The sequence below is a fragment of the Phaethon aethereus genome (assembly GCF_964289735.1).
Source record: "Phaethon aethereus genome assembly, chromosome: 6".
NCBI classification, from domain to species: Eukaryota; Metazoa; Chordata; class Aves; order Phaethontiformes; family Phaethontidae; genus Phaethon; species Phaethon aethereus.
The window spans coordinates 30,536,460-30,608,548 of record NC_138580.1 but is presented as its reverse complement, the minus strand read 5'-3'; the positions used below and the strand labels follow the sequence as shown (position 1 = coordinate 30,608,548).

Here is a 72,089-nt window from a genome sequence, read left to right as displayed (position 1 = left end):
TTAAAAAAACTTAACTGGTATTTACAGATTTAAAGCTTTACATAATTTTTCTGAGATTATATATATGGATGAAAATATGAAAACGATGACGAAATACTTGCTTGCGTCCCCAGCAAAGGATGCGCAGAAACGTGCGACCCTGCGGCCGGTTACATCCCACTGCCCGCGGCTGCCGCCGACAGCCCCGCTACAACTCTTCAGTGACGGCGCTCCCGCCGCCGCCGGGGCACCCAGCCGGACGCACCGGGCTGCAGCCCCGCGGGACCGGCGCTGCCGCGGTCACCGACACTTTGGCCGCCCTGCCGCCCCCCGCCCGCCCCGGCCCCACCGCGCCCTCACCCCGCCGGGGCCCGCCCGCGGCGCCGCCGCCATGCCGCGCCCGCCGCCGGTCTCCCGGGCGCCGCGGGGTGGAGCCAGAGCTCGCTTCCGCCCAGCGGCGGGGCTGTGGCAGCGCGGCAGGCGGGGAGGCCCAGCCTCCCTCGCCCCCGCCTGGGCTCGCATCCTGAGTGGCGGCCTCCGCGGCGCGTTGCTGCGGGCGAGCAAGATCAAAGCTCGTTAGTGGCAAAAACACGGCTTATAGCCTCCTTCAGCTTTTAGCCACCGACACAATTTGCAAAACGAAGTTGTACACAGTAAGTGGAAAGGAAAAACAAATGTAGAAATAAATGTGGTAAACTGTTGTTCCAGCACAAAGGGGCACAAGAAGCAAATGAAATGCTAATAGAACGTCGTTCTTTTGTAGCAGTGAAAGCACGTCCGCCTGTAAGCAAGCACATGAAAAACAGGCAAGCAGAAAGAATGGCCAAATGCTGGACGAGGCAGTAGAAATAGGGAGCTGGTCATGGACCAGCAGCCCAGAGCTGGCATCAGTCTCACACTCAGCTGTACTTACCCCACACCAGTCTCTCACAGTTTTACCTCTAAACAAGAAATACTAGGCCTGACTCTAGAACAAGCAGGCATGATGGTAGCTGTAATATTTGGCTTTGAATCATCTCTTTCTAGACTATTTAAACACCTTCTTGTTGATTTTCCTCCAAGGAAATAATCATCTGTATTCCTCAGGGGGCAAGACAGCTGCAATGAGAGGTGAAGAAGGTGAGGAACTTGTTTGCTAGAAGCACCATTTTATGAGGAAAGCATGCTACCGTAGAGCAGTCCAATCGGAAAAGGTCCCTCTTTGGTAAGTCCATGTTCTGTCCATTGTTCCATTGGTTCTCACTGACTTGTGTTGAACAAAAGAGAAGACAGGCTACATGTATTGTGAATATAACTGTGGTTTCTAGAGTGATTTTTATTGTAACACCACCACGCTGCTCCTGTTCTAAAAGGTAAAAAAAGATAAGCAGCAAACCAATGCCTTCATAAATAACACTCTTTGCTCAAAGACAGCACGCTAAAAGAGCATGCTCTGGCCTGAAGATTGGCTGAATATTGTTTGGCTGTAAGGCTTCCAGAATGTACGGGTATTACAGTACCAGAATGACCATAATAAAAAACGGAAAATACTTTTCCGTAGCTACGTATGACTAAATTTAGTCAGATACATGCAACAAAATAGATTTTTCTTTATTCTTGTAATTAAGCACTCACAATATTTCCTTTTTTGTACAAAAGTGGATGAAACTGTAACACAAAAAGCTGAAGAGCTACACAGAACATAGTATGATTATATCTTCTGTAGCAGCTGCTTTCCTAATCCTCTTCCAAATCCCTCACATACAAAGTTAAATTCTTGCAATCCTGACATTAGGCTTATTCTTGAAGTGAAAGATAAGCTGTAATCTTTCTGAAGCTGTCTGCTGCTCAGAATTAGGGCTGAGTGTCTGAGCATATCCATATTGCAGGGACCCACTGGGGCTCGTCCTGCGCACGATGGATTGCAGACAGCAGCTGCGCAGATGCTTCTTGTAAATTGTCATTAACGATCACTTGATCAAAGAACTGACCAAACTGAGCTTCCATTTTCTTAGCTGAATCTTCCATCTCCTGTAAGTCTTCTTCCTGCAAGACACAGAGTAAGTCTATAAAGCTTTAGTGTTGTAAAGAGAAACACACCTGCACAGCATCTGCAGAACACCTGGGGCCATGTAAAGGAGGTGAATAGATAGTGCCAACATACTTTTATTTCATTTAGAGTTTGCTATAGTAAAGTACGTGTCCTACAGTCTGTTCTGAGTCTCAGAAACGGAGCTGACTGCCATCACTTTCCCAAGCAAATACCTTGTGTCTCATGTCTCATCTCAAATGCTCCATTTGCCCCAAAAAAGGTTATTCTACTGATGAGTGCTGGTAGAGCATGTTAGGGACTGGAAGGCAAATCCGCTAACACTTGTGTTCTTACTCCCCATTTTAGTTTATTTCCCCAGTATTCATGTTTCTTTCTGCCATAGCAATAATGACTTATTTCCATATACAATTATGGACTGAGGTCTCAAAAATTTTAAGATGCTAAACTTGTTTCTATGCGCATCATAATCAATTGTGGCAATGCACTTAGTGTAAAAACAAGACATGCATTTCCTACAAGAAGAATTTGTGTTTATCTATACAACTTAGTATAGAATTGATATTGATACTATCATTAAGCATATATGAATGTAAACAACAATACATTCTTATAATTACATGAAAAAAAATTTGGTTAAATTACCGAATGAAGCACATTCCAGATATTTCAGTGCAAACAGTAAATGTATGCATTGACTCAAATCTTGCCACAATGCAGTTAATTAAAACACAGATATACAAGATAGCCTCTCCTTTAAAGATGCTTTGAAGCAAAAGGCTTCAATCCCCCAGGTACAAATTACAACATTTGCTTCAAAGCAAATCTGGAGGTGGGGAGGAATCCCAACAAACCAAACAGAAAAAGACGAGAATAACTTAGATTTGATCCAAGACACAATCTTTTAAAGACTTAACATAGTAGAATGCATTATGTTCTAAACACAGAATCCAGAATAATAAAATAAGTCTCTTCTAATTCCCAAATCTCACCTTGAATTTCATGTTCACATAATAGTCCGTAATGATCCTGGCATTTTTACGAGTCTGCCTCATGCAGCTTATGCTGGATGGCTTGATGAATATAATGTAGGGCTTTAACTCATGAGTCCGGGCTACTTGTATGCCCTGCAAATTAGGAGTAAAAAGAAGTTAAAATATTTCAAGTTATTCATCCCAGTTTTACTCCCATAAAAGCCAATTGTTTACAATGTGCTGTTACCTCCAGACCTAGCAGTAATCTTTTTCAGGAACATCTACTTTAAAATGACCTCACTAATAATCCCTGGACCAGACATTGTTAAGTAACTGTAGCATACCAATTACTTAATTCTGCTTGGTAACCTTATTAGAGATGCTTTCAACTCCAGTGAGTGACTGGACATTGTCATTAACAGATCTCTACAATCCACAACATTAAAGATGAATCTGAAATCTGTTTTTTTAACTGCTGGGGAGCTACCTTTGTGAAAAGTACACCTTTATTGCTGCACACTGGAAGAAAGTATCCTGCTTTTGGAAATCTTTATGCTGGGTAACATTCCCCAATGCTAGTAAGTATTTTTAAACTACTGCAGAACAGTGGAAGGAACTAGAAAAAATAAAAAAGAAAAAAAAAGCACAGCATGTAAAGTTAGCCAAGCCACCAGATTTAAAATAGAAGTATGCAACTCAGCAGGAATTCTACCTCACAGCAATTACTGAAGAGTAGCTATGTGCCATTACTTCATACCCTTCCCAAAACTTGTCCTTTAAACTCACGCCCTAAAAACTGATAGTGGCACAGCAGTTCAAGCAGGAAGATTACTCCCCCCACCCCTTCTCCTTCTTGTTTAAGAGAAGGGTAGCAGAAGAAACCCAAGGACATTTTTAGATGTTAAATGGAGACTAAAGTGTGGCCCAATCTACCCCTTACAGCATTTGGATTCTGAGTAGTACCCCACAGGTCATGTAATTTAACTTCTATTTTAAACAGCACAAACCACTGCTAACCCAAGGCTTGGACTACACTGTCTCTGCATCATTAGAGGGAAGTCTCTAAAAGTTACTGAGTTATGGTGTCTCTCCTTACATCCAGTTAGAAGAAATGTTGAAACCCAACAGCCTGAACAGCTCCTAAGTACTAGATGTGCAAGTAATTCAAAGAAGTTGAGTAGGATTTTGCTGGACACAGCTTTAAGTCTCTTAGATATTTACAATCTCAGGCCTTTATTAGCCTTATCTTTATCAGCAAATTCAATGCAAAGAGAGAAAGAAAAAAGTGAATAGTGTATAAGTGAAAAGATAGCATGGTAAGTAGTTCTGAAAGTGCTAAGAGGCAATAAAAGTAATTAAGAAAAAAAACCCAGAAGAATGCAAAGATTGCATTCAAAGTTTTTCTGCAATGCCCAGCATAGAAACATCTGGTAATCACCCTAATGGTTGAAGCACCTCTTGCCAATATCTGCTAGGGCACATGTGGAAGCCATGCAAGCTGCCCTTTCTCAAAGAGTAAGCATCTGCAAACTGTGGTCCCTATATGAGTGGTGGTCTACACAGCAAGCACTTGCTGGAGGTTCTTCTAGAGCTCTTTGGTCACGTGCACCAGCAGCTTACTCCCAGCTGTTAAGTTACTTCTGAAGAGACATAAATGCATAATATTATTCCCTGCTTTTGCTTGATTACTTTAATAGTTACTGCTTTTACCAAAGGGTGTTTGGAGATTGCTAACGAAAGGACAGAACTCTGAACTAGTAGGGCTTAGAGGAGGAGGAGGGAATCCCATGCAACAGTCTCCACATGAAAGAATAATCCTTGCTTTAAGCAAGTATGAAAGCTCATTTCCGCACCATTCCACCTGATAATGCAGCTGCTGTCTTGGAAACAAATCAACAAGTGAACTATACTGATCTGTACATACTTGTCACTGTAGTATTTCCCCCTGCCAAGACCCATGCAAAGAATAATCTATTATTAATAAGCACCATGAGCTAAAGTGAAAAACAAAACAAAGCAACTTACACTGTTCCAATAGCTCAAGAATTTACAGAGAATTATTTTTCCTCCTCCCAGGAGATACGAACTGTAGATTCCCTGCCCCTTTACAACTCACCTGTGGTTCTAAATCTATTACACAGATCTTCCCTCCATCAAGGACTGTTCGCACTGCATCAATACTGGTACCGTACAGGTACCCTTTGTATTCCCCATATTCCAGCATTCTGCAACAGCAGTGAGGAAGAAAGAATGAAAGAGTACTTGAGTCTCAAAAAGGTTCCATTTAAGGGTGAAATCTTCAAATGTAATTCAGTGATCAAGACAGAATGATCATAACCTATAGTGAACACTAATGAACAATCTCCACCTTTGCTCTTCCCCGCTATACTGGGCACAAAATGAGAACAGTTACAGTTCGACATCTCCAAAGCATACATTTTTTACGCATCTTGTTGTTACAAATTATGTGTTTAGAGGTTGTGATTCTAATGATAAAATTCTTGTCGTTTATATAGTACTAATAACTTCATAAATCAGAATATATCAAAAACTTGGCACAGCTCAAGGAGCATAGCTTCTAGTGCTGAGCTGGTCTGCCTTAGAGGGATTATTGATGTGTAGAAAGGAGCAGACACTTTTGAAAGTTTGACCTTTACAGTTCAGCTGCTTACGTGGAGGTGTCATCACTGCAAAGATTCTGCAATGGAGTTGTAGATCAGGAACAGGTCTGACTCACTGCTCAATTTTAAAAAGCAGCCCAGTTTCTAGACGAGTTAAACTCATAACTTAGAAGCACGTCAAATGAGCTCAGGGCTGGAGATCCCACTTTCTTTTAGAAGGATTCTGAGATGAATTGCAACTGCACAAACACAGTTTTTTGAAGCAATGGGCTCAGGTAGTTCGACCAAAAATGTATAGTAAGTATGAGTGGAGGAGCTCAGACTTGGGACCTAACTACAAAACTGTATTTTCTTGGGTCATGTTGCATTTTTAAGTAACGAAAGTGTAATTTGTTTCTCCTACTTACCTATGGCTATACACCATGTTTTCAAAAGTTTCCTTTGATACATAGTGATATTCACGACCATTCATTTCATAACTCTTCTGAACACGGGTCGTGTCTGAAAGGAGGTATACACACACACAAAACAAATCAACTTCAAGTAAATTCTTGTAATTTTATAATGAAAATGAGACAACTTTCATGAAGCAGTATAAGTCAGTATTTTCAAAAGTAATAAAATGAGTAGTTTCCATTTGTTAATCCAGAGCAAAAGCCTTGTCTTCTCTACTGGTTGCCCAGTGGCAAGTCCTTAAAAATTAGCAAAACACATCTGTATTTCTTGGAATGGAAGGAGAGTGGTTTAATCCAAGCATCTGTGACTCAAACCAATAAGGAACTGCTTTGGAACTGGTTGCACAACTGTTTTTACTCCTCTGATGTAAACTTGGTTAAAGTTCATTCAGAAGCATCCCACAAGCCTTCCCACACTTGCACCTTCCCCATATCTGGGACCTTAAGCACAAAAGAATTCCTGAATTTTCAACCGGCTTCAGATTCATACATATCCTGTTTGGTTAACCAAATCACAAGAACCAAGTAAGCACAGGTAGAAACATTTTCAGTTATTACGTCAGAAATTAAGCTGTGTAAGTCTCATCTGACAGTAGAAGGCTAATAAGAAAAGCTGCAAAGCCTATTAAGCACCACCTTCTGTTGCCTCATTCTCATATCTGACCACTTAAACACTATGAACTTACAATATCCCTTGTAAATAAGAAACATTCTTATTTTTAAATCTAGGAAAAGCAAACATCAACAAAATAAACAAAATCATCCAGATAATCTACTGCTACATAAAGCTTTAAGGGTTTCAGGAGCTTTAACTTGAAAATACCTTTGGCTGATTTGCCAGAATAAGGGAAAGATAGTATTTTAAACTAACCCTTATAAAAGCAATTGACTCTGGCTTGCAGTAGAGCTGAAAACAGACATACAGCAAAGAGTGTATGAATACACAAAGGCAAGAGAGCGGGACTTGACTTTTCCTAATCATGTCTGACAGGGGTAGTGGGGGAAAGAGGAAGAAGACAACATACGAGGTACAGCACTTTGAAACTCTCGTGGGTTACTTGCAATAAGCCTTCGCCTTAGCTCATTCACACCAACTCCTGCAGGACCTGAAAAGTTGGAAAAGCAACTAGTATTGCTGACAGGTGCACTTTTCGCATGCATACCCCCCATTTTCTAACACACTGTGCACACACATATGAAAGCTAAGTAAGTTCCCAAAAAATGTATCAGAAGTGACTGAAGGATCTTTATTGATTCAGGGTTCAAATCACCTCCCAGCGATACAGTGATACCCAGGAGGCAACTCAGCAATACCATTTTAAAAGAAAAATACATTATCAAATAATTCCAGACTTAGAAAGGACAATGGGTTTGCCTTTATCCCATTTGCTTTTTCAGGATCATGGAACACTGCAGAATAGCAGCTTCCTTTCAGTCACTATGATCAAAGACTACTTGAGAGCCTACAGCCCACCTAAATCAGTATTTCCCATAGCAAGCATTATTAAAGGTGTCTTTTTAGCTTTTGCTACTGCCCATGATTGAGATTTTTCTAGTCTGGATTTTAATTTTAAACATTCTTCTTATCATTGCCATAGCTGTGCATTTAACACTGGCTGTAGAAATGCTTCCATAGAAGGATGTTTTCTAGTAAGTTACAAGTGTTTTCTCATCACTTTCTCTACCAGTCACAACTGAATATAAAACTGAACCATTTCTCTAATAAAATCCCTTATCAACTAGCATTCGTAACTGTGTGGCCTCTTCTGGGGACTTTTTTTTTTTAAAAACATTCACTTTCTTGAGTAAAGATGACGATACATTATGTTAAACTCTAAAACCAACAACAGGGTCAAAGTACACACAGTCACTGTTGAAACGTTGCTTTGAGAGGTACCTGCAATCCCCTGCAACCACTGCAATCAGCAGCAAGAAATCTCAGTGGATCAGGCCATGACTGTTTCCTCCTCTCTGTTACAGGTTGTGAAATTTGCATGAGAAAGTAATTAACTTCTTACCCACTAGTATAATTAGTCTGTTCCGGTCTGCTGGGTGCCGCTGGTACCTAACCACCTCTTCATATGGAGCTGCAAAAGTGCTGTAACAGCTGCTGGGGCACCGAGCATAACACGACTGCTGGTTGGTCCGGGATTTCCTGCGACACAGGCGCATACTTCTACGGAAACCAGCTGTAAGGGGCAAAGACATCAGTACTGGAAAACACACCTGAGATGCAGGCAACTAGTGCTTTAGTCTAGAGTGTCTCTTTCTAAGCCACACAACATACTGGCTTTTTGAGCTTTTTTCAGGGTGAAAGTTAGTGAATTTCATTACTGCACTTGGTATGTCAGCTTGGTAGAACCTCTGAGCATTAAAAGATGGTTAAAGTAGAGGTCAAATCTCACTGAAAGTCACCTGAAAATTAGCCCAGAATTAAAGACCCCCAAAAGATTCCCAGAACAAGTTGAAGGTGAAGTTTCTGGCCACAAAAAGCATCACCTGGGAACAGGTTTTTGTGGGGTTTTTTTGATAGTGTAGTTGACTCACTCTCCTAAAGCAAGTCTGTAACATTTGCTCCAGCCTCCAGAATGAATCCAAATATTTTTAAAGGTCACTATGGTTTAGTAACAGGGATAGGTCTGTTGCTCCATCTTACCGTTCAACTCTGAAAACCTCACTTTTAGGTCTACTTTTCTAATGAGAGCCCTCATGGTTATTCTCAATGGATGACAGGTAACAGAACAACATTACACTCTAGTAAAATTAATTGTGAAGTAAGGGATGTCTTAACAGCCATTCAAGTTAAAATAACGGTGGCCAGGTCTCAGTAGAAACCTAACAGGAAGGGAGATTTAAATGGAGAGAACGAGCATTAGTAGAAGGAAAGCAACTTCTTGAAGTTTGGAAAACAGAGCAAATAGAATCCAATTCAGAAAATCGTCAGATGAATTAAAGAACAAAGCGTTTTATTAAACTTCAGACAAGCACTTAATCTAGATCAAACCCCAGCCATCTACTTCTCTTTAATCACTGCGTACCGATAAAGACTCGTTGACCAAATTCACCAAATTCTTCCTCTTCTAGAATACAAAGAACAAATATGAAAAAGAAAAAGAAGAGTGAAAGATTAAGAGCTAGATGGCCAACAATTATTGCTGATCACAAGTGACAGTGTTTCAGTAAGCATATAGAAGTACCAGGCCTAATCTAATCAAAAAAGCAAAATACTCCATAACATGAAATATTCAAATATTTCACATGACCAGTGACCAATTCAAGGGCCAATATTTCTGTAAAAGAAAACTTAAACTTAGAAAGTCTTGGTAGTTTCTAAATTAGATTGAAACTCAACATCTCATTTGTTTCATTCCTAAGTAGATGCCAGACAATGTTTTGAAATACTTACAGTGAAAAAAAGCCTCCACATAATTAAGCTTTTCAGGTGAAGCCTAGTTTACAAGAATTCTTTAAGTCATAGTATTACAATAACCAACAAGTCAGTAGCACAAAATCAAAACCAAAAATCTTATAACTTAGTTTCTGCCCAGTAGCATGCTTGGAAAATGTAACATGCATCTGCTCAGATCTTTTGAGCAGAATGAAGACCTGATTTTATTACTTCTTTTTAATCACCTCTGGATCAGTGATATCTGCGCTCCAACATCCCAGACTAATCCGTTTCCTCCAATTCTTTTTGTGCCCATTCTCATGGTGCTGCTTGTGAAAGCTTAACCATTCAGATGAGCCTTCTAAATCTCTACATGTAATTTTTGAATGAAATCTCTCCTGTAAGGCTGAAAAATACCAATTTCCCAAAAGATCAATGCTCTAACAGTTCAAAAACTATTTTATAAAGGTGATTTCAGAACAAATAACTAAGAAAAAAAAAATTGTGTCAGCACTGTTTAGATTTCTCTTCAAAAAGGACTCCCAATTTTCCCCAATCCCCTATCGAAGCCGTGTATTCCCTTTATTTAGGCCTTGTTAAAGCAAGAATAAGATATAGAAGACATAGGCATATCTTTAAAAGGTAGTAATTGTTCCAAGGCAAGAACATTATTTTCATTTGGAAAGCATGAAATGTATCATCTTTTAGCACTAGATTCTTTGATTGACAGTTCTATCTCATAAGCTTGCAAGTATCAAAAAATTAGATGCATCTTAGTTAGTCTTCCACATCTATACACTCTTCACTACATGTACCTTTAAAATAGTACATATAGAAATGTAGGAATAAAACTAAGAACTTGTTTATGACTGTAGAAAAAAATCCTTGGCACAAAACTGCTCATTCAGGGCAAAGTTCAGAGTACTGTTCAGCTGACATACGCCTGTATCATTTCTATCTTCAGGTCTTTTGAGCCATCATTCAAATCTTTTGGAGGATTTCTGCTTTATCTACCCTCTGTTCTGTGGTATGGAGTACAGCATGGAATCCTATAGGTAACAGGCAATTCAGCTACTGCGTATTCTAAGAGGAGTGGGCAGTCCCTGGTAATGCAGTAAACAGATAGAATCTAATAGATTACTGCTTACAGGAGGTAGGGAGAAAAAGTTAGTGTTACCTTCTTTAAGCTCCTCTGCACATTCAGATAGAGACAGACATAAAACAGTTAGTTTCAAGACGACAGTCTATACTAAGATTAAAAAAAAATAAAGCCAAAATCCAACCAGCATTGTCCAATACATTTAGGAAGTTTAGTAACAGGCACTGCAGGCTTTAAATATAAAATATGCCTGTTTGAGCATGAATTCTCAGTTCCCAAAGAATGAGAGACTCAGCTACAGCATCTATGTCAGTATTGTCCTTGCGAAATATATCACATGGGTGTTCAACTACTGGTTAATTTAAAGTAAAATGTAGGATAGCAAATATTTGCACCTTTATTCCTTCGACTGTCTGGATACAGCACAGAGCTGACTCAGCACTGAGTAGTGATTAGGATTTGCAAGAGTAATCCCCAAGTGCAGTTATCAGAAACATCCTAGCCTGAAAACAAAAGACTGCCCTGTAGACCTGCTGGTTCTGTCTCAAAAGCTTTGGGCATTGCTTGAGAGGCAGAAGAGAACAAACCACCTGTGATAAAAGAAGATCCAACTGGCAAGCAGGAATCTTGTGGACAAGGTGTAAGGTGGCATGACATTTTCTCCACAAGATTACCAAATACCTCAAAGAAGAAGTTTATCAGGAATAGATTTATTTTCATGGAAAAATGATTTATTGTGGAAGACTTAAGTTTTGCAGAACCCTGAATATGCTGTAAATAGGTAGTTGTTCCCTAAAAAATCCCCAAAACCAGCTTGGTTAAAAAAAAACATGGATTGATTCTATGTCCTATACATAAATCATTCATTTTATAAAAGCATTTTTGTTTGTTGTATGCCAGCCACACAAACAATCGAGAATCCAGAACAGCTCTCCTCTTTACCACAGCAGCTCCCACAGGCACTGGGGATTCAGGCCTCTGTTACCCTAAGGTAATCCAATTATCCAGTGACATCAGTGCAGCCCCTGCTGTCACAGCTTGCTCGGGTATAACTGATCAGGATTTGATAAACAGATCTGGTACTGATGCATGAGAAGAAATACTCACACTTGTTGGATAACAGGACAAAAACGTTACAACCAAGGTAATCAGAGACCAAGAGGAAGACTTAAGGCAGCAGGATTTTACACAATGGCTTTTCAAGCCAGAACAGCTTCTCAAGCTAAAATGGCATTCTGGTTTTTGTCACCTGCTTGTTTTTAACACAGTTGCTTGTCTCTCGACACCCTTCTCGCAACAGAACAGCAGCAAGGAATTTGGAGTTAGGTCAGAGGAACTTACCAGACTCAAATGTTTCTTCATCTTGTTTAGTAATCCGGATAGCAAAGATATTAAAATAAATTCAAAATTTAATTGTTTTCCTCCTTATAGAATTTCAGAATCAGAAATCAATTTTCCAGCTCCTATCAGTCTGTCTGACACATACTTTCCCCACCTTCCTGTGCACTGAAGTGGCAAAATACAGCTCACCATGCTTGAATTAACTGTCTGGTCTCTCTCCACACAATCCTACAAGATCACATCCTTCCATAGAGCTTTCTGAATTACGTCAGGAGAAAGGAAGAATGGGCTGTGCTGCTTTAGGGACGAAGTCAATCTAACAGTCTTCACATGTACTACTTCCATGTAAAAACCTATACTTGCGCAGTGCCTCAAAATGTATTCTCCTGAGATCAGTTTCTTGACAATGAACTGTGTGGGTTCTCCAAAACAACAATCATCTGTGGCATTAAATCTACAATAGGCAAAAACTATGGTAACATTACAGCCACAGTCCAAAACGTGAATCAAAGAGGTTGGATCTCATTCAGACAGATTTTTTTGGGGTGGTTCCTCTTTTTGGCACAACACTTCACTCTTAAGTACTGTACACCAGAACTGCAAACAGCTTGTTTTAATACACTAATATAGGATAAGGTTTCCAGGGTATGAAAACCAGAATCTTCTACCATTAAGTTCACTAGGAGAATGAGTGTTTTTATCGGGGAAACAAAACCAGGCTTTAACTAGCTACTGCCTTGAAGCAAATAGAATAATCTCAAGTAAATTCAGTTACCTGTTTCCACACACTTCTCATCAATTTGCATATCATCCTCTGCAGATCAACACAAGGAAAAAAAATTATCTGAATCAGAAAAAACACTGGGGAGGAAAAAACCTTGCAGATCTTACAAGACTGAACTCAGACATCAGAAAGTATTTGAAGCTCAGATCAGCTTTAGACAGCTTTAAGGATTTTTAACACCATTAACTCCAACTTACTGATGTTCCCTGTCTTTAGTGAGCAAAAGGCTCTTCTTACGCTAGCACTCTGAAGGGCTGGTGGCAGAGAGGCAAACTCATCTAACTTGAATTCTCCTTTAGAAGTAATAAAAGGTTTAACATGGCTGATGCTCTGTTTATCCTGTAGATATCTAAGTATTACCATGACAGAATATGATTTTCCACTCACTCCATTCCCTTCTGTTGCTTTTGTAAGTGTATTTCTTTCCAATATGCTTCACTCAAGGAAAGTATTTTCTTTGGTTGATTTTATTATTATTTTTACAAGGAAGAAAAGGAAAAGATTGATTCAGCTCCCTCTCCATCCCAGACCATATCAATTCATACCCCTGAAATGCGTTCTCATGGGCTCAGGCAACCTCATAGGCTCACAATACTGCACTGTTTGTATGTTCTGTTCTTGTGCACCCCTGCAGATAGGCCCAGTAGGAGCTGTTTTCCAGTTACAGGGCAATTGTTAAGGCATCTGTCAACCATATTCTGCCCATATGTATACTTTAAAGAAATATTCTCTTGGAGCTGCTCAGGTCAGCTGCTGAAGTTGGGAGAGAAAGAGAGAGAGGAAAAGAGAAAGGAAAAAATAGTCTTTCCTTCCTCAAAGCAACCCACCCAAATTGTCAGTTCCCTACCAGAGAATGCATAGCTGAAGTTTCTACTTGAAGACAAGGTAAGCTTCTACTATTTCAAGTGGAAAAAAGACTTTATTTCAATGATGCTAAGCACACAAGATGCAAAGACCTTGAGCTTCTTTTGCATGTATTTACCAAACTGCCTCATTTCTGACAACTTTTTTAAAAAGCCTATAAACTACATGCTATATTGATTCCAGGTACAGGAATGCAATGTTGTCCAGATAGGATCTCCTACCTTCTTCCACAGTGCTTACTGCCCACAGCATATCCATTGAAGCAGTTAAAATGCAATAAAATTATGGTGAAAGAGAACTCCAGCTCTAACAAACAAAGCAATCTGTATGAGAAGAATCCTAGGCAATGAAACACACTCAATCTGGGAGTTATCACAAGAGAAAAACTTAATTTTATACTAGTATAAAGAACCACAGAAGAAAAATGGGGAGAGAGAAAACAGGAAGAACATTCTTTGGCTGAGAATAATTGCGTATTTACAGAAAGTTATAGTTGGCAGAGGTTAATGTTTCTGGATTGTCACCACAAATAAACTCATGGGCAGTGTAGCTTATCTTATACCTCAAGGAAAAAAAATTCTGTCTTTCTCTCAATAGTTTTGATGACAAAGAAACATTCTAAATATATTGCATGGCATCTTCCAGTGCAGAACTGTTATCTGTGTCCCTGGAAAGCCAGGCTAGTACAATTGTCACCCCAGACTTACACCCAACTCTCCGAGAGAATTGGCTCTTTACAGAGATTTGGCTCTCCTAGAGAGCTCCTAGATCTTACAGGATCCTTATGTACTATGTACATAAGTACCTATGTACTCCAGATACAACTACCATTAAGTATTTATTTTCCTGGGTATAGTTAACACACTTCTGAGGTTACCATATGGCTCCAGAAAAAAAGTCTTCAAATTAAACTGAATTACATGAGCTTCTGTTTCAGTATCCCTGGAAATAGAAACAAGACCTTTCTTTCCTACTCTACCATTCAAATAACTTTTCACTCACGTATTGATGACTTAAGACAGAGATGGGGCTGGAAAGGCTGAGACCACCAAAATTCTCGCTGCTTCCTACACAGAAGTAGATTTAGCACAGTTAAAGAAACAAAACAGTCCATAAGCACATTATGCTCCAGTCAGATTCACTGCTTACACACAAGATCAATTGGTACTGAGCTCACAGAAGACAACAGGAATGGAAACATTACCTGCGTTTTAGCCCACTGCAAAGCCCTGAAAGCAAGCTGACATGCTATCAGAACTATTTAAAGGCAATTTCCAAATCAGCAGCCCTGAAGTATTTAGGAGTATTTTGAGTTTATATATAAGGACAGCAAGATAAGCCATAGAGTGGTACAGGCTCCTGGAAGTAGAAGAGTGCGCTACTGCTGTGGGTAGTAGTACTACTGCCTCTGTTACTACACAGAGCCTCTTGCTTGCAGCCTCAATCACAACCTAGTTTGATTTCAACTTTCATTATACAGACCACAGCTAGGTTTGCATATAGTACAAATCGAAACTTATCATCTACAATTGTGTGGCCTTACGTTTTCCTGTGGGTAACACAGACAGGACATGTTGTTAGAGGATCAAACTGAAAAGTGTGCTAGAGCGGTTTTAACTACTCTGGTTCTGAAAATATGTGGTGTAAAAATAATGGGCTATTTATGCAGAAAATAGGGAAGGCATGCTTCTTCTGCCGTGAGCATGTTTTGTTCCCTCTCCCCCCACCACTCCACCCCCGCCCCCCCTTTAATCTGGTCTACTTATTTTTGTCCAAAGCAGAAGAGGCCACTCATGCCTCACAGGACATGTTTAAATAAATACTGTTTCTTGATACAGCTATGCCCTTATACTAATTGTTTAGTATCCAACTATTCTCCCCCACTTTTTTTTTTTTAAAGTCATAGACAATGGTCCTAAACAGTCAGGGCCCTTAATTTCCACCCATCTTTCAGCTGGTACTCTCCACTAGATGTCTTAGCAACTGGCATGGAGACTAGGCAACTGCTATGAATCAATTTAAGATGATATAGATGCTTTCAAAAGCTTGTTCTCACATAGGTACTCTTAAGGGAAGAAGAGCAAGAAGTCAGAGAACAGAAAGAGGACAGATGTTTGTCAGATGTCACTCTGAATCGTACTGCTATGTAACTTACGGAAATTTTAAATAGCAGAGGCTGAATAACTGGCTAATTTTTGAACTGGAAATCAGAAAAATTAAGACTTCTTTACCTTTTAAGAAGGTGATTTGAGGGTATAAGTCCAGCACAGGCACTGAGATCTGAAACTTTCCTGGCCTGCCACCAGAGAGCATCATTCTGGTCCACAATCTGGAGTATTTCACCCTTCTTAAAAGGCAAACCTGCATCAGCGCATGGTATGGCAGGATCTTGCAAGGGCCAGTAATCTGCCATTGCTCGCACATAGAGCTGGTAAAGAAAATATACAAGAGTCAGTGGAAGGCACGTTTAGAACAGATACGACACAAGCTTTATAATCACAGGGCCAGACACTGCTGCTACTTAAGTCAATCAATGAGTAACTCAAGTTTAAAAAACAAGATCAAGCCCCAAACCCTATCGGTTCATTGAGAGAAAAAAAAAATTCTTCTCATACATTGTGAAAAGAATTGACCTGCAACTTATAGATCAATCTGAAAATGTCTTCATTACCTTAAACACAACTATATTTCAGCTTGCTATCTTTACTGCTTCAGCAACAGCATACTGATGTCAGCTGAGAGGTAGCCATAAAGGCAAGTAACGCTTTAAGGATCGCAATAAACTTCTAAGCAACACCATTTCTTCATATGACACCATTAGACATTACTGGGGTAGCTGTTTGCAGTAACAATCTGGAAAAAAGAATGTCTCTTACTGTTGTTTGGTTGCTGACAGGCCGATCAGAAACTGGAATTAATTTGAACATAATTGTCCCCTGAGACAGGGCCTAAATGATTAAAAACAGGATTAAAATATGACTGGTATTCAACACAAATAACCAAACACTGGCAGCATAAACTTAACACAGCATGGCTTTGAGGTTACTAGAATGTCTATATTACAAATAGAATTTAGGGAGAGCCAATATGACAATACTGTCTTTTTTCAAAAGGAAACTCAAGAACGAAACTTCAGTCTTGCTAAATATTTTTAATTCAATGACATCTATGTTTCATTGTAAATATATGTAATTTCAACATTAATTCATACCAAACTTTTCTACTGAAAACTAATTTAAATTTGTGGCAGAGAGGTTATGTAAAGGGGGAGGAAAAAATGTAAATAATTAAGAATTAAGCATTCCAATAGAGTTTGTATTTCTTATACCTAGAAATAGTACAACCAGGGAAACACCACACAGAAAGACTTGATACTGATTATATACCACAATATCTTATTGACTGACATAACACTTTGCAGTGAAGAACGCTGAAAGATTGTGGGTAAAATGATAAATAACAGGGACAGCTCAGACTTCATGAGAATTTTGACAACAGTAATTACCACTGCCCTTTTTTGCAAGGCGAGATATGTCGCTTACAAGCTCATTCACTCTGCTTTAGTGCATTTTGTAATGTGGAGTGTTATTAGAACAGCACCTTTCCACTACTTTCTTGTGCAATATTAACTGAGCGGAACTTCCAGAAAAATTATGAATCAGTAAAGTCTGAATAAGTTATTCTTCCTCCCAGAAGCTGCAGGTAGAATAGCCACAACTAAGTTAATTCCTGTCCAGAACAGGGGTTAGATTTAATTCTGGTTTCATATTCTGATTTCATGAGCAGCTGTGAACTTCATCCACAGTAAGGAACCAATGTGAATTTTCTGTTAAAAAATTCAGACTTTCTCCTCCAAGAGTGTGTGCATATGTGTAAAAAACAGTTACTCTTAAGGTACAAAGTAGAAACAGATTCAATACCAGAATATTAATAACTTGCTCAGGCTCAAGTCCCTCAACAGGAACTCCATTTACTTCCACCAGTTTGTCTCCAGCATACAGCAACCCTACAGTGAACAAAAGGATGAAAGCAGCAGCAGTTTTATCACAGCATGGATTATCTTGGGTAGATGAGGCAGGGACACAGAGGTATACCACAGGTTTGGAGGTCGGCATTAAAGGTTTCCATATACCAGGTATGCAGAAAGACATTTTGGATTTAGGCTATACTGCCCCTAGATAGGACTGCAGACTTCTGTGGGTCACAAGAAGCTTGCATGCTGCCATTTTCTTATTTCCTTGCACCTCCTTCAGACAACATGTTTACAATCTATTGATGATTTGTCTTAAAAGTAGCAGGAACATTTTAATATAGCTCCATTTCCCAAAGTAATTTCTGAACCTATTCTAGCTAAACCCATTATATTAATAGAACATGAGACCCTTAAAAAAAGAAAAAGAATCAGACCCTTAAAAATTCCAGGTGCAGTGGGAGGCCTTGGGACTCCTCTCTGTCCTTTACAAAGTCTTCACAATATTGTTTACTTTTACATTTTCCTTCAGCTCGATTAAAACATTCATCAACCTAGAAACTTTATCAGCTATTGCCTATAGTTTGGGGTTTCTTCTCTATACAAAGGCCAGAAAATACTAAAAGGAACTATTTTGTAATGATCACAGTTCAAGTCTTCTGATGGTTTACATTTTAGTTATATTTCCCAAGGAACATGAAACACGTTCAATTCTAGGATGACAAAGTAGTAACTTTTCCAAGGAAGCTCCTTGGAAGATTGCTTGGCAACTAATGCTACCACAGTCTTTAGTAGACTAGTTGCCAAGAAGTATTACTACACATTCCTTAAAGCCCGTTATCTTACAGAATCCAGACTACCGATGCTTTCCATTTCTCCATTAAGGAATGAGTTGCTGGTATTCATACTACACTGCAGTTTGGGATATTCCTGATCAATCTCATGACAGACTTATCCAAGTATTGATGCCAAGAATACATAATGAAAACTGGATTTGTACCTCAACTCAGTCTCAAACGTAGCACATTCATATGAAAATTAATGAAACCAGAATCAGAGTAACACCAATGTATCACTATCTACAGTGCTGTCCAATGTACACATCTTCCTGCTCTATAATGGAAGACTAATTGTAGAAGCTAAGCTATTATGTTACTTCAAATATCTTATTTCAAGTTCAATTTTTTGTATCACTGTTTCAAATTACACATACCACTTCTGTCTGCTAGCCCACCATGGATCACGCGGGCAACCGTTATGTCACCTGTTATCTCATGGCGTTTAATGGTGGCACCCTGGCAAATAAAAACAAAGAAAAAACACACTGATCACTGAAGAACCCCTGTAAGTTTCCTTTCAAATCACAAGTCTGATCTTCACAATGACAAAAAGGCATTGAAAGATACAGTCTTTTTAACACCACACGGATCTAGTTATAATATAACGTTATTAGTACCAAGTCCTTCAATGTCTTCAACTTCCATCATATTAAGACAACCTCATTGACTGACCGTAAGAAATCTTTTCTGTATCAGATATTACAGCTATCTTTTCCTAAAACAGATCAGTTAAGCTATACAATGCTTTCTGGTTATAAGTGGAAATAATTTCTAAAGAACCTTTCAGTCTCTCCTCCCTTCCTTACTATTTTGGCCAAAGGAATAGCTGTCAATCCTATCTGCATTTTCATTATGAGATAAAAACATCTGCCAAATGTTCAAACCCTGAGCGGACGGACAAAGCACTGAACAACCTGCTTTAGTTGTACCTGCACTGAGCAGGGCTAGATGGTCTCCTAAGGCCCTTTCTAACCTTAACAATTCTTGTGATTCTGTGACAATTGGACAAGAATGCACACAATCTCTGTAACATTACTAGAAAGAAACCAACATGCATGGGGTGCATTATCAGTACTTGCATAAGTTAAAATAATTTGACACACATCAGAAAGCTCCCTCACCAGAGGCTGGTTGTTTTTCACTAAGCAGACAATCCTCATAGCTTCCTCATTTTCAGGTATGTTGTCTGGCAGTGGTGGAAGGGTTGGTTCAAAATCTTTCTGGGCCACAGTATCATGAGCAGATAGCAAGGCCTGTTACAAACAAAAACAAGCAAACCAACCAACCCATAAGCAAAGAACAGCTTTAAACAGTGACTGGTCAGAAAACAGAAACTGGCAAACAAATTCCTATTGTGAACATAAATCGCTTTCACACAATGACATTTTCTTCTTTCCACTTGGAAATTCGAACTGAAATAAAAAATTTAAGACCAGTTCCCCCCTCTCTTTCTTCTGGAAAGCTTAGAAAAGACGTAGAGGAGTAAAGGGTAAAGAAGGCAGGTTTTGCCATTACAAGGAAAATTTGGGTTTATATGTCTGCATCAACTGCTCAGAATTTAACTTTGTAAGAAACATCTCTCTCAAACATAGCCTTTAAATAAAATGCAGTCCACTGCAGGTACTTCAGGTACACAGTCTATATCTGATTTCACAACTAGGTTAGTTCATGACTAGGAAACTATGTCTCTTCTGGCTCCTTTGCCAATTCTTGTGAACAGCTGGCCATCTGTTTCCCTCCCCAGTGCAGACAGCTCTCTGAGCAAACTTTTTCTTTCCTTAAGCAGGACTTGCCTTTAAGTGCGGAGCTCGCAGTAGTCGTCTTAGCTCTTTGATCTCTCCAGATTGAGGGGCTTCACGCAGTAACTCTACCACCTGATAAATGTAGGAGAGAAAGCACAGACTGGTTCTGGTGGACAATTAATTTAGAAAGCTCTAAATTGAACTTAGAGGAATATGGTATAGTAAGAGTGTCAAACTACCCACATTATTGGACTCTGAGCATATCCATACAGTTTGCTCTAGAATTGGACAATATGAGCACAGCTGCACAACACTCAGCCAGCCTTAATTTAGTTCAGGCACAGTGCCACGTTCTCTAAATTACTTTTTTTCTTCTGTGCCTCAATCAATCTCATAACTTCTCCACTTAGTCATTAACTCTCCCTCTAATTCAGAAATTTAAGAATTAATCAGCTATTATGATTAGAAAAATCCAAAAAGCTTTTCAAAATCCTGATGTCAGACTGATTCTAGCCATAACACTGAACCACACAGTTACATGGGAAGAAAAATATATGGCCAGTGGTTAAAACAAATTACTTATGTGTTCATTACACTGGACAGGGCTCATGCAGTCTAGTGATCACAGTTGTACGCATTTCTCATCCCCCCTCTCTTAACACAGCAAGAGCTATTGAGGAGTTTGACAAACGTGTGAGGAGAGAATCTTTCAAGTTTATAGAGTGTACTCAGACCTGAGACACAAAACAAAAACCAGAATGCTGTTATCTGCAGCTAAGTTGACTAATTTGGTATGCGTAAGTAAAGCAATACACTACGTATACAGTCTTACCTCATGAGTCAATTCACGTGCCTGCAGCGTGACAGGAACTGGTCTTTTTCCGAGGTATTGTTGGAGGCATTCATAAATCTGTTGCATGTCATGATAGACAAGACAATGAAATGATAAGATCTGTTCACATGATTATATAGATACACACACAACACACAAAGGACAATATTTTATTTCTAGGAATTTCTCAGTCCAGCTAGAGCCAAAGAGCTTGCAATCTCAATCCTTAATGTCTAATGCATCTGGAATTGAGTCTATAATTCTTTGTCTTTCCATATTATCATCCAGCTAGACAGTTATGCTGTAGTTTTGAATTTTCCAATAAGAAAAGCTGATTACAGAGAACAATCACCTGATACGATCAATTCTCTGACTTGTAGCTTGCTTGTTTCCTTCCCCTAGTCACAGGCATAATTAACAAAGTAAATTTAACTTAAAACAATAAATTCCTGTATTTAAAATGACCTTATAGACATTCTTATACACCTTAAGTTTTTCTTCTTTAAAATTTAAAGATTTTTAAAATCCTGGTTAGAGGAAAAGCAGAATTTGTACATAATTTATCTCAGAGATAACAATTCCGCTCGAGAAACACCAGCCAAAAATCTGTTCTACAACATAAAATCTTCAACTACACATCAGATCAGTGTGGGCAACACAACCAGAAAAAAAATACAATTTCACAAGCATCCATGCCAAGCCATACAGAGATTTAAGAATAGAAAAGACAGCTGAGCAGTGCTATGTTCAGCCTGTCTCCATCTCACTGGCCTTAATATGGATGTCTAAAGTAGAAGAGCTTTAATGTCTAGAACATTACGAAAGAGGATATTTTATTCTTTTGTCTTTAAAGCAAAAGTGGTTTTGTTCATCTTTTTGCTGATGTTAGGACTATCGGCACTTAGGGTAAATAAGCATTTATTGTCGTGATACAGCAAAATAAAGTAGCTATCCCCTAGAAATTATTCTCTAGGAAACCTTTACCTTCACAGCTGATTACTACTTTACCTTTAAAAGTGCTTGCAGCCAGCGAGATCTGAGCAGGTCATATAACATGCCAACACCATTGACATCTCTCTTACAGAGCAAACTCAGTTCTTGTAGCACTAGAGTCAGAACATGAGATATACCTGAGCCCAAGAAACAGAAAAGCGCAAGACATTTCATTTCAAATAGAAGACCAGTCAAAACCAACTAGTGACCCAGGCCTTTAAAAAACACCTTTCCTCAGTTTATACTTTTAAGAAATGCAGCCATTTCCTGTCTGCTTTGCTTGTTTCCCACAATCAACTCTGCTGCATGAGAGCTTTATTTTATTATGTTATTAACCAGCAGGGTTAGGTCAATAGTAGCAATTTTCAACTGACCTGTGAGAAAAACACACAGGGAATCTCACGCCTATCAATCTGGGTTCAAGCTTGTACCTCCTACTGAGAGGAGGTAAACATAAAAAATTGCCATGTTCATTTTATAGGCTTTTCTTTTGGATGATCCACTGTTTCGGCCAGGGACCACCTGTTTTTCTCCACTCTTGAAAAGTGCAGACATTTTTGAGAATATCACTAAAAAATGCAAATTCCTACCAAATACATACAGTTGTCACAGACACCCACAACACATCCCAAGAAAGGGGAAGACCCGTTCTTACAATTAGAAGCAGCACTTGATCTGTTAGGAACAGTATTCTAATGTTGTTCTAACAGTGGAAAACCAAAAAAATCCAGTGTCTTTCTAAAAATCTCAAGGAGGCAGAAACTAAGAGGTGACAGAAAGTTAAGATGTTACACAAAGTCAGGCCTAGATACAAACTGGATCTTTGAGTGCATGGAATTTAATTTTACCTCAGAAATGACAACAGATCATTTCTGGTACGTGACACTCTTCCCAAGAAATACAATGTTTATAACAGCACTAATACAATACCATACAAAATGCTAGGAGTTAGGTTTATTAAGCTATAAGAGTTCTTGAAGAGACCATAAGAGTTGGATGCCTGACTCCCACTGAATGTCAAAGGAAAGTAAGTTCTGAAGTCTTGTGTATTTTGGTGAGCACAAGCTGTCTCTTTGCTTTTTAGTGCCAAAGCAATCATACAACACAACTGTAACTGGAGACTCTCCTTTGTACAAAGGAATTTATTTGTTTACAACATTAAACTCGGCATGTTTCAATGAGTAATATTGTAATACAAGAAAAATGTTGAAATAAACCCAAGACACCAGGAGCTTCTAAAGTTACAACAGCCAAAGTCAAAATAATTTCTTAAAACTAAAGCTCATCCAGCAGACCCAGAATAGCTGAGTACTCACTACTACAGACAATATCATCAGCTGCTATCAGTCACCACAGCTAACCTAAACATGGAAGCCCTTTACTTATTTCTTTCCTGAGCACTATTTTCATAGCCATTGACAGTTAATTGTTTCCTGTATCAGCTCTAGACTTCAATGTTACCAACAGTTACATGAGATCTATCTTCAGCTTTAGTTTCACTGAGGTATTTTCCTTATGCATGATTTTATACAGGCACTTGCCTGCTAAGTTTCTGCAGATGGAACTTTTGCCTCAATCATCAGGCAGAATTATGGAGTATCCAAACTGAGAAAGCCTGGAAATGTAGCTCATTTTCAAAAAAATCATCTGTTTCTGGAAAGCAGACATCTAAGCACTTAAGAAAACCAAAAAACTCAGTGAACCCTGATTGTGACCCCCACAGCAAAGTATCTTCCAAAACACAGTTAACTTAGGAGAATTCTCTTCTACAGGAACTTCATAGTGCCTAACAGAACCTTACCTTTGGTGAGACACTTTTTAAGATTTTTTCCTCATTACTGGTTGCCTCTTTTTGAGATGACTTGTACTAACGATCTCCTAGAATGCTATTCCTGCATTAAACTGGGCTCAAATAGACCAAGATGTTCCATACAGAAGCACAAACCTTCCAACTACAGAGAATCATTTCCTTAAGCAAAAAAACCCTCTTGCAGTTATTAGCAATTCTTGATACAGGTGCAGAGACCCTTGACTTTATAAGACAGAAACAAACACGAGGTATTCTCTTCTGACAGTCTCTAAATTACCTGCATACCTCCACTAAACATCAAGAATCATTCCAACTGTTACATAGTAATACTTCTAGCTAGACATGTTCATCTCTCTCTTGACTCAATGGATCAAGAGTTACAAGGACCAAGGAATAAAACTTGTCAGTTTTCTTTCTCTTTTTCAAGAGAGATGCAGAAGAAGTTATGAGTACCATTAACTTGACTGCAGACTGTTGGCACCTCCATCCTTTCCTTTATTCAAGGAGATTCCACCCACTTTCAGTACTGCATTCACTCCAAGTAGGTTTCACAAAGATAGATGCTGAACTAGAGAAGAAAGTACACTCATATCAGAATACCGTCATGTGGTTTAGATTGATAAGAAAGCAGAATTTAAAATAAGAGGGGCAACCATTCATATTTGAAGTGAGTGCAGAATAGGTTGCAAGCGTAAATTAAATACGCGAGTCCCACCTGTAAATTCAGTTACCTACCACCATCCAAAATCCAGACAGACAAACCTCAACTGCAATATATTTTACTTCCTTGATGGAATTGTCATTAGCTTGCTTCATTAAGCCATCTACAATAACAAGCTATTTTGTGTATCGTCTGTTTCTCAGCTTTTTAAGTGCACTAGCATGGAAATTTTTCCAAAGACTTTTAAAAGCTTGTTTTATGTAAAGATAGCTTAGAAAATAATCATATTCAAGAACGTATTACATTTAATTCCTCTTGCTATTGACACAATTAAAATCAAAAGATTCTGGAATTTCATAGTTTCTACTAATTTTTATTGAACAAGGACATGATGTTGCAAAAAAGGGATCCCTGTTTCTAACACTGTTAGAATTTAAGGTCTTTGAAGGATTTGTTCCACAAAGAGTTTGTAATTTCCTCTATTTCCTCACAGTGAATTAAAGCACACAAAAAAACAAACCCAAATGAAAAACCCCACACCTTACCTTACTGGTATCATCATCTCTCTCCGACAGTTTACTACTGTGGTTGCTACTTTTAGAGATGAGTCAAAGAAGTTACTTGCTAATCTAAAAAACCTCCTATATTATCTTTCGTTATAAAAAGCAGCATATACTACCTTATAATTTTTTCTTTAAATTTTAAAATAGGAACTTTTAACTAATTTAGGAAGCCAACACTTATGCTAATTAATCTTCTGTATGCATGTTGCACTGAACTTTTCGCATATAAAAAATAAGCCTTCTTCAAATTTTCTTCCAAACTCCTTCCCTCCCTTAAACTTCTGTGATAACCTATGACTGACCTCTAATGTTCCCTTAGACTAAAGTGGAGGAAGCTCTCCAACCTGTTGCTAACAGGAAACAATGCAGTACAAGATTGTTTCAGAGAATTCTCGGAACTTTTCTTTGTGAACAAGTATGGAAATTCCCTAGGGAACACTGTATGGTGCATTTATACCCCAAAGCATCAGGAATCTATATAGAAAGATCTGAATGCAGAATCTTCATTACATCCTAGTTGATCTAACTTCAAATCACATTTGATACAAGTTTGAAGATATTGTCATGATTACCAGTACTTTAAGAGTTAAATATTTAAGCTGGTCACTCAAGAGATGATTCAGAGTACAAGTTAAAAAACCCTGTAACGTCAGATATCTGAGCACCTCAGCCAATAGCGAACCACAGCGCGACACTGTATGCACAGTGAATGCCTTACCAAATTCCATTAAATATACAGTAGTTTATCTCCTGGATTATCAGAGCAAACAGGCAGCCATTTTCCTCCAGATTGTTCTGTGGACAGAAAGCATCAAAGGTACAAGCAGGAAAAGTATTATCTTGATCTGCTTATAAAAGCAGACGGCATTACTGTCACTTTTACTGCACTTCTTAATACTTACTTTTAGAAAATGCTTCCTCTCTCCTGTTAAATCATAAAACTGCTTTCGAAAGACAGTGAAAATTAAGGGAGAAAAAAGATCAGAAGTTATGAGATTATGATTCAAACATTTTATTACTGACTATTGGTAATTCATTTCAAGTTATATTTACAGGATACTCAGTGATATACCTTATTAAAATTCTAATCCAAAGATTAGATCAAAAGATTAAGAGATTGAAATTATTAGATCATTAGATTGAAAGAAGAAATCATAATTTTAAAAGCAAAGACTAGTAAGTATATAGTTTGATCCTCCCCCAGTACCCAATGCAACACTTCCATTTCAGTGTTACATTATACTGCATAATCATATTTCCATTGGGAACAACTATTTTTCATATTTTATGAATGTAACACTGAATCCTACCACACATAGACTGGGAACTGGATTTTAAGCTATAATTATTTCTTCTTTTTCAGTAGTCCAAGTTCTGTTCCTTTAAGAGCTTGCCTTCCCCTAAGCTTAGTTGATCTGCCTAATGATGGATTTAACAAAGCAGGCCATATAAATCTAGTAATGAATATCTGTTTCTTAATTACTGAAGACATTAGGAGTAGGACAATAATCTTTACTGTGGGATGATGGTGTAGAACATGGAAAGAGGAATCCCTACGTTGCAACGTACACTCAGGACAGTGGCACTCCTGGTTTTCACTGAACAGCAGCAATATGAAAACACAACCAAGCCTCAGCTTGGTTGATCTCTGTCGTGTGTATGTGCGCACGCGCATGTGTGTGGTCGTCACCCCCCACACCATTTTGGAAACTAAGGGTCTATAGCTCCAGATTCAGTTGCAGAAGCACTTAAAGAGATGGTACTCAATCTGCGAGTTATGCCCTAAAAGGAAACTTCTTCTGAGCTTATCCCACAAACTACATTTCATAAGCCCCATTTTCTATTATTATGACTAATTCTAAAATTTCTCTAGCTGAAGACTGTTTACTTTGCCTTATATAGTCTACACAGAAACCTAAGAGCATACTCCCAATTCAAAATCCTGATTAGAGTTTTGTGGTAAAAGATGTTTGAAGACAAAAGAAAAGAGCATGTCCGAACATGTCAGATGTACTATAACATATAGATCAGGAGTTGGCTTCCTTATATTTCACATACTGAAAGTCCACATTTAAAAACCTGATCACATATATCCCTCAGCAAAAAAAAAACAAACCCAAACTAACCCAACGTTTTTCCCCTCAAAAAAGAATAAATTAGTAAAATCCCTATTATAATATAGCTGGGCTTTCTGGACAACTCCCCTAACCCTAGTTGAATTTGTTTGGCCAACTCACATCTAAAAATATATTCTGGTTGTCAGCTGTGATTCAACTTTTACATGTTACTATGCATCTGTTACCAGATGCATGGTTTCATAGCAGTTGGTTCACTCAAGACATATACAGCTTTCATCCATAAAGATGCTCCGCCACTCAAAAGGCTCTCAACCCATTATACTTACAGTACCTCCCCCATTCAACAAAGCCCAGATCTCTCCAGAATAAAACTCCAGTTATTTCAAGTCTAGATCTGGCTTCTCCTATGTTTTGTCCTATTTAGCTTCAAAAAGGCATGCAGTCTGATGCTTTTAAGTAAGGTGAGACCCTGCAAACACATATAGGGAAACATATGAAAGGCAAAAAATACTTCCAAAAGCTTTTTGGTGTAACTAATTAAAAGAAAGTTTTAGAAGACCCCTTAACCTCAAAATAGACAAGCACAAACCCTCAGTTTTTTGTAGAAGACTCCTCAGATGCATACTGAAAATGGAATATTTTCTCTTGTGGTAACTGTAGTGAAATTACCATAATCCTAAAACCTGCCTTGTTCGAGTAGTGTTGTCAACCAAACCAGCATGTCACCTTATTTCCAATTAGCATTGCTTATATTCTATTACAAAACAGAGAAGTTTAAAGGAAGAGAGAAAAAAAAAAAACCCACAGCCTTCTCCAGTATAGTCTGGAGAATACCTTAATCAAGGCCCCTTTTAGCTTTTGGGAGATGGATCGTATTTATTTCTTCTTAGCTAAGATAGATCTTACACAGCACAGTGACTCAGAATGGGAAAGAACTAAATCAAAGGAAGTCACCCTGTTGCTGTCAAAGAAAGAATATTCTACCAATTTTCTACTGAACAGTTATTTAATTTTTAAATATACCACTGAGAATCACCTTGCAAACAGAGACAAAGAAGAACATTTCTGGAGATGCTAAAATACTTCCAGTTCTACTCAAATAGAACCAGTAGTGTTACCCCTTTAAAATACTCAAGAGCTTTCCTCCCCTCCACCCAGAGCCTTGTAGCTTCCGGTATTGCTACTGCTTCCATAGAGAATAGATGTGGGATTAACTTGAGTGTGTTTAGAACTTTTAGACACACTGTCTTTCTTGAAGGTTGACACTGGATTTCCAAGAAAAACTGGGAAAGCTAGTGAATGCCGATAGCTTGCCTTTTGGGGTGAAATCCTTGGGTATAGCTATCGGAGGGCTTCTAGGGTTAATAATAAACATGGAGTTAGTAACCCTTCCATCCACTGCTGTCTTTTTAAATGACAGACTTGATGTCCACACTGACAGAAGCAGCATTTAAACATCAAAATCTGTCATGCTCTTAAAAAACACAGCTCACCTCATTCATCAAGTAGTAGCCATTTCGTATTTTCACACAAGAGGAAAGCAGCTTCCAACTGTGAAGCCTGGTTTCAGCAGCTGTCAGTAGCAATAGGTGATAAGTCATTACCAGAAGACAGGAAGAGTAATACCTTGCTTCCATGCAGTTCTTTAGAAAAAGAACTTCTAAATTGCTTGCTTAAAGGAAAAGGTCAGAGTTCAAACAAACTTGTAATTACTCCAGTGTCTTCATTTCCCAAGACATATCTACACAGAGTGTAAGGCCAGAGCTCAGGGTCTCCTCGTCCCAGGGATCTAAATAAATTAGATGGAAGTTCTTACTAAAAGGCTTACCTGACTAATCTCCCAGCCAATGTAAGGTCCTTCCAATTCACATGTATTGCACGCAATTACAGATGCTTATTAACAGAAGACATTTCTCTTTGCCTGCTAATTAAGGACAGAACTGGATATCCATGCTGAGTGCACCAGAATTTAGAGTTAAAAAGAGCCCATCACCTCATGTCTACAGACATCAGTTATCCCAGATTTGGGCCACAAGGCTTACTTCCTTCAGCAGAACATGAAATTCCTTGACCCTGTTTGTCAGACAGACCAGAAGGTCTTACTGATACAAGGCTAGAGTTGCAAAGAAACCCAAGCCCTGCTTTTAATACAGTTTTCAAAACTGCCTTTAAATGGACCATTTTGGATGCTGTCAAGCCTCTAACGGGGACAACACCGGAGAACCTGACGTTCAGAACATCACCCCCACACACACTCTTATAAGCTTCTTTGCTTAAGATGCTTGACAAGGTTATTGAGCACTTTTAACAAGGAAAACTACTATCTTTAAGTTTGTCAAAATTAATGATTTGGCATATTGAAGACTGCAAATTAGCTTAATTAGCTTGAGGGCAGGGAACACCCTGAGAAAGCTTTTGTTGCAGATAAGCCACTATAAATCAGCAAACTGAGTAGGCAAAAAATGGTAATAAGAGACATTCAGCACCTCTCTAATGACATGCCCTATTCAGGACTTTTTTTGTTCTGCATTAAACAAACTTAATTAGGCTACTCTCACCACTGAAGTTTGTCAGCTTCTTCTTCTAGTCAGTGTAAAAAAAAAATCTTGTTTTTTGTACACTTTTTGAGACCTGAAAGTGTTTTAATTAAAAAAGCAACCCCAAATATTTAGTGGGCTAAACTGACACTTACAAGAAGAGGTTGAGACCTGTCCTTTGAAACCATATATCCTTATCTTGACCCAAGAACCACTTATTGCAAGTCTGAGGTGGTACAGGTTAAAAAAAAGACCGAATTAATTTTATGTTCATGTAAGGCATTCTGTGAGATTTAGGTCGTCACACCTGCACGTGTAAGCTTTCTGATGAAAGAAATTATGCTGTTACTCTTTGTAATTGGATATATTCAGTGATGATTTATTCTGCCGCCCTCAAAACAGAAGCCTAAAGCTCCAGTGGTGGTGCAAGCATCTTGTTTACATGGAGGTAAATGCCACTAGAGCATTGCTTCCTAGAAGAGTGGCGCATTCAGAGAAGAATACTTGGGTGCAGCACACCGTGGTCAGATGAGACTGCCAGCTTTACTTCCAGCTGTTTACTGCCAACAGCTTGGGCTTTCTAAAAAAAAAAAAACCCCAAAACAAAAAGCAAAGCCAAACAGCAATCACCTGGCAACATCAACACATTGATACTAAATCACCTTAGAAATACATGGGGGTAGGTAGTTCAAGGAAAGGATTTGTTTTACAGTCCCCTAGTCACCTACTTTCCTCTACATTATCCCTCACCACACCAGAACAGGTAGTTCCCTAAACTGCTTCTAACAACAAGTACAGTTAGGAAGTGAACCTACTTTCTGCAAAATAGGTCAATAACATACAGCAGCTGGCATTCAAGTCTGAACACTTGGTGAAGATTAGGAGTGCGGAAAAAATTCTCTTTTGAGCTCCTACTCTCCATTTGTACATATCTCTAATATTTAGTTAATGGGAATTAAACAGATACCACCAGGTTAGTTAGCTTTGCTGTAGCTATGAGAAGAAACTGATTTCACAGTTCCGTGGGGGAAACACACCTGTGCAGTACAACGATTTCAAGTACAGTGCATTATTTTCTTACCTGCCAACACTGCAGAATATACCACGTTCAGTTCATGCAGAATTTCCAGAGGGAAAGAGCATTTGCTGGATGTTAGTAGAGCAAGCAGCCTCACTGCCCTAGCTAATCTATGGACATCCTCTCCTTTCTAATCCGCAGAAACCTAACCTTAGAACTACTCATTACCAGGGAGAAGAGCACAAATCCCCTTAACCCTTTTCTTGCATAAAAAGCCTACTTTAAGTTGTCTCTCACTTAAGTATTCTCAGCAACTTTCCCAGTCAATAGGGCATTCATCTTAGGGTGTTTCCAGCTCCAATGCCTGCAATTACCATGAGAATCTGTAATACTGTACCCACTGATCTTCTGCTGCTGGTTACAGCATTTCTGCTGCAGCACAAGAAATATCCAGCTTGCAATTTAAAGGGGAAAAAAAAAGGAAAAAGATGAGAAAGTAATTACTGTGAAGCAACACAGCCAGAAGCCCTACAGGTTAACTCATTTGTTAGCTACAGAAATACAGAAATCAAAGCTGGTCTGTAGTGATCTCCTAATGCATCACAGCCCACATAGGCTGTAAAGTGAAATCTGTGTCAGAAGCACGTTTAATCCTAGGAATCTCTTCAGCTAATAACTGAGCCATATATCAGAAAGACCAAAAATAATCCAGCCCAGGCCGTCTGCTTCCACTAATCAGCAAGCTAAATTCATATGCAGTATCACTACTTTTTCTAAGAGGTTGTGTATATAAACACACATATATATGTAAAGGCAGATATATTCTTTGTTAGTTCTCAACTTCACATCATTCACAGTGAATGAAGTTAAACATTTGAAGTTGCTACATATTTGTAGATCCACCTTCTTGAAAGGCAGGCAGATTATGCAAAAACTTCCCATCTCTAGTTACATTCTCAGTTTAAGGCACAGAATCAATGTGGGAGTAAGGTCATAGGAAACAGTTTTTCACATGTCAAAGCTGAAGATTAAGATGTTTCAGAAGAAAAGCAGGAGTTTAAAGACAAACACTGAACAGTTACACAGCAAAAAAACCAAACCAACCTGTTTTTAAATGATTATGCTCCTACAAAAGGTGAAATAAATCCTGAATTCAGATCTTTGCAGATGACAATTATTGCCGTTGATTTACTCAGCTGTTCAGCATAGCACCTTTTCAAAGAGCAGTTCTGCTCCTACAGGTTTCAGTTAAGTATTTTTTGTACATCAAGTTCTAAGACATGACTGTATGGAAAGAACTGCATCTAGCAAACAAGACTAAGTGTTCAAATTCTTGCCTTATACTTCATTATACTCTCCAGCTTTAGTTGTCTGTCTTCCCCCCCACCTTCTCAAATTAACTTTTTTATAGGTTCCCTTTTATTCATATTATTGCTTATATCTCCTCAAATTATTCAGTATAATGTAAAAATAAGATTAAGCTAACAAAAAATTGTTTGCAAACATGAAGTCTATTATCTCTATATTCTATTATCTATAGGTCTGTTGGGAATATTAAAGTATAATAGTAGTTTTAAACACCATCCTGCCAGAATTACTCTTTCCCCTTCTCTGATAAAACTTAAAATAATTTCAGAAAGACCAATCTTTTTTACTTTATTATGAAAATTGCTACATTACAGTCACTGTTCAAAACAGTATTTTGACATGGTTTCTTTTCATTTAGGTGCCAATACACAAGCCATGATCACTATTTCAAAAATATGATTAGCATTATCTATGGTAGTTTGACATAACTTAAGTCATTATAACAGTCTCTAATTTATTCCTCTCTCCCCCTTCTTTGAGTCAGCCATGGTAAAGAACAGCACCTACAATACCCAAATTATCCACCAGTGTTATTGGTATAAATAAAGTTAACCATAAACCACAGACGAACACACACACACACACAGAAATCCCCCAGGGAAATTACTTGTTCTCTACATGTTCAAAAAAATGCAATGAGGTTAGCTTTTTTCACTCCAACACAAGTTCAAAGGCAAAAGTCTCAAATTTAACCCACTGTCAGCTTGTTCAAGAGCACATTCCCATTCTCCTACCACCTGGGCTTCCACAGAAAGTGTTTGTCCTCAGACCTCAAGGTAACAAGACTGAACACAACAGATTTTGGGTATTTAATTCAGGGCCAAAATTTGAAGTGGTCAGTGCCTTTTATTTATTTCATGTACAGAAAGTATGGTGAATGCCTGCATATTTATAATCCTAGTAAACAGGGAAGCCCGTGACAGTTTCCATAGCAGCACGTTAATACTGCATTCAGCAATGCTGTTCAACACAGATGCCTCAAAAACCTTTACAGCCAAACACGCTACAGGTTACCCATTATAAATACTAACATATTTCTATTTTTTAAATAAACAAACATAATAGCTTAATTCAGGAAGACTGAATGGTTCTGTGGTGCAATTCATTCTCTTTAAATGTCTCTGTTGACAAACCAGGAAAAATAAAAAAACCCCACTGCTTTAGAAGCCATGCGGTCCAGACTTTCACATGTACTCTATGTAGATGCCATGCTTTTTGCAGCAATGTTAATTTAAAAAGAGTAGATCATCTTTCTGTTAGAATAGGAAATTATTTCTTCTTGGCAAGTGCTTGACAAACCAAGTCTTTAGCTTCATCACCACTTCACAGCCTCTGGCTGCAGTTTTGCAATCTTAAAACTGAAAGTTCAGAAGAAACAACTGAGTATTTTCATCTGTAACAACGGAACTGTAACAGAGTATTTTTAAGTGCCATTTCGGGGAAGAAAGTGAGTATTAGTGAAGTTCCACTGAGTAGATTATCGCACAGAGCCAGGTCGTAAATGATGGTCTAGGTAAGCTTTTCATGTTGAATCTGGTAGTAACATGCCTGAATTAAAACAAAGTTCAGTTTAGCACACATACCAGTTCTCAGTAAGTTGATAAAGCATCACACACAAAAAGGCTGTTTGGTTGGGTTTTTTTATCCAAGAAAAGAGGACTAGGTTTTCTACAAGCAGTGATGATACAGTGACATTCAACACATGAGAATCTTCCGGTATGTAAACTGGCAAAAAGAAAACCAGCAGATTTTAAGTTACAAATTATGTCCAACTCTTAATGAAGTGAGATAGCATGATGTGGGACTCTGAATACTTTGAGCTCCCAGCTCTGCCAAGATGAAGTACATTTTTTTGCTCACAAGTCTGTCTTTGCCCTTTGACAGAAGGGCCCAAAAAAGAAAATATTTTCTTACAGGACAAGGATGCAGGGATTAAGGATTTCAAAAGCCCTCAGACTGAAAAGCAAAGGTTTCTATCACCTGGATAAATAAACTGACCTGCTGCTGATAGCTATTCACTCCTTAATGCTGGTTCAAACATGCACTGGGTCAGCCAGGACCAGAAACTTAATATGTATGTCTCGGACAACACTTGCACTCATGGAAAATAAAGAGTCTGCTACACAGATTTTTTTGATAAATTTTAACCAACTCAAACGTTCCCTTTTTGGAGCACTATAAAAATAACAGGTATGAAAAAACCTCTGCACCCAGCTATTTCCAGTTTGCACAGACAGAAAATACAATCATGTTCACCTAGCAGCTCACCTTAAGATCTTTATTTAAGTTTCAGATTAACAGCCTCTCTCCAAAACAAACCCACAAAAAGGCTCCAAACAGCTGAATTGTCACATGAGCCACTTGTATGAATAGTTTTGAGGTACCAACACAACCTATTTCCATTATGGAGGTCTTAGTGTAAAACAGGATATTCATCAAAACATAGATTCTCTCTGTTCTTCCATACTTAAAAAGAGAAGAATACTAAATAGAATGTGAAGTGTGACATAGTAAAAAGTTTTGTGTTTGTTGGGTTGTTTTTTGCGGGGTGGAGTGTTGCTCAGGTTTTGTTTGTTTGTTTTCAAAATTGGATTCCTGAAGCATCTTGATGTAATGTTAAACATTATTGGAATGGCTAACCCCCAAAGCAGCACTTCATTCCAATTTTTAATAAAGGGAGTAAGTTTTTTTTAAGTTGCAGGGGAATGACAAGCTCAAGGTGATCATTCAGAACTGTTAACAGCAACCAATGTTACATTTGAATAAAGTACATTTGCATATTGCACCATTTTATTAGCAGTACCTGCAACTGTTAGTTTATCCTAAACTCTAAGTTAAGGTTCTTTGTTCATCCTAGTTAAGAACATCAATAAAAATATCAAAGAAGTTACAACCTAATGTTCATACAATTGTCCTAAGCTGATCATCACTGCTCAAAGCTGATTAATTTCTAAAGAAAGCTTTTAATAACCCTGAATAATTTTCATACCTTCAAGGTAGTGAACATAATGCCTTGTTCCCCATGCTGCAGATAAGGATCCATCAGGTCTTCGATTAAGTGCACTTCAGACCCCAAATTCCTTATCCTGTCACATGGGGAAGAGGGAGAGAGAATAGGTGAATGAAAGATACCATTACAATGTTTTTACTTTCTGTACATGGTGTTGTGCAAAAAAACATGCTTTTCCCTAACCTCATTCTGAGGTTGCAACCACTTCCCAGTTAACTGTTAAAATTTTTTTCAGGCCAAAGCAGTAAATGTTCCATTTTGGCTGTCTAAGTTACAAAAAGCTAGCAATTAGTCCTATAACGAGAAACATGAGTGTTTCATACAGGTAAAAGTGCTCATAGTGCCTACACTCAGCTTATGACTGATGCCACTCTTACTGCCTACCTGGCTCGTAGCACCACATAGAGAAAAACAGGAAATAAGTCATCCATGGACCACAGAAAATCTTCCTGAAGAGTCTCAAGTACATTCTGAGAGATCTCTTCAAAAGTCTGCTGGATCACCTTCAACTTGTCAGCTGGAGTAAATGTGGTACTATTTGGAGAGCAAGAGCAAAACAAGGTAACAATAAGAAGTTACATATCTGCATCTAAATTAGGAAGACAATTTGCTAGCTAGCACGCCCCCATGCCCAAGAAGATAATCCCGATCATCACAACAGCCCCAGCTGCCAAGGCTGTGTAGTACCCCAGGCTATAATTACTGGATCAAGGCACACTACAGGTAAGACTGTCTTCACAGTTTTAAGATGTTTACTACTAAAATTCTTAAAGCAGAATTCCTTATGTCAGCTAACAGACACAGAAAAGCTCCCCATACACAGGTCATTTTGCCATAACTGTTCAGAAATTCACCTGTGTCTTTGATCAGACATCCTCATGCTTTTGATTCTAAATGGTATCCTATGGACACATCTCAGGCACATTTATGAGGCTATACTTCATTCCCCACTGGGAGAATTTGCTAATATTTTTAGCAGGAATTCTGAAACTTTTTGGTGACCTCTCTCATGAAGGTCAACAAAGAAAAGGTGACAGGTAAAGGATCACAATCAAGTTAAACTGGATAGTACTATACCAGGAACACTAAAACACTAAAAAACAAATTTCAGAGAATTACCTGATTTGCTGTAAACATTCAACTGCAGAGGCAAAGCAGGCATCTTTTGTATTTGATGATACCTGTGTAATCATGAGAAGATTTATCATGCAGGTTTAACAACCCCACTATTCAGCAGAAGAAAACCAGAATATTATGCACCACTGGCATGAAAGACTTTTTTTTCCAGTGCAAAGAAAGGGGAATATGCCTGGACACCAAAGTCATCCATCTGCCTATGTATAATTTGTATGAGTTTCATTTAAAATTCAGAAAAGCCCGTACTGAATTCCTTGGTATGTTACAGATGGTTCTGGCTATCTTCCAGGTCAAGACTGAGAATCATTAAATCTTAATGGTTAACAATCAAGGGGAACTGTAATACTGGAATGGTTGAAACCTCAAAGTCATAGCTGTCAATAATCAGAAACTCAGGTTTGGAGCAAAGAGAAAAGGACAAATATAAATGTTAGTTCTTAATATGCAAATGAGCCCAAGTCTTTCTGAATGGAGCAGGTAGAGAATGGATGGATGCAAAAAGACCTAGAGAAATTCACAGAAATTAGGAAACTGGACAGACGAGAGAAGCAGATAAACATGATGTCTTGGCTAAAAACATCCTGTTTAATTGAAAGAATGGCCCAGCAAATAGGGTAAATGGCTGCAGAGAGCATCACATACTGCGTAATTCAGAAAAGACACATGCCACACAGTACTTCACAGTGGAGGGGCTCTACTCTCTAACCAAGCAGTCAGAAATGTGAAGGATTCAGACAGCTGGTAAGAATTTTGCCCAGTACCTAAAAATACAGAACATTTTAAGTTAACTCAAACATGTTATTGCTGGATTTTGGAACATTTCTAGTCTGAGTGGAGGTTTGCATCATATTTTCTCAGCTGAATCCTCAACTTTATGATTTGGGAAAAAGGGGACTTGTCTTGCTGGGAACCCATAGCCTTGGGGTGGGGTTCGGCAGCAGCTTTGATTATTGTTATGAACTTGTAACACTCAATCTCTACCAACAGTATCAGCTCATCTGTGTGCAGCCACTACTGTGGCTTCCAATTACTACAGACTTTGCACAAGCCACAGTTATACATAGGGAAGAGGTGATCTGAAGGCAGGAGGATCTAAATGACTGTAAAAAATTCAAAATTTCAAATAAAAGTATACCAACTCATAAACACATTCCTAAACAGATTCAGAGTATACTGTAAACATTGAAATTGTTCAGTTATGATTGTTAAACCACTCTTACTGGAGCACAGAGAACGAGTGCTACAGTATTACCAAGACCAGTGTTCAGCCACTTTCAGCAAGATGATGATTAAGAATAAAAAAACATACAATTCTCATAATCAGAAAGTATACAAAGGTATAATAAATAACATTTTATGTTGTATTACAAATTGTACAATACAAAACATTACAAATAATAAATAAATACAAAAATACTCTTTTAATCAAGCAGCTTGAAAGTTTCCTTGGTAGACTTTTATTCCCACATTCTCTAACATAATTGGAGACCAAGCAAATGTCTTCCTGAATTAGAATTCACTAGAGTAAGACAGTAAGTGACAAAGCTGGACTGACAGCTATTGTAAGAAATCATTAATGTAGCTTTTAAGTAGCAGGCAAATTTTGAGGAAACAAAGTAGCATAGCATCTCTTAAGCAAGAAGCCTGGTCAAAAATTCTTTGACCGCTTCTTCATGATCTCAGCTTCTTGAAAGAAACACTGGGCAAAGCATAGTGTAAGTCAAGGCCCAGTGAACATACCTTTCTACTCTCTCCAAGGATGGATACAGTTCCTGGCCAAAATTTCCTGCAAGAAACCCAACACAGTCTATTGAGAGAGTGTACCTTAAAGTATTTTTCACCTTATGAAAATGAAATAATTGTGGTGTTCTGAGATACAGCTCTTTCCAACAGGATCAACTACATTGAGCACAAATAGCTGTAAAATAGCCTGATCTGAAATGCCTCACTCTGGTTTTGTAGTGATGCCAATCTTCCCCCCCGCACATCCCTTTTTAGAAGGGGAAAGTTTTGATTTGCTCTCTCAGCCATACTAATCAGCTTGCAGATATCTTTAGATGCATTTTAATCAAAGAAAAGCACTTTAGACAATAGAGGTTTTTTAGTTGCTTTATCTAATTATATGCCATAATCTTCTTGTAAGTTCTGTTTTATTGTTGAAGCATACTCACACTTGCACTCCAAGAAAACTTAGAAGAGCCATATCAGTTTGTTTGTTTAGACGTAAAACACATTCCCAGTAAATATCTTCCTCACGCTCATTGTCTAAGGCATACAACATAAACAGAGGAGGATAGAGTCGTGGCAGTAATACAGGGAGCAGCAAGCCAAAACTGGTTACCACATAGCTATAAAAAAAAAAAGAGAAGGTTAGTATGAGTCTATTCTATGAGGGATAAGAATGATAAAATAAGCACAAATCAATCAAATAGTATCTGTGCTAAGAAATACTTAGGAATAATTTTGCTTTACAGTCCACACACAGGTGGTTTGGGGCATGGGGCAGTGGTTATAGTGCAGGTATTTTGCGGTTTCTGGCTTTTAATTGGCTTTCTTCCTTGTATAATGTAAAAGCTGAATACTGTACTATATTATAGTTCAAGTTTTACCTGTGTCTTCACACTAATAATTTAGCCCCCATTCTGAGCCACTCTGCTGACAGCTGAACTTTACCTTCAAAGCACAAGCTAGAAAAGTAGCTAAATGGCTAAAACCATTTAAGTTACCTGACCTAGCTCCATACACTCACACTCCAGGCTCCATAAAGCCAGCAGTTGCTTGGCATCAAGCTGTAAGCCTCGCAGGGAAAGCTGAACTCAAGGTGCCTACTAATACCATCAGCACAGGTCATTGGAGCCTTTCTCAGAAGGCGCTTTCTAACTGATCCCTCTTCCTTATTTTGACCACACCTGAGGCTGCTGTGCACAGGAGAACAATGGACTCAAGTGTGAGCCCCATGTAACTGTTTTTGATGCAGTATATGTGCACTGGACCTGCATTACCCCCAGTGCTCATACCCCAAACAGCTTTCTGAAGCCCAGGCCCAAGCCTGAACTTGTTTACCCACAACAGACAAAAGCAAGTTTGAGCTTAAATAAAGACTCACTGCATGGAACAGGGATGAAATGCTTATTGCAACCATCATGTGGAAGTTTGCTTATCAGAATCTGTTATCAGAACCAAAAGGAAAACAAAAAATCTGCTTATATCCATCAGTTAAACATATGCTTATCTTTCTTCTCCCACCCAAGAAAAAACTGCGAACAGAAATGAAGTCTTCCTTAGTTCTTTTTTTTTCCCTTTATGTACCCTGGCTCAGGAGATTCTGATCTGGAGTCAGATTTTCCACTGCAAAATGATCTCCTTCCCTTTGTCTCTGTTGCCAGAAATGGAATTGTGCTGCCCTCCTCCGGAAGATCAGGAAACAAAAACCTAAATGGCAATACACAGAGTAACGTATGATTTCATTTCACGATGTTTCCACAGCATTAGCAGGGAAGATTGGAGAGGAAAGAAAAGTCACCTGAAATAACACATGGTGGACTAAGGCAGCATAGCTAACAGACATATGGTACCATCTACCTGGAAGAAAACTTATGATGGCCAACCCCTCCAATGCCAAAGATACCTTTCCTACCTTGACATCACTTCCCTCCAGACAAGACTTCTAATAGTTAATAATTTGGAGTAATTCTGCTTTCAAATTGGCAGGACCCAATTAAAGCTGTAATTGCACTCAAGAATCTAAGCAAACACTTCATAGGAACACTGCTCATCCATGTTAGTAAGAACTTCAATGGAATACATGGCAAGTCCCTGTCCTCACTATTCTTCTATGCCCTTTGAACACTTGTCTTTTCACAGCATGGATATCCAGAGACACTAAATTGGAAATTCACATTAAGATGAGCTCCCTACAGCCATATTGTCAAGTACAATGTAGGATGTAATACACTGTGAAGATTTTAATTTCTTTATTTTGACGGAATATTCAAGACTCCTTAAAAAGGTTAAGGAAGTAAAAGCAACCCCCAAAACAGAGTAAAGATATTGGCATACTTGCGTCGCATAAACATTAGGCAGTTTCAGTACATGAGACATCTGTAATTAATTCAACAGTAGCTTGACTTGAAAATTAGACTGTCATTACCTAACCAATTGGAAGATGCGTTTGAGGTAGGACTTTATCTCTCTTACAGCCTCTTGCAGTAATCGTCGATTAGCGCCTACCCCAACATAGGTCATTCTGTAGACAGCTACTAGTGTTTCCACCAGCTTGCCCAATGGATGGAGAGGAGTATCGCAAGCCTGAGGTGAAAGATATTAATTGGCTAGTCAGATAGGTCAATGCCAGACACACAAAAAAATTAATTCAAAAGGATGGGTCAGAAATCCAACAACAGGCTTTGAAAAAAAAAAAAAAATCACAAATATATCAAAAAGCAAGCTAAGTTTAACAACATGCCATTGTATTAGAAAATTTATGTATTAGCTGAATACAGCTCATAGAGGAGTCAAGGCAGCACAAGCACTTGTTGCTACTACTTGACAAGTCATCTGTCCCGTACTATTAACATGCAATAATTAGCAAGTATTTAAAGATGCTTTGCTAGGATCCAATGTAAAAGAATTAAAACAGTAACTGAGCAGAAATCAACTTTAAGCCAGTATCCATTAGGTATATAATGATTTTAGTCTTAGTTGCGGATTTTGATTCAATTAATTAGGAAGTTATGAGCAAACATAATGAATACAACATGGATGACAAGACTGCAAATATGGAAGGAATTAAGGAAAGGTATTACAAAGTGAGCTTGACATCATGCTTTACCACAAAGCTACGTAAGCATGACAGTCACATACCTTTATCAAATATTTTTTTATATTTTCATATTTTTCCAGGGTGAAGGCACCAGTGTGTTGTGGAATGAACTCCAAACTTTCCAGTGTCTGAGTATGTGAGCGGCTCAATAATTCTGGGCTGCGGTTATAAAAAGGACAAAGACATTATACAGATTATTAGACATACAGTAGGAAAAAAAACCCTGAAGCTAGCAACTGAACTCTAAACATCAGTATGTCCCTGAAAGGGTTTATACTGCAGAGTATTAAGAGTTCTGATTTTGTTTAGGATTTCTTGTTGCTGTTTTAACTGAACTTTTACAGTTAAAGTTTCTAGTCAAGAGTGCCAGTTTCTTTCTCAATACTTTCTTCATCTTGCTAACTACATTCTCTAGGAACTAACCTGTCTTTGTGTTGCCGTCGGTTGGTGGTCAGGGCCACTGCAATGTTGTCCCAAGCTTTCCATCTGTCCCCCTGGCCTGGGCTCTCACAACCAAGCTGGTTCCAGCATTCCTCAAATACTGCCTTCCATTTTTCATCAGGAGGCACTGCCAGGATCCCAAGTTTCCGCCTAATAAAATGTCCGATTAGTCGGTTAAAATCAAACAGTTCTGAAACACATTCAGCTATGAAAACCACCTATGGATAATGTCAATCTAGGATCTCATACTATTTTACCAAAAGCTGATATACTTAATCTCTACTGTGAAATAAGTGTATCACTAAGAATAAACCTAGAAGCTACTGTTTAATGTCTTGACTTTCAACACCTTTTAAAAAGAACTTACAGAAATTCTCCTTCAATTTTTTTCCTTGCTAACTAACATACATTAATCCATGTAACATAACATTACAAGATTAAAATGGTTTTAACACCTACATGTGGTAACAACTATGAACCTTATTACATTAGAGAAGCCAGTCTTACTCTTTCTTGTAGTCTTCCAGGAAATGGGTTTGTTTAAAGACTAAAAGGACTGGTTTGATTTCCAAGAAAACAGACCATACTGCACTTAACTGGGCTTACCTTACCACTGGTATTCATTTAGAAGGCTCAGGACACATTCACAGAGCAAAAGACACAGCATAAAAATGTCCCAAATATCTCACTATCCTGGAATGTACAAACGGCGTAGCTATACAGATAAATACCAAGAATGGATATATGGCTCCTGCCCCTAAAGTAGTATCTACATATGATGTTGCGTGACATGTTAGGGATGTGCTGGTGGAGAGTAAAACTAGCTCAGGCATCTTCTCACTGACAGCCAATCCTCTACAGCCAAAGGAAAACCAAGAAAACCAAGAATTATTGTTCTCCCTATAGACAGACAGATCTATAATGAAAGACATAGAATGAAATTTAGGGCTTTGAAAAACTTTCATGAAGCAAATAAATGCTGTCAGGGTTAACAAGTTCTATCTGGATTTAAATGAAGTGTCAGATATCGTCAGACCTTTCAGTAATATTTTTCCACCATGTTTGAGATGAGAACTAGTAACACAGATTATTTCCCCCTGCTTCCAGTTTCACGAAGTAGCAAAGTAGGCTCTAAGCCTTTTCACAAATTATACCAGAAGATTTTCAGCTTCAAGAGAGCCTAAAAAGGGTAGATGAAACGCTTATTTCACAAGCAATCTTCACAAATATGTACATACATTTATTCATAGACTCCCTACTGGGTAAAAAGCAGACAGCTGCTAAGGTTGCAAGTGTTCAGTTCAGCAGGGAGGCCTGCTTAACTTTGCATCCTGTTGTAGGTGTCAGCACTGTCAGAAGAAATTACCCGTGAATGCTTCAGGAAGCATACTGAGAAGTAATCTAGGTAAAAACATTAGAGTTGTGTTTCCCATTTTAATTTGAAATTTGAGAGTATCCTTCAAAGATATTGAATCCTGTACAACAATTACTACTATTGTAAACCAGTGTATAGTGCTACCAACCACTGAAATTTCACCAACTCTTTAAAGTTTTTTCTGCTCAGAGAGATCGCAGTTATGACTTAAATAAAACAAATGTGTTTTTCTCCCCAGATACAATCAAGCAAATTGACCTAACACATCTGTTATAAACAGGGTTATATGGATACTTTTCAAAATTATCTTTGCCAAGGTGTTAAAATGCTCTCTTTTGCAACTCAGCAAATTTTTCTACTATTTTCTTATGCATTGTTTGGAAGAGGTGTGATAAAACTAGCTAATTCTGTCCCAATGTACCCCCAAATTGGCATTGTTAAATAACACATTAAATTAATTAATTTACCAACAGAATAATTGGCAGAAGGCAAAGTAGTCTGTGATTGACTTAATTGCTCAAATGTAACTTAGTCTTTCTCAGTACATAAAAAGTCATCATCAGCTATGAAATTAGGTTCTAACAGTCAGTTATAAATAAAAAAAAATTCTGAGACTGCTATAGGACAGTAGCAGCATGTCAGCTATCCTGTAATTTCATGCTGTTACCTCCGTATTCAAGTAGTAATTAAAGCAACAGCAGCTACAAAGAAGATTATCTTATTTTATTTCCTAGGCAAGAGGGAAGAGGAATAAAAAAGGAAAAATGTTTTTTCAATCTTACTGTTTCTTTGGAAAAAATATTTTTAACTGGCCTTTTAAAAAAAGACAATAGTTATGTTCTGAGTTATTACTGAACCATATGAGAAATTACTTCCTATTCAACACTCACAATGCTTTAGGTTTGTCCTTCTCATTCTCATACAAGCTAGGTTTGAAGTAGGTTCCTGTGATTTTTATCCCAGATCCCCATTCTCCACTGAAGAGACCTTCAATATAATCTCCATTTGGCAAGGTCAGTGTTCCCTTGAGAGAAAATAAACAATATAACTGAAATCCATTTGGAACCAAATGACAAGGAAGGAGACTCTCTTTTTAGATGGTAACAGTTTACAAGTGACAACTGTAATACCGACCTTTCCACTCAGAGTCCAGTTATCTGAAAATTCCCCCTCATAGACTGTATCATCCTCAGAAAGCAGAATTCCAGTCCCCTATAAAGAGAATCACAAACAACACAAAGCAGTAATTGTAACAGAAGGCCAGACTGCAGATCTAAAGGTACACTGAAAAACCTGTTACTAATACCTGGCAAACAATTTTTTAAAAAGCAGTTTCTGAAGTAGTCCTAAGTAAAACAGAGCAGGAATTATAAAAACAGTTTAAAAAGCCAAGACAATAGAAGGTTAGAAGAAAAGAAGGTTTACATAGCCTAACATACACTGTTATCTGTTGCCACTCATCTGCCCCAGAGAGCTTCCACACTTGGAGGAAAAGTCACTATAGCACAGAGTCCGGTGTTCAACTCACCATCATTTTGTTGGTGCTGAAGGCTCCTTCATAATATAGCCCAAACTGAGTAACCACAACACCATTGCCTTGGCAAAGATCATCTTGCCACATTCCCATATACTTTTCTCCTCTGAAAAAAAATGAAGTAGAGTACAGTCTAAGTAGTACATTTATATCCTTTCTTTGGCTTTACTGCGATATTTGACCATTACAGAAACCATTAGAAAAGAGTCATGCAGCACTTGCTTCAGGTCTGTCAATCTAGTTTCACTAGCTTCATGGCAATGAAGAATCTTTTTGATCAAAATAAACTATAATGAACTTCCTTTCACAATTCACATTACAAATTGGCTACATACGAGCAAACTGTTCCTGATGACCTGGAACAATGCTGAAGCCCTGTTAAGCCCAATTTCCGTCCAAAGGAATCTGAGCAGTAGCTACAGCACACAAGAAACAGGGAAAGTTGTTAGCTGATCTGGATCAGCTTTATCTAAGATTTAAGTTGTATATGAAATCTTTGGCTTCATCAGGCATCTGCATGATTAAGTTATTTAGAAAAGATGCAAGATGCTTATTTTAGGCGCTTTTTTTTTTGCCAAAAGATTTTGATTTCTTTACCTAAAATCAGATTACTCAAATTGAGAGGATAATAAATGAAGGAAACCAAACTGTTCTACTTGGGGGATAGGAGGGAGACCTACGAAGTCATACATGACATCTTGAAAATATTAAAGTGCAAAAATGGTAAGGAAACAGATCATGTTGTAGAAAGTTTCTGGATAACAGTCGAACAAAGGTCCTGCCATTAAAAAAAAAATTTAGACAATTAAACATTTCTCACAAGTAAATATCAGCCTCTTTCAGACTACTATTTAAAATACATTTTTGTAGTGGAATTCCACAGAGGTCAGGCTAGAACACCTGAAACTAACTGCAAGTCCCAAATATTTTGAAACAATCTATTTTTCAAATTGTTCTGAAAAAGAACATGACATTTTCACCATACAAGTAATAAAAATATTAACTCATCAAGCACTTTTTTGTTTGCTTTTAGAGGGAAACTACTGATTGATTTAATAGAACTCTGCTTATTACACAACATTTTCCTCCTAGTACCCAGGAAAAATTATGGTCATAGTAAAGACAGCAAGCCCAGATGTTAATCTAAATTCAGGGGTTGTCTTCCAGCTGATTGGACCCATAACCTAGCAGGATGCTGGCCTAGTGACCAAAAAAACAGACTATATTGAACTGTGCTTAGACAGTATTTATTTAGTGCACGTTTAGTGCAGTACTGTTTCTGAGACTATCATTTCCCTAACGTGCCCTGAGAGAAAGCATCTGCCTTCCACTGCATTGTCAGAGTAAGTAAATAGAAAACCTGAGCACGAGCTGAAATTTACCTAGTCCCGTACATCCGATCATGGAACAACCCAGTCTTATAGGCCTGAGATGAAAGAATACACCTCACATGACACTCATAAAACTTTCAACACTCACAAAACAAGATACCTTAATAAGTTACCGTATTCAGTGCTAGTTTTCAGGCAGGAGTATGATAGGAAAGCAAGGCAGGAAAAAACAAAGCAAAACAAAAACCCCCACATTTACTCCAGAAGCAGCAGCAAAAAGCACTCTCTAGACCCAATTCTTCAGATCATCAACCCAGAAAGCCTACTATAAAGGAAAAAAAAAAGAAAACAACCACAAAAAACCCCAGATATGCATTACCACTGCTACTAACAGACCAAATCCTTTCCTACTCTTTTTGCAATTGCCTGTCATACCAGTGTTTTGTGGAACTGAAGCATTACCTTGTGATATCATCAAAAACTCCATAACCACTCTTCTTATCCATTGTCCACTGTCCAATGAACATGCTGGGAGAGGAAGAGGTCAGCTTCCCACTGCGTAGCAGACCGTGCCCATGACGCATGTTATCCTGAAAACACCCTTCATACACCTCACCAGTAGCAAAGCTATAATGAAAAAGAGAGTAAGTTAGATTCCTATAATCTACTTTTCTGTTGTGTTTTAGTTTTTGGAGGGGTTTTTTGGTTGGTTTTTCTCCTTGCCCCAAAAACAGATCAATCCTCTCTTTTTTTCTTCTAGGAATTACATTACAGCCACACCAAGCAGGAACTATAGTAAAAGTATATTTGGGATAAAAGTGAGCCTTTAATACAAGGTCTTTTGATGCTTTGTTGTTTTAAAGCCACCCTCTCCCCAACAAGCAAGGCCATTAGAGGTTATATTTATCTCTAAGAAGAAAGAATCCTCTATTACTGAAAGGTGGTATCAACATTGGAATAGATATTAATACCAGAATGCAGTACAAGTATGCATTGTGAGCAATCTACCAAAAGCAAAGCAGAAAATAAGCCAAGCTAACTATCATCACAAGGCTGAAATGTTACAAGAAAGCTATATACAGAGGCTTGGGAAGCAGCGTGCCAGAGCATCAGCCCTGCTCTCCCTTCTGCAATGACAGCCAACACAAGTACTACATTACCTGTAGACTCCATGCCCGCACATTTTGCCTTCCTTCCAGTACCCCACATAATGGTCATCCTTATTCAATGCTTTGTTTGGCACTCTGTACTCGCCATACCTGTCAATGCACAGAAATGGAACACAAGCAGCTATAATACTAAACACATTTCATTAAACAGATGAACAGAACAGAAACAGATACCTATCACAAACCCATTCTAAGAATCAGAATGCTCTATATTATTTTTAGCACATCTCTCAAACTACAGCAGTTACAGATATATTTTTTAGGAGAAAGCAGGAATTCCAGCATCACTAAGTCAATTTAGTCTATACTGCTTTTCTCTTGCTTGATTTTGGCATGTTGTAAGTATTCCTCTCTCTACCACACTGCAGCATTTTTCACAGCTTTCTAAAGGCCACAAGTCCGCTCACATCCTAAAACTGCTTCTGCCTTTGTTGTCTTCTTCAGGTCTTGATAATTAGACACACTTTTATTCCAGGGAATAAAACATATGTATTGCTACGGAAAATATTTTAAAAAAAGCTGCTAGCTTCCAGTTATGCTTAAACAGTGGCATAGAACTGTTCACAATTTCAGTATGCCTGAGAAGAATGAGACACAACTTTTATTTATTGATTGTAACCTTCTGAGGAGATTAAAATCCAGTTCTGAAGATTCTCCTGAGAGCGTGTCTACACCAACAAGACATTACTATTGTCGAGCGTTGAGACTATAGCATGCATGCCGAAATACAAATATATGCATTTGATAATCCCAGCAATTACAGCTAAATACCAATCCATTTATTTCTTCTGGGGACTTGTTTACAATATTTCCATCTCCAACAACCCTAAAATCACCAGGGTTAGTTACACTTACTAGTAGTTACAAATGACCAAAGCTCTAATCTGGTTTTGTAGTTATATTATAGACATTATACCAATAGGTAAGGTGTATTTTAAAAAGCTGTCTGCAGCCAGACCACATTTCAATTTTCCCTCCAACTCAATACTTTGAAAATACATCTGGAAGCCAATGGGACACCTCATATATTTTTATCCCACCAAGTACAGACATGTCTGCTCACAAGATTCATATAAAAATGCCTCTGGAAAGAAGTTAACCTCTTAGCCTCAATAGTGCCCTAAGCAGATTCTTAGCAATGACATCCATAGATTAATTCAAAGCTGTGTAATAAATTATTAAGTTACTTTTAAGTGGTCTTATTTGTTTCACCAGATAACTTGATAACATCTGGGACTTCTGTTCATCCTATTTTCAAACTCCTCTGTACTAGTTATCTTAATCATCAGGATCACATACTCTCATTAGTTTTGTTTTCATCACCCAAACCCTGAAGTCTCAGTTCAAGATTTGTTGTGTCCTTCCTGAATTATTAAAACCTTGCTCTACCAGAAATACAGCAAGGAAAACATTAGAGAAGATGCATCACTACATTGTATGAAAGGCAGTGCATTTTCCAGAAGGATAAAAGAACAATACCAGAACTTTTGAAAATATTGCAACACAAAAAGTGAAGTTACCTATACAGCAGAAAATTGACTGCAGACTTCTCAATTGGCTTCCTCTGCTTTGGAGTTCACACCCACCCATTCTTTCTCCTCAGCTGTTTTACCATTTCCTTCCTCCATCCTACAGCTGATTACCCCAATTAGTTTCAGTTCCACGAAAGAGCAAGTTTTTAATTATGCAGTTGCAAGTCTATTGAGAAGACAACTAGCATACCTCTGGATAAATGAGACTATGTATATGAACATATTGATATATCTTCTTAAAATACATAACCCTGAGTCAGTAAGATTCACTCCAAAACCTTTAATTAAAAGGTTTCTGTTATTTCCTCCTACAACAAGAGGTATTGCTTGCCCTCTGGGCTCCACAGGTAGTGAGAGGATCTTACCCATCCTCCAGCCCAGTCCGGAAAGTCCCAGAGTACATTTTTCCATCTGGCCACTTTAGGATCCCTCTGAAAAAAATACAAAGCCATACACATGTTTAAGATAGTCAGTTCAACTTTGCACTTCCCAAATAAGTTCTGTGAGTGAGCCTACTTATTGATACAGCAAGCACCGCATTTTGTTTTCAACTGTTACGTTCAAATACTTTTACCTGCCATGAGGTTTTCCCGAAAGCCATCTCCCATCATAAACAGCATCTTTAAATCGAGGGTCCTTATAGAAGGTGTATTTCGCACTGCGAGAAATAGGAGGTTCCTGTCTTGGCACATTCCCACCAGCTCCGTACAGAATTAAGTCAGAAGTCCCTTTAAGGGCCTGATCCACTGCTTGGCTTATAGCCCTCAGCCACTTGGTCTGAAACGGAAAGCATTTCATCACAGAATTCAGCTAACATCCATCTTTGCATTGAATCCTGCTTTTACAGAAACCACAATAATCTCCTTTGCACTTCTCAGTACAGTGTTGTAAACTGGAGCACTGCTACAGTCAAGCACAGTGTACAGTCAACCTGCATACCAAGTTGCACGAAGACTTCATTCTTAGTGAATACTTAGGCAATACTTCTCCCTATTCAGTTTCCCAGTGGGAGAGAAAAACTCATTCATATCACTGAAGCCATGAAAAATTTCTAGATATGCCTACCTTTTCCTGTGGTGTTGAAGAAACAAGAACAAACTGTTCTTCTGGTGTTGTAATCTTCAATCCATTCCTATATGGCAGGAAAAAAGTATTTTAATCTAGTGAAATTTCATCCTGAAAAAGTCCAGATTTCTTAGAGCATGAATATTCTATCTTCCCTCACCCACCCCAGCTAGCATTCACTGTAATATTAGTGTCAGCAGTGAAAAGAAGCAGCAGGAGAGACTCCTCATTTTCCTTGACTACCTTATTCCTTCTAATGTTTATACAACTTTTTTTTTTTAAAGACATAGAAATACAGTAAGTTTTCTGAAACAAGAAAGAGGGGTAGACATGATTGTATCCCGCCTATTCCACTCCTAGTTTACAATAATTGGTTACAAAATGCTCATCCTCCCTCCCGATACCTGACTGTTTCAGCATCACAAGCAACAATACTCACACATTACCAGCTTCTTCTGAAAGAGCTTCTACCCACAGTGTAGACAAGGGAAAAATATGGTGCGTTGAAAACTGTAGGCAAGGAGAAGGGGGGAAACTTCACTGAATACAGATCCATTACCCCTGCCCCATGCTTTTTCTGAACATTTTTTTTCCTTTCTTTGAGGACTGCGGAAAACTGAGCATTACAGGCTCCTTATTTGTACCCTGCTCCAAGAAATAACCAACAGAAACCATGCCAGCCACAGGGCGACAGCAATCAAACATTTAAAAAAAAAAGAGTTGATGATTTCAAATTTATTCATAAACATGAAAAAATACTTTTAAATATTCAAGCAACACTGCAGTGAACAGTGCAAAAACTTACCTTTACTATATGAAAAAAAGTCATGTTGTTTGAAGCATAGAAAAGTTTTGTTCCTGGATACAAGCTGCCTTACCTGAGCATGTACCAGAGCATCATTAAAAAGTATGAACCAGTTTACAGAGAATCTTCCAGCATGCTGCAGGGACAGCCCCCGATTGCTGCTTTCACAGATTAAACGACGCTCTGGCTTCCGCAAGGAATCCTACAGGTAGGGTTAAAAACAAAGTTACAGAAGCTTACTTCTCACTGATTGTAACTTAAGGTCAGTGCTATTTGATAGTAAGGGCCCAACCTTTTTAAAGTTAAGAGTACTACAGCAACACAAATTAGAAGCAAGAGAAGTGCAACTGGGACAGTAGACTCAGTAATAGACACAGGGTATAACACTAACAGCAAGAGATTCAAGCTGCCAAAGCACTGACAATTGTCATTATACCGTCATTTTCCCAGGAAAGGTCTTCCAGAAGCCAAGCGTGTATTCTGCTTCTTTCCTTTTTCTGCTAAGATGGACAGCAAGGGTCTCGTAACAAGAGCTAGAATCTTGTAGCTTCTGGTATTCTGGAGATGCCTGTAGGGCACAAGGCCAGACAGACCTAAGAGTGTTTCTGAACAACTGGACAAACAACACTAACCAAGCTGCAACACAACTGCTCATTTTATTAAATCAGTACCAAACGCATGACAGTTGGTCTGGTTAATAAAGTAACAGTGGAGGCTAAGTTATTTTCTTGGTCACATGTTCTGTTGGTATGCTGGGAGTTTTGAAATCACAGAAGTTCCATGACTGTTAAGAGGAGAATGATTAATATACAATTACATGATCTACCTTCTTGCAGCTTAACAAGTTGTAGCAGAAGTAGCACTAATAATTGCAGGAGTAATACTTTAAATTACTATATTGGGATAAACATACAAGAGTTATTGTTCCTGTTTAGTCATCTTTTATTTCAGAAGAATACAATTATATACATCTAAACGGGTTGTAAAAGTCTACCTAATATATATGTAGTATTTTTAGTAAAGTATTACAGCCAAGGATCACTACAGTAATGATGCCAGATGGAACTGAAAAGCAACAGGCAAACATCAAAATAATGTACTTACAATTAAGCGCTCAGGCGCACAAACAAGTTCTGGCAGGGTAACAAATTTCTACCTGTCATGTGATCTGTGCAGGTGTGGTGCAAGATTGCACAAATAAATGTGCATGATCTTCCCTGCAGCAAATATAAGTCCCAAGTAACTTCTCTGAGGACTAAGCTATTTCTAATTACCTGGCATTTGCTTCACACAGTTACTTCCGAGCCATAAGTTTCATGTGTATATTTATTCTAATAGAGATAACAAAGCCAGCTTACCACTTCAAAACATGTGGCAAGCTTTAGCAAAGTTCTAGCATAATTATGAAGTCTTCCAAATGGCATGAAAAACAGAGCATTCAGAACTTCCACTAGCTGGAGGTTTTCCTCATTCTTCTCAGACAGTTTCTGTAATAGCTCCTGGTTTTTACTCAGGAAGTCTCTAAATGATGGGACCATTGGGGAACAGAGGAAAGAGAAGAAAAAAAGACAGCATGACATCAGTGATGTTATATATCAATGAGCACAGAATGCTCCTTTTTGGATTATTGTAAACCAATAAAAATTGTAATGGTGAATGCATGCTGCTTATTAAACTATTCCCAATTTAGTTTAAGGAAGCACAGTAATATAGACATGTAGATCTCTACCTGCAACACAGGACTTGTTTACTTCTACTCTTACATGCTCAGTCATTAAACTGGTTGAAGAAAGTTGACTAAATTGCCCCACTTAGAGAGAGTAACTACTTGCCTTTTCCCCTTTAACACTTGGTTAGTAAAACAGCTAACAGGTGGAATGATTTCCCCCTTACTTTTGGAGTAGTAAGTTCCTAACACTGTTGATTCATATGAGACAACCTGAAAGAATCTTAACTTTGCTCCAGTGCATTTCCCTAAGCATATCCAAATAATCTCTTCCCCACCCCTGCTGTTCAAGGCAACTGACCAGTTTTTCCCCTAACTAGAAAAATTACATCCTACCTCAAAGAAAGGCAGGAAATCTGTTCAATCCTCAGTCTGATTTCCAAGAAGGAGAACTAATCTAGTTCAGAGAAGAAGAGGGAAATGATTCTGAAGACAATACATTAGCACACAAACCCAGGATTTCTTCATTAAAAGGAAAACAAACCTACTTTTCCCTCTCCTTCACCATATCTGTGTGCACACATGTGCTGGCACATGTGACACATCTGCATTAAAGCACATCCAGCTGGGAAGCATTTAAACCACAAGCTGCAAAAATCAGGTGAGGCTGAGAAAGCAGGCCCCAGGGATAGTGAAACAGATGAGAGAATTGCAGAGCAGGGTCCCCAAGAATTCTACATGATTAGTAAGATGCCATTTCATACATCAAAATAACATACCTTGTCTAGGTCTGATAACAATACTTAAAAACTCTCTTGTTCAACAAGCCTTAGGAATAAAGTCTTCTTTAGAGAGAAGACCATATTTCTTAATCTTAAATTTAACCATCTGGGTGGCTTGCACTTTTAAAGCACTTTGAGATCCTCACACCAAGGTGCCTCTGTAGAAGAGTGTCAAATAATAACAGATTCATAACACTGAGTATATAGCTCATCTACTCTTTCAGAGGAAATGCTCAAAATCCTGCTAGCAATGGAGATCTCTATTGAAGCTAGCGCTTGCACTTTTTTTTTAACATTGGGATGACTTCTAATGCATTCATATCACAGAATATTCATAAAAGACAGCTGACATTGTTAACTGTCAACTAAGACAGCATCCCTTTGGTGAGGGGGCAGAAATTCATCATTACCAGCAAAAATATTCCTGACTTCCCTTTGCAAGTAACAGGAGAAAACTTCTAAGACATCTCCTCCCTGAAGTTTCAGAACCTGAAAAAGTCTTATTCACCTAATGAGACCCTGGTTGCAGTAGGAGAACCTGTTGACACCTGACAACTGATGTGAAAAATTCAGTATGAGTAACTTCAGCATCCAATAATCATGAATAAGCTTATGCTTGAACTAAGATTTCCTGTAAGTCACCTTAAAAATCTTGACCAATGCAGAAAGATTCTCAGTGTCTCTCTGCAGTGGGTTTTTTTGTATTTAGTCTTTGGCACTGGTCCTCAGCTACAGAAGATTCTTTGCATTAGGTACCCTGGTATTTCAAAGAACTTCCAATACCACCATTTATATGCTACATTCAAAGTGCTCCATAAACAGCTGTAACAGAATTACTCCTATTACAGAATTTAGGAAAGAAGGAAAACCAGTAATTCCTCAGACGAGTTAAAAAAACCCAAATCATTGCAACAACTTCTTCACAGCACTAGAGTGAAAAAGGCAAAATGTCATTACTTTATTTCTTAGGCAAAAATGTTACTGAACTGAGAAAAAGGCTTTACTTTATGATCTATAAACTTCAAATATACTACCTCAGAATATACAATTCCTTCCTCACATTTGAGAGCATCTATGCATGAAACAGAGTAAAGCAACCTTGAGATGCAGAGAAGATACATGTGCAAAAATGTTATTTTTGCCTCATTTTAAAGTGCCTCCATAAACTTAAAAGAATTAAAGTGAATTCACATTATCTACTCTTACTAATTCTTAAAGAAAAGTTTTCTGTTCCATATTTTCTTGACAGCACCATCTAAAAGATAAAATACTAACAAACACTAGATATACAGTGAAAATTAAACTTCAAGACTAACTTTTCCAAAAAATCATTATCTGAAATCTATTTGTATTTCTTTCAAGGAATTTACAATAATTTATATTTTTTTTTCTCCTTCATCCACCTTCAGGATAAAGTAATTGAACTAATTCAGCAGCATTTTAACCTAAACTTTCATTACAGTTCAGAGGAAGTAACTTTTTCTTCATCTGATGGAAAAGGAATTAGTGTACTCAAGCAAGCTGAGACCAAGTTTCTGCACGCTCATTACTACATACATACACACACAATTCTTTACAGTACAGTTCTTTGCTAGTTGATCAAAACCTCCAGAAAATGCTAAAGGCTTGCTTACATTGCTGGCTTTGCAAGGAGCATAAATCCTCCCATTACCAGGAAGTTTGTTACTGAAGTACAATACCTAAAATGGGGAAGAAAAAGAGCTTTGGTTACAAAACAAGAACATCCCTAGAAATAGCAACTGTTGTAATTTCCAGCAGTTTCCCATGAGATCTGTAATATCTTTTACTATACAAGTAATCTAAGTATCTGAGAAAATATTAAACACTGGAACACTCAATGTTACTGCAACACTTAGTATTCATTTTCCACATGGAGGACAGAACATGCATTAGTATTCCACATCTCTGCTGTCATTAGCACAAAGCAGAGGGGTTACTTTGCAAACAAAACCTGATATTTTTTTTTGTTGTTGTTTCCCCCAAATGTGGGCATGTACAGAATAGGCCATTTGTTTCGGCAGTTTAATACTGCTAGCTTCTAATTATATTCAAGGTGGAAATTTCAAGATGGGAATTTCTCTTTTCCTGCTATTCAACATTCTACCTTTCACTTCTCCCCTACCAAAAAGGAAACCATTTTTAAAAAAAAGGCACCTTTCTCCAAGTGAAGAAGTGTCAGGCTAGCCCAATTAACAGATAATACTTATGTTGCCTGATGGATCCTTGGAAGATGCTCAGGGCACCATGCTGAGGACCATGCATAGGTTCTGATGCAATACACAGAAAAATGCGTAAAGCATTAGAAAGCAAATGGGGAGAGCAGAAGACAGGCAATAACAACAAGTACAGGACTTAGGTATTTCTGTCTTTGACAGGGAGACAGAAGAAATTAAGAAACCCTTCTAATCTGAGTAATAATGAGAACCAATTCTGCAAATCCAGGTTACAAGAACAACTGAAGTCAAAGACTAAGAAAGGGAGAAATTACATATTTACAATTATGAACGACCCATTTGACAAACAGAGAAGAAAGGGTTTTTTAGGGTGATATGGCATAAGTTTATCACTGACCCAGTAAAAGTGGTTAAGTGTTGTGCTTGCATTAGAAAAAAAGTGCAACTAGCTGCACATTCAAAATGCTGCTGCATAACAACTGAAGTTGATGGTCTTGAAAATTTGTTCCCTTACAGATTTTCAGATGTCTGGTAACCAAGACTACATGCGGAGAGGACATTTGTAGACTCTGCTCTGTCAAGCCAGTAGTTTTCAAAAAAGCCTGTAGGTATTGTGTGATGAGACCTCTGCTACATTTGGATGAAACTATCCAGCAACTACAAAAATTATTGAGGAGAAAGACAGCAAACAGTGTGACTGCATAGACTTCCTCTCCCAAAAGCATTAAGCTAATAAAAATAACCAGGATAATGCTGACTTAATTCTGAGTACTACAGCAGTTCTGTCTTTTGGGTGAAAGGTGTAATACTTGCTATTTAGCAGATATCCGGACAGAAGAATCATTCTTGTGGGAGACAATTTTTAGTTAACAACTATTGAAAAGTCATTTTTCAACCACAATAAACCCCCAAAGGTAGCTTTACTTAGTAGCCTAGCCATAGTAACTCTATTACATTATATTACAAAATCCTTACTGCTAAGTAATAAACATGTCACTTTTTACAGCTCTATATGCAGCAACCACAGAAGAGTATGTACATACAGTTTTACATTAGGAAAGCTGAAGCCGCCCAGTACGCTCCACTGGCGAAGACTTTGAAATATGTAGCTCACTAATGAATTAGATTGTGTAAAACTCTCCATACATTTTAAATTGCAAGAATACAATTTGCACAACAGTTACTTATGTAGCTTTCCTTATGATCTACTTTAGTCTAACTCAGGGCTTGTTATGGTCACTAGATTAAGCCTGCAGCAACTCAAGATGAGAGAGAATTGGATACTTGCTCAGTGTAACTATCCAAAAAGAGACTGGAATGCTTCAGGATGGCCAAGCTCCTGGCTTCTTTTACTCCATGAAGAAAGCTACTTAAAGAAGCTCCATGTTGACCGATGAGATAGCACAACTTGCTGAACCTGCTTGCCACCTCCTGCAACAACTGGATTGTATTTGCATTGCCCAAATTATCTGTAACAGACCAGAAAGCAATTTAGCTTACCTTATGAAAGGGCAGCACCCATTAATAAAGTGAATTACCACAAGGTGCTGTTTAGATGTTTTATTGGCAATTTCATGGCTACATTATCCAGAATCAGGAATGCAACAATTTTAGACTAAATACAGCTCAAATAATTATGCTATTTCAGGTGAATCAGTCAGGAAAGTGCAAATACTAAGAACATAATGCAGATGTCAAAATGCAGCTGTATTTCACCAGTTCATCCAAACAGGGGAAAAGAGCAACACCTTAGCTTTATCTTAAAAATATATAATTGCTTTTAAATTTTGCATAAAGAAATTTGTTGTGGAACATAGGGGAAATAATATCAAAGAAAATATTAAAAGAAGTTCTTACCTAAACCTAAAAGAGGTCTAAGAACCTGAGATTTGATCTCACTCAGTTTGAAATAAAACCTTCTCTCAGTAGAAGCCAACTCATGCAAACTGGCAATATATCCCATTACGTTTTTGTCTACTAAGACCGCACAGTTGTCACCACCAGCTATCACATTGCTTATGTACCCTATCTGAAAGATCAAAAAGAGGAAAGAAAAGACAGCGGCTTTAATATTTTTCTTTTTACACTCCAATTTAAAATTAGGGTGATGCAGAATAAAGAATATCTATTTAGGAGCAGTAAGTGACAATAAGTATTAATTACCTACAGTGACAAACAATCCATTCAATACTGGCTTAATACAAGAATGATAAAAGTAGAAGAAACATTTATAGTCAATGCTGTTCAATTTTCTGTTACTGATAGAGCCTAAAAGACAATAAATAGCCCATCTTTTAAGGTGACTTATACCACCATTCTATGTTTAAGAGATAGAGACCTTAAGTTCAGTCACCTATAGAATTGCAATATACTTCACACATATCAATAACATTGATATTAAATAGTATCATTACATCAACTGTTTCTCTTACAAATTAGGAAGTGAGAATAACAAGGCTTATAATATTATGGCTATGCTCTGAACTATAGTCCTTTCTGGACCTGAAAGATGTCAACTTATTGATAAGAGTAATTAATATTAATTTTGATTAATATCAATAAATTGGACTAACACTAAGAACTGCACTAACACCACAAGTGGTATTAGTATGTATTTGCTTTCCACAGTAGTTGGAAGCAAAATTCTTCTCTCAGGTCAGCACAAGTGCTGCTGATGCATTGTGGCTCCTCACTAACTCTGGTTCACATGCAATACCATATAGTAATTCAGTGTTTGAGCTCTACTTTTACTTCCTTTGTTGTTAAATAGAGGATTCCTTAGAAACATTGAGACAGAGTTGTTCAACAAGCAACCCACAGGCCAAGTCTTATGTGCAAGAGCCTACGAAGTCACCCTACAAGAGAAGGGAAGGGCTAGCAACAACCTAATAGAAGGAATACAAGAGTGTGTGTGTCTGCGTGCACATACATGTGTGCACATGCATGCACACACATGCACATGGATGGACCCATTCTCTAAATTCCCATCCCTCCACAAAACCCCTCTCCAACAGCTATTCTGCTCAATCTAGGGAAGCAGCAGAGAAATCCAGAAGAGCTGAGACAAAGAGCTGCTTTCTCCCCTCAAAACGTCCTTCTTGTTACCTTATGCTTAGGTTGGTCTGCAATCATACAAACAACTTGGAAGAGGACATGCAGTCAGAGCACACACTCCCCCACCTCATACCAACTTCAAAGCAGATATGAGATCCAGCTTGACGAAGAAAATTGCACAGGGGCTCCTCTCCCGTAAACATACAAATGCACATTTTGGTGCTTTTGCTCACAGAAAGGGAGGGAAGGAGATGGTGCAAAACTCAGAGGAACCTTCTGCCCACTCACAAACAAGACGCATAGGAAGCAGAATGGAGTAGAGCAGGCAGTGCCCTCAATCATTTGAGAAACAACAGGAAAATGAAGAGCAATAGCAGCGAAGAATACATACATGAACACTGTGGTGAAAATAGAGCACAATATAAGGGTGCACTTCTGCAACACGCACACATGGAAGGAAATGGGTTAGACACACTGGAAACACCTCCTTGTCCCTTAAACAGAAGGAAACACCAAGAAACAGGCAGGGAAGAAAACAATACTAATTAGACCTCCTCTCTGCACCCCATAAGCTGTACTCCTGATTTGACTGGTTAGGAACCAGTTACTTGACTTAACACCCTTAAGGGTAGTTGAACAGCCAGCACTGTGCTATCTCCAATGAGTATGATTTGCTCTAACTTAGAGGAAATACCACTCACCTTACTACATGATAGTAACAAAACTGGACTCTTAGCACAGCTATTTTCATACAAATTTTCTGTTGTTGTCTCCTGGCCACTGTAATATAATCCAGGTTGAAAGTCTTCCTCATCTGCTAAGAAGAGGGAATAATCTAGTCCTGCTGCTGTACTCCAAACACCATCACCACACACCTGAAATTCATGAGGAAGGGAGAAACATTAGAAATCACCTAAAGCTGGAAGGAGAGGAGAGTACTTCACTCTTCTAGCCACACATGCAAGTAATACACCCAACAAGAAAAAGTAGTACAATAACTGGTAATTTTTCTATTTCAGTGTCTCCTAACAAATACATTTCTTGCATGTATACTGAAAAAACTCTTTCCTTCCAGTCATCTTTCTAACAGCTGATTTTTTGCCTTTGAACTATAAATCAGTTTTATTTTTAAATGGGCATCAGGTGAGCTTGATTAAAGTTGCAACACTATTCTCCCCTCTACATTTAACTGGGAAATCTACAAATCTGTGAGACAGTGAGCATAGTGTACATTAATTTGCATAAGGCCTACGCCAGAAAACTCTGTAGATTGTTTTATGGTGCTTGTCTGTGTGGAAAAGTTAAGCAAGGGTCTGGTCTAACCCAACATCATTATTTGGGTATCCACTCAACATGATGAAAAGTTCAAAACAAAGAGAAAACCCACTGCCAAAACAGCTCTGGAAATACAGAAACAAACACCAAACATGGTCATGGCCTAGCAAAGCTAAAAATGCTAGAAGCAATTGCTTAGAATAAAACCAGTGTTCCAAGGTATTTAAAAGTTTCAGCACTGCAACATCAATATGAGAGAAACCAAATATAAGGTAGCAGTGAAATTTGATAAGAAGATACAGTCACATTTCTCAGTTTTAGAACCTCCATGTGGTCAAAAAACAGTGGAAGTCTGTGTAAAAGAATTCTTGGGTAGATTTTCACAAACTCATCTAAGGATTGTATTCTCAGTATAAGCCAAAGGAATCAAGGGTTCTATTACTATATAGCACAAAGATCCATAAACAAGGTCAGTTTTTAGAAATTACTTGTATAAGGAGAGACCCTACACTTAAAGAACAAAGCAGAAAACAGAAAGTACCTTTGCAAGACGAGGGACTGTTGTTGGGGAGTTCAAGTGACCAAGCTGGCCAGAGACATTGCTGCCCCATGAATACACCTGTAAGAAACAGGTAGCTAAACATGAGAATATAAGTTTATATACATGGACACATACTGAATTGTAGGAGTACAACACACAAAGTGTGCAAATACACACAAGTCAAGGATATAAGATTCATGTACCAAGAAGCACTTCCTATATTCTCAAATTGTCTTCTCACCTTCAGAAACGGCATGCACCAAATCAAGTATTGCAATCTTTAAACATAATGCTGATGGTACATGCAGAACTTTGGCAGAAATAGAATTAAAATTCCATAATGCTTCCAAGTTGCCTCCCGCAAACAAAAACAAAACTCCAGAAGCAAAAGAAACAAAAGCCTAGAAAACACTAAACATGGCAATTACATCATAGATAAGCAATAAATGGCAACAATCACTTGTACCTGGGATTTGGCAGTGAGTGCTAAGGAATGATGGCCACCAGCAGAGAGGTGAATCACTTCTTTACCATCCAGGCTTTTCACACATAGTGGCTGAAGCCTGTCAATCCCCAGAACCCCGGGCAGGGGGAGAAGAAAGATTATCAGAGGTATTCTTAACACAAAAATAAATTCCAAGTTTTATTTTTCCCCAAAACAAATTTCAGAAAACAAACATACATGGAGTCTTTTGGCAATAAACCAGCTTAGTCAAAAAGGTCATGAAGGGTGAAAACTTATGATAAACCTCACCCCAATTTGGACAAAGTCAAAATGTCACCAAAACTCCTAGTGATTACAAGGGGAAAAGTCATAACTGGTTGACATTCAGTAACAATACAACATAAAACACGCTACTTGGAGGAACTTATGTCACCACACTTAAAAGGACAAGAACACAATGCCAGACAGTTGACTGAATTTGAGAAAGTTGAATACTCAAGGTTTCCTAGTGACCTACTGAATTAAAAAACCCACATTTGTCAAATAAATCTCACCTTGGCAGAACATCACCATGTCCTAGTTGTCCTTCCTTCCCCTTCCCCCAGCTCCATACCTCCGTTCTTAGAGAGGGTAAAAGAGCATCAGCCTCACCACTGTAGGTTGGAGTCAGAGCTACAGTCCTCATTTTTGCCCGCCCTACCTTCCGTAAGAGCCTAGGAGAAACTGAAAACAGGCCACGAGATAGAAAAATTGCTCATCTTTTTAGGTAAATATATTGCTCAGACTACGTGTTACACAGTAACAGTACCATTCGAAATAACTGATCAGGACTTCTTAGAGAGGTCTTAATTAAGATTGAGAGCAAAGGCTGACATGTAAGAAGATCGTTCACTGATAGACAGAAGTAACATATGTGCTAAAAGTAGACAGCTCCCAACTACTTTTTATCACCTATTAAACAGGCATGAGAAGTATACAGTTATATTGAAGCAAGTGAACCAAAACAAACTATACATTAAAAAAATGTTTTGAAAGCAAACTATATCCCTGCAGTGAACAAAAGATTTCAAGACTTCCTAAAATCTTGCCTCAGATCCAAGATCAAAGTAGAACTAAAACCCACCCATTCAGAGCAGTTAACACCACTAAAATCTATGAGGGAAGATCATTAACTTTGAAGTTTGACAGTGGGAACTGGAATACTTCTATGTCCCTGGCTCAAGCAGCTCAGTGCAGTGAGGATTACAGACCACACAAATTATCTGCTATGCAACCTATATGAAAGATAGTTTAATGTCAGTTTGCACTAAGTTGCCCAGACTACTACAACGTGCCCGCTTTACCTTACTTGACCAATGAAGAACATGCCTAAACCCCCTATGCTTTCGGTTTTCTTAGCATGCAGTATCTGCTAGTCTTCACTCCCCTCACCACCTTCAGGTCCTAAAATATAGTTTATAATTCATAAACACTTTTGGTAGATGATTAGATTTATGTTCAATAAACATGTTTTATTTTCAGTTATAAACTTCCACGGTATTATAACTTTTCCAGTCTCCTGGTTTTCCCAACATGCTTTTTTACCTTGTGACAACAAGCCAGGCAGGGAAAGTCTTCGACTCCCTCCTTCAGATTCCTCCTCTCTAATATCTACTAAACTGGAACTCTTCTTCCCCTGCATGGATTCCAGTCTGACCTGCTCCTCTCGACTGTCTTTCAGAGCTTCAGGCCCTGGGGAACCACTGCCAGATTGAGATCCTGGTTCACTTGGAGGTGTGCCATAGAAGTTCATTACTTTCTTCAGAGACAATGCTCCAGCTTCATATGTAGCAGCTACTCTCACACCAACTGCTGACGCACAAGAGGCCACCAAGCTGTTCAAGGCTGATGTGCTGGAACCTGGAGCGCCAGGGATACAAGCACTGAGTTGTTCTTCTTGAGAATGCTAAAACCAAAGAAAAATTGAAGACTGTCATACCAGACATCACATAGCAGTAGCATGATGATATATACATTCACTATTCAAACTATGTGCTATACTGAACAAGACACTATGAGGAAGCTCCTTATACTTAGGTGTACATCTATTCCTCAGAATTACATTTTTAAGGTAGGACCAAGCACTGTTTCCACATGGACTGGGCTTTGTCTGTTGCACTTGTTTTGTGCAACATAAGACATAAGTCCATAAGACTATGGGTTTGGGCTTTTTAAAATACAAAAAAAAGGATCTTTGCAAACAAATATAAAAACTGTTTTAATTTTAGGCTTATTGCCAACTTCTTTGTCACCAGTTAAAGTGCACCAGTGAGTATGCTCTACTTATAGAGAGGTAAGTTCTCTCCTTGATATCTTAAAAGGAAAACAGTGATTCATGGATTCATTTGGCAAGGTCTATCTTAAGACTATTCTGGGCTATGCGTCCCATTATTCCACTGTTGTATCCATACAAAGCTTAATTAATAATCATCAAGTCGCACTCGGGACAAACTGACTGAAGGCAATTATGAGTACCAGCACACCATTACCTATAATAGCAATCAATTTACCCACCAAATAAGAAATAATGCACAAGATCGTATTTGCAAAATAGTTTGAATGTTAAAAAGACAAGACAGCAAAGTCCCATCTTCCCCACCTACTACATGGTGGGAAATAATATAAATATTATATCTCATTTTATCCTGCCTGAAGGAAAACAATCTTTGCCTTCTCTTTTTTGTGAAAAATTAGGCTAAAGGATTGGTCCTATTTAGTTGTACTTCATTGCTATTTATAAAAGGCATGCCTAGCAATACAGAAGAGCAAACTTGATTTGAGTAGGAAAGCAAAGAGGAATAAAAGATTTTACTAATGCTGAAATATTAGAGTCCTCATCTCTGCTCTTCTCATGTATGCTCAATTGTGTTAAGATTCAGTGAATCGACTCCAAGTTTGTTTATTCCCGGAACTGTGTGAGGGAAACAGTACTCTGGAAAGATTCCAAGAACAAGGAGTGGAGAAAGGGAGCATGAGACTCTGTGTTTCAGTCATTTCCTAATGGCAGGAGTTCTCTCATGAGCCTGGGGGGCACACAACTGCTAGGATGTATTTGTATTAGCAAAAAGGAAGGACAACAGTGTTCACACAATGTTTATTTCTCTGGAATAAGTTTCTCTCAGGAAAAAAAACATCTTGCTGAGTGACCAAATTTGACAGTTTGTTTTGGTTTTAATACTACTTTTTTTTTTTTTAATCAGAAGTGATAACAAAAAAATCAACTATTAGGCACTGTGAAATTTATCTCCCAGAATCATTGTGAAAAATTTCTTACTATAACTCTAACAACAATTAAGAAATAGATATCTACATACAACACTTGAAATGACAGAAGAAATTTTCAGAATTCTGCTATGAATTTTGCATAGTAGGCCACAGAGTGGCAGTTTTCCTTATATACACTACCTATACCATAAACTATCCTGCAGGACAGCACTTAGGTAGGGACCGCCAGACTGCACTGCAAGATTTTGGATTCATTTTCTGTCTAATAGCTTTGAGTTGTATCTTTGTCCCCCATTCCAAAAAAGATTTTTTTTCAAAATATTGTAGTATTTTGGCAGGGGGCTGGGAACAGCTCTTGAACCTTCATCTCAAACATTTTCTGATGCTTTACTGTTCTGCTATAGCATCAAAACACTGTTGTTGAACCATTTTCCACATCACACAAAACAGTGCAGCACTTATGTATTTCCCATCCCTGTTTATAAGTTTATACCACCCCTACATGATTAACGTTAGAAGCCTTTTGGTCAACACTTTTAACATTACCTTTACAATTTTTACTTGCAATCTAGAATTTTTAACTGATTGAGAAATTAGAGAGTCGCTCCGTGTATAGAAAGTTGTACCTTAGAAGTAAATTAGACAAGTACCAACTTACTGACCTACACACATGGGAAACCCATGCATCGTAAAACAGCTAGAGAATGGGAAATTGGTTTACATGGTTCTTGGTACTGTGGACCATGAAGAGAGACTACAGCACTGATAAGACTGCTGACATTAAAGGCTTACTGTTTAACAAGGATGGAGGACAGAAACTCTTCCCCTTAAAAGTTGAGAACCCTGAGAGAGAAGAAACACTTTGAAACTATAGGAACACCACAGTTACATTAAACTAACAGAATTTTTCATTTGTGAAGAGAGTAACATCGTCACATACACAAGAAGGTTGTAGCAAACTAAGACCTAGTTACTAGGTACCAACCTGCTCAGGTTCTGTGCAGATTTTTTTCTCCAGGCTCTCATTTAATGAGTGATCTGATAAACTGATTAAGTACTCTCTCACTTCTTTTTTGTCTGGGACCAGCATATTTGCAGGACTAGAAATTCCACTGTCTTCCTGGCCATCATTGCTGGAAAGCACGCTTGCTCCATCAGATTCTAAAGCAACAAGCATATGTTCTTCCACAAGTGGTTTCTGACAGTCTTCACTTTGGCTACCTGTTGCACTTTTTCTTTCTAGAGTCTCCAATGAGGGACAGAAGACATGGTTTTCCGGTTGGTTATCAGACAGTGCTACACCCAGTGGGCAACAGTGACTATCTGAAATGATTACATGATCCTCCTTGTCCGTCATGGTAATGAGGAGTTGACTGCAATGATTGCACCTCTCTGGGATAGGCTTCATCTCCTGCACAGGGAGACACTGTACCAAAGCCAGGCTGTGGTAGGCTCCACAAGCAATCTGGAGCACAACGCGTCCTGCCAGGTGCTCTACCTTCTGTGGCTTTGTCACTGGGAAGGTTGTTGTTATGAGACCAAGCTGGCAGCCACTCCCCCAAGCCCATATCTCTCTGCTTAGTGATAATGCCAGTGTGTGTTCCTCTCCACATGCTAGCTGCAAAATCCGTACTGATAACAGAGGACTGGTTTCAGAATCAGAAATACTGATGGGTTGTGGCTCTGGCACACATGATTGATTAGCAACTGCACACTGGCCAGCAGAATTGTTCCCCCACATGTACACCACACCACTTTCTGTCACGGCTCCATTATGGAAGCTGCCAGCTGCCACTGTAATAACATGATGCCCAAGCAAAGTATTCTCTAAGATAGGACTATTGGCAAATGACTCCTCCAGTCCTGATCTCCAGGGCAGCTTTCCAAAACTGTAGACCTCTCCACCTGGGAGAAAACAAAACAAAAACACAAAAGACCTAGCATGAGTCTAATGAAGTTAGAACCAATACAAAAATTTGAAGAGAGATTCAGATAAACAGATATAAATTTTTAGCTTACTTCAGGCTCAGTGAAACTATGGCTATTGATCTATGAAAACTGCTGGTTGCTCTCTGCTATTGCTGCCATAAAGTTCTACACCTCATGTTAACGTTACCCTGTGCATACATGCACTGTTGAACTAAGTAATGCTTTTCTGACAAAAATTCTACTATACCCAAGTTCAGTGTATTTATTGGTCCCCTCTAATTTAAGAGTGTACAACATATTAAGGACATACAACCATGCTTGAAGAGCACGACAAAGTACAGAGCTTATCTTTCCATACAGAGATCTAGCACTGCCAGACTGTACAGTTTGCCATCCTACAGTAAAACAGGATTGCCCTATCAGGTGGAATGGGGCAGGGGGGGTGGTGTACAAGTACCTCGCTATTGGTTTGATGTTGTACTGCAGTCTCTCCAAAATTTCATTACTTTTACCTGAAAAGATTGCAGCAATGCCAGTTCAAGTTACTTTGCTCATACTAAAGAAAAGTAGAAATCTATTTTTAAAATGAACAAGTTTTTTCACAGTGATAGAGAAATGGTAAATCATACGCACAAACAACATGCTTCATGGGACAAGAACACACATGCAAAAAGTCCTTTTAATTTTCATAAATATTAACGTAAGAAATATGTTCTGAAAAGACACTGGCACTCCCTAACAACTCCAATAGCAGAGAGGTGCTTACAGCAGGCTCACCAATAACCTGGAATCTTGCCTTCAATAACATCAAAGAAAAATCAAAGATGCAACTTCCAGTTTAGTCTTTACAACCGTATGCCCATTGATCAGTACAAGAAAGGACCAAGCTATGCAAACACCTCAAGGGTCTGTCTTTTAAGTGTACTTTGATTCACAGAGCCAAACTGTTCACAAACCAAGACTCACTCTAATGCATCTATTACCTACAAATTTTTCCAGAAGCACACAGAAACCAAAGCTCTTGCACACCAAGAAAACCCCTTGCTGTACTGTCTTTTTTGAATGAAAGACATCATAAGAAATATGATTTTGAGTTGACACTGTTCATATTTGTCTTCAAACAGGAAATCCAGAGCCATTGTTAAAAGGAAAAAAAAAAAAGAGTATGAAAGAAAACCCTATGCATATAATTTTGATTCCTACATGGTTTTACGTAACTTATAACTAAGAAGGAAATACTGGCAAAGTAAAAAATCTAACTGTTCGAAACTTGTGTATGAGACACAGATGGAATGAAAAAAAATAAAAGAAAACTTGACAGTAACTAAAGTTTGTTATTGCCTCAAATCTTCACAATTAAGTTGTTTATTACCTTCTGTTAGAAGTAACCCATGATGTATTCCAAGGGCTGCCTGTATTACAGTCTTGCCACTGAGGCCTGGAAGCCTTTCTGGAGTTACAGAGCAGGAACCAGCCTTCCAAACATAGACCAGGCCTCTCTCTTTGGCTCCTTCTGCCTCTTCTGAGCTACAAAAAGATTGGAGGAAATATAGAATCAGCTTTAATTTTTTCTGTGGTTCAGTAATGCATAGTTTGCTTTTCTCATATGTAGGAAAGGCTTAGCAGTTCAGGCATTAGTTTTAATATCAACTTACTTAATTTACAATTTGGTAATCTTAATTAAAATGTTACTTAAATGAAAAACAAGTATCTTCTATTTGAAATCATTAGCTTTCTTTTTCATTTGTACTTTACTGCCTGAAGAGCAGCTGATCCTATGAATAAATGTATCAAAGTTTACTAGTGACAACTGATATAGCCTTTATATTATATATTGTATTTGCTGCTCACAGCAAGATCAAATTAATATGTAATTCTGCCATTTTATGCTGGAGGAAATCGTTGCATCAGTTCTACGCACATATAAGCCACTCTGTTCCTATCTGAACAGTGAGATTTATAATGTTAATTCTTCCTGTGTTAGAAAGCAGAAGGAGTATTTCTGGTTTATTAGGTTTTATTAATGTTTTGTATTATTCAGCTTTTGGAAATCCAAATGCAGAAAAAACAGCCTTATAACCATGTTTTTATCAGTTACATAGAACACCAAATATGCTGGAAATATATATGTCTCAAATAACATTTGCTTTAAAAGTAACTAAGCAAAGGATGTATTGTGTGCAGACTTTACCATGAACCAATTGCTCCCATTCACACTGTCTTCAAAACATTACACCTGTAAGAGCTCATCCTCTATATACTTCAATTTCTACCTTTAGAGAGAAAAATGCAGGTTTGGCTGTTTTTAATTTTCTTCTATTAATTCTTAATGAGCTTCTCAGATTCAAATGAGCCAGTCATTCAAATCAACTGAACCAAGAAAAAAATAAATTCTGAAACACCATGGAAGTATCTGGGCTTGCAGGAGTGACTGGAACTATTCAAAGCTGGTTTAACACTTAACACACTCCGGTTTGAATGCTCAGTCAAGAGCTTCACCCATTCAGAAGAAAGAAATTCCTCAGAACTTTGACAACAAGCACATAGTTTTAACAACTTGTGGAATCACTTGATTTAAGCAAACACAAAAAGTCATTTTAAACATCAATACAGACTGACAGCATTTCAAGTTAAATTAAGAGTTGTATTTAATTTAAAATTTTATATAGAATAGATTGTTATCCACCTGGTAGGAAAAAGTAGGTTTAGCTCCTTATTTGCCAACAGTCAAGTCATTTACTCCCTACATAAATCAGTTCTTGCAGCTTTGCATGAACTTGTTAAGCTAAATATATAAGGTAGTGAGAAGAGCTTGACAAAATGGCAATCTTTTTCTAGAAGGAAGGGCACAAAACCCCAAATGTATTCCAATACTGAAGCTAACCCAGAAAGAGGTAGGCTGACAGGCCACATTGGGGACAACTTATGCATGTAGCACATTTAAAAGCCATAAGGCCCTATTCATGCAGGCTACTGATTTTTTTAAACTAAAAATTTTGCTAGTTGTAGTGATTAGGATGAACAACACCTTTGCACAATCTGCCTCTGAAACATTCAAGATGAGACTAAGAGATGGAATTATGTCTCTTGGCTCCTGTGCCTATCCCCAATCTCTCTTCTTTTTCCACATAACAGGGTGGGGGGGGAATCAACAAAAAAGTAACAGTCAAAAACTCTTCTAAAATTCACATAAGTAATTTAATCCAAACAACATACATAGTATTAAAATGCAGGGTCCATCTTGCATTTTGAATACACAGGACTTGTGTTTAGAATAGAAGTAAATTAAAAAGGAAACAATCGGGTAATATATAGGCCAGAAAAAAAAAGTTAGAAAAACCCAATAGCACAGTTACGACATTTAGCTGAACTCAAAATATGGAATTTACTCCAATGGGCAAAGCACATCAAAGAACACAACACAATAGAGAGTTTTCATCAACATACTGTGCATTAAATTCAGTCCAAAGCCTGGTATTTGGCCTTTTATCCATTTAATAGGTCTTCAGAGAACAACACAAGTCGAATTTGGACAAGTTTTATTACAAGGCACTAATTTTCCATCCCCAAAACATCTGACCTCTGTCAGGTATCTCAATGGAAGAAACAAGGAGCAAAAGAACAGTCTACTGCAGGGCTATTGGTCCAGAATCAAAATTCAAAGGTGCAGGTAACAGATATGATTTACTGTTCACCAGAGAATGTTACTGTCAAGTTTCCAGCCTACGGCTATCCCTCCACAAGTTTCAACAATCAACTTAAAGAAGTTGCTGTTGTAATAAGTTGCGTGTTCCAGACATAATTGAAACTAAAGCTATGTTTCTCCTCTTCTCCCATTTAGTGTAAGCTACGTAAAGAGTATGCTGACACCACTTAATAATTTTCCAGGATCATCAGAAGCTGGCATATTTCAGGCAGCCTCTGTGGCTTCACCTAGCTGCTCATTCTCACCTTCTTTCCTGTGAGTCCATCTGTCAGTGGCAGCACTCCATCACCACCAAATCACTCCTCTTTCAAAAGGAACAATATTATGTTCACAAACTGTAAAACAAAAAACAGCTATTTAATTGGAAATTATGTTAAACCTAAAAACCAAACAAACAATAAACAAGAAGCAAGGTTTTAGATCCCATGTTAAATAAATAAGCACTTCCACAACCTAGGAAGGTTGAAGTATTTAGTTCATTCACACTGAGTTGGCAAACAAAAGCTAAACAGCCAGGCTTGTCCTACCTATTCATCTCACAATATGTCTATTGTAAGGACAGACTGAACAAAACCTAGTTCAAAGGCAGAAATTAACACCAACCTCTCTATATAATTCTCAGCATACCACTCAAGAAACATCAAAGCAGGATAATTGATCCATTTGCAGTGTAAAATAGAATTATACGCTCAAACTAAATTTATAAGGTAAACAGATTTGTATGAGCCAAAAATGGTTAAGTATTGAATTCGTATCTGTATTCCCAAACCAAAGCACATATTAGCATTAAAAGGTACGGTTCTATTAAAGCCTGTGCAGAAATGCAGAAAGCCAATTAAGAGTTCAAAACACTTCTTTACACACACTGGTAGTACAGCACCTATGAAGATATGATAAGACCACAGAAGCCAAGGAGAAAAAGTGGCTGCTCTACTTGAGCTTTTATCCTTTCAGATTTTGAATTTTGCAAGTTCACCCTCACACCTTTCCAGCTTCACAAAGATACCTTTGTGTTACTTTTCTTGTAACAAAACAAAGCTACATTTAATCTTTGTTTCTTATAATCTGTTTGGCTTTTTAATATTGAAATAATTGCAATTTTCCTCGATCTACTGTCTTACTAGATGAAGTATTAAAAATGTTCATTACATTAATGCACACATGTTATCCTATTTATTCAAATAAAATAAGTTTCACACATAAATTCTTTAGACCCTTTTGCTTTATTGCAGTTGCTGTCTGATATCCACTATAATAAAGCCAGAAAATAAATTATTTAATAAAATGGCCTTTTAAGACAATATATATCCAAGAAAAGACCTAGAATGATTAGTGTGAAGCTCTTACATACAGAAAAAAGAAATAAAATATGCCCAGTCTTGATTACAAGAGACAATACATGCAAACCTGTAACTTGCATACAGAAGTTTCAATTCACACTTGGAAATAGTAATCAAGCTGATAAATAATTGAAATAACTAAGACAAATCCCAACACTTTCACAAGACTGTTCTGAATAACGAAGTACCAAGCAGATATTTATAGACAGAAACAGCAACACATCATGCCAAACATTTTCATTTTTCCAAATACAGGCCACTAAAAATGGTGATTTGGGCTTCAGGGTTGGCAAAGAACATATCACAAAAAGATAAAGAGCCAAGAAAATATGAAAACAAAATGCTGGCGCTTCTCCTCTGTGAAGAACTAGAGCTTCACATATAAATATCCAATGGATCAGTGAATCAGACAAGAGATGAGAGCTTTGATACTCATCAAAGTATCAACAATTGTATCATTTACATCGTATATACTTAAGATCAGGGAATTGAGGCTTAAAATTCTTAGCTTCTATAATTTAGGCCTTTAAAAAAATTTTTTTTTTTTACGGGCTCAAAGAATTTCTTTCATTTTCATGAGCTTCAACTGCACAAAAAACTTAACTGTAATTCTCATGAAAAATTCTGATTACAACAAAACAAAGTTTAAGCCAGGCATCTGATTAGCTGTTTTGCAAGACCTCTCTGCAAGGCCCAATTGAAAAATGATTTATGTAATTATTAAGTAAGTAACCTGCAATACTAGTGAACTAGAAATGAAGAAAGTAGTATGATGGTGGTGATACATTTTGTTTGCTTTACAAAAGCTCACACTTAAGGTTGCATTACTAAGCATTTACGCATATTAGGGAAAATTATGGTGAAACTGTTTTCTTTCCACAAATGAGACATCTTTAAGACATTTTAAAATCATTTTCAAGTTCAATGCAAGTTTTCATTCGCTCCTAGGACAGAAAAACGTTATTCGCATTTCACAGCTAATAAAAAATACAAGTCATTTGGTCATAGCTACAAACTAAGTAATTTCAAATAGAAAGTTTCTTCCTCCCAATAGGAATATGCAATTTTCCTTGCTGATTTTCATATTTATATAATACTACATTGTAGCATTACATATACATTATTTCTTTTCCACTAAGATTACCTGAATTGTTATTAAGTTTAACATTCATAGAAGTCAACAGCCAGGCCCAATACATCATTCTCAAGGTATGGAAGCTTGGTACAATAGCAGCACCTGCACTGCTCTGCCCATACAATTAGTGTCTACATTTTTGCTTCAACACTGCAAGAGGAAAAAAAGTGTGCCAAACAGTGCCAAATTACGAAATGGATCTGTGTTACAGACAGATGGTCACTAGCATGACACTGATGTCATACTTTCCACTTACAGAGTAGAATGCCAATTCAAATTCTCCAGAAATCAAACACTACTACACCATAATAACTGCTATGGTAGGGAATGATGCGGAGTAAATATTAGGTCTCATTACTATGGGACTGTGTCCTTCACTGGACATTGACCATTCTTTAAGAAGCATCAGGTATAAACTAGGTATAAAAGTAATCTTACATTCAATGCCAAAGAGGAACAACTGGTATGTCCCCCAACTTTCAGAAATACTACAACTTCCATCAGCCTCATGTGATTATTTACCTGCTACATTTAATAAATACTACAAAACTTTCAGACATGCTTACTTATATATTTTCAAACATATTTTTA

At 38.0% G+C, this 72,089-nt stretch overlaps 2 protein-coding genes across 2 annotated transcripts; both read right to left on the bottom strand.

The window, feature by feature from the left end:
- Positions 1-1,812: 1,812 nt before the first annotated feature.
- On the bottom strand, positions 1,813-24,207 carry MPP4 (MAGUK p55 scaffold protein 4; the record flags this gene model as incomplete). The annotated part of the gene is made up of 21 exons (XM_082001784.1): positions 1,813-2,004; positions 3,001-3,135; positions 5,099-5,207; positions 6,011-6,104; positions 7,084-7,164; positions 8,077-8,247; positions 9,097-9,138; positions 10,624-10,638; positions 11,887-11,907; positions 12,662-12,700; positions 13,756-13,773; positions 14,537-14,601; positions 15,766-15,962; positions 16,411-16,482; positions 17,455-17,540; positions 18,718-18,799; positions 19,465-19,596; positions 20,137-20,217; positions 20,918-20,995; positions 21,926-22,047; positions 24,174-24,207. The coding sequence occupies 21 exons, from the start codon at positions 24,205-24,207 to the stop codon at positions 1,813-1,815; spliced, it is 1,866 nt and encodes a 621-aa protein (XP_081857910.1).
- Positions 24,208-33,454: 9,247 nt separating this feature from the next.
- ALS2 (alsin Rho guanine nucleotide exchange factor ALS2) lies at positions 33,455-69,288 on the bottom strand (the record flags this gene model as incomplete). The annotated part of the gene is made up of 33 exons (XM_082001206.1): positions 33,455-33,493; positions 34,935-35,031; positions 35,340-35,489; positions 36,075-36,136; positions 37,833-37,878; positions 38,264-38,440; positions 39,402-39,524; positions 40,243-40,400; positions 40,956-41,073; positions 41,338-41,505; positions 43,621-43,754; positions 43,865-43,942; positions 44,259-44,370; positions 46,058-46,222; positions 46,756-46,854; positions 48,662-48,727; positions 48,871-49,073; positions 49,362-49,428; positions 49,801-49,871; positions 50,240-50,368; positions 50,603-50,734; positions 51,525-51,687; positions 54,249-54,314; positions 56,098-56,278; positions 56,667-56,838; positions 58,565-58,738; positions 59,680-59,757; positions 60,146-60,242; positions 60,679-60,847; positions 61,709-62,069; positions 64,374-65,293; positions 66,690-66,844; positions 69,269-69,288. 33 exons carry the CDS (start codon positions 69,286-69,288, stop codon positions 33,455-33,457), a joined length of 4,950 nt encoding a protein of 1,649 aa, XP_081857332.1.
- Between the last annotated feature and the right edge of the window lie 2,801 nt (positions 69,289-72,089).